Source organism: Epinephelus lanceolatus, chromosome 14 (assembly GCF_041903045.1).
Source record: "Epinephelus lanceolatus isolate andai-2023 chromosome 14, ASM4190304v1, whole genome shotgun sequence".
Lineage (NCBI taxonomy): Eukaryota > Metazoa > Chordata > Actinopteri > Perciformes > Serranidae > Epinephelus > Epinephelus lanceolatus.
The window spans coordinates 38,837,601-38,906,955 of NC_135747.1; the positions used below are offsets into that span (position 1 = coordinate 38,837,601).

Genomic DNA, 69,355 nt, shown 5'->3' on the forward strand with positions numbered 1-69,355 from the left:
ATGGCCTTCATCATCACCAAAACAACAGAACATTTGAAGTCAACTGTGAATTCTCCGGTTTGTTTTTCATTAACTGCAGAAAAGAGAGCTCCCAGCCCATCTGCAGATCTGTGGATGTGTGGGTTCTGGCAGCACACAGGGAAGCCAAACACCATTCATCTGCACACACTGCGATGACACACAGCTGGTTAAATATTAAAGTTTCCTTCTATATTCACTGTCTTCTGTCTCGATCACTTTTACACTGTGATCTGTGCTTTAAAATCTATCTTTATCTTTTCAACCTGTTTATACCGCTGAGTGAGTCTGACATCCTGGTTCTCTCCCTCAAACACATATTGTAGGCCCCTTTGTCTGCTTCTCTCTGAAACTGAAATTTGATATTATTTCTTCACAGAGTGCAGTGACTTACAGTGTAGGCTCCATACTAGCTCCAACAGCTTGACAAACGATCACAAAGGGAGCAGGGCCTAGCAAAGGGTGAAAGATTCCCATAACTCCAAAGTATGAACTACAAAGAACCACCATGTGAAATACAAAGAAATTTGATTTGCATGGTCATTACGGTAAATGGACATATCTGCTAGGGGTTTCAGCCATCACTTCCTGACTCAATAGCTGAGAAATTCACACACACATTTGTCACAACTTGCCCAAATTACTTGTCCTCGGCTTCCACAGGCTCCAATACCTCCAGAACAAAATCCTAGCAGCATAGCAGCAAAACACTCCAGCATCTTTACTGGCTTTCAATCATGTTATATGTAACATTTAAGGACCCTATCAAACTTACCTTGTCTGGTCCAGACTTTCACACATTTCAGTTTGATCTGAATCAGACCTCCCCTGTTGAAAACAGGATCTGGATCAAACTGAACCATGGTCTGGCTCATTTCAAGTGTGAAAATGTTTTACTGAGTGGTTCAAACTTTTGGACCAATTAGTGGAAGTTCTGTCAGGCTGTCTTCAGATTCGGAAAAGGAAAAAAAATGCAACAAAATAGTGCCCGATCGATATGGGCTTTGACAGCTAAATTACACAAATTCTAGAGTGGAAAAATTCACTGATTATCCATCAGCAGCTGATTTGGTGAATATTCTAATGGAAATTAAAAGAGAACTTTTCTAGGTGGACTGCTTACAGATTTTGCTCCAATATGACTTTGCACAGATACACAGAGGGCTGATTTGTTCAACAAATAACTTTATTAATGTTAAGGAGAGACAGTGGAGTTGACTTAATTGATATTGTTATTGACATAAACAAGGAAGGACAAGCAGTCAGTAGGGTCTATTTAGACAGGGTAGTTTAATGTTGAGTGTGTGTATGGTTTTAGCTCTGCAATGAGAAAACAAACGTATTAACAGTAAATCAAGACCGAAAAATGATGCATACATCGTAGCTACTGTGCAAAAGAATGAACAAAGGGAGGTGGTTCCTTTCCAAGCAGGAGTGTTTGATTCAGCCTCCTCACGGTCAGAAGATCTCAGGTGACCTCTTTCTGGCAACTTTTAATTAAAGAATGTTAAACATTTTAAGTCACTGTCAATCAATTCTAGAATAAACAAATACCTGGATTTGTTAGATCCCTGGCTTATCTTTGCTTTGCAGGTTTTGCACACAACTACATCACCAACTTTGAAGAGGTATGGTGTGTGTTAAATTACATACTTCCATTATATATATTTCTATGTAGTATACTGTGTGCACAATGCACTCATTGACGTAGTGCGCAAATTTCGACAGGGTAGTGTTGTCTCAAACCAAACATGGCTGTTGTGCACTCACCGGAAATGACGACCGCAAATAAGCTAGTTAGCAAACTAGCATTAGCGTGTAGTGCAAAAACACATGTATTTGTACAATGCAGCGACGTTCACAGTTGCACAGTCCTCGGCTGCTCTTTCCAGTTTGAAAAGTGGTCCCTCCCCTTCATTGAGAGCAGGAAGTGTCAATAGTTCCACACTCAACTTTTTGACCGTTTTGAGTGCACCATCCGGGCACTCAAAGTGCACTGTATTTTTCCATACTTATCAGTGTTAATGCACTTATGCACTAAAAATAGTAAGTGTAACTACAGAAGTACGTGATTTGAGACAGCAGTAGTGTAACACCTTCCTTCCTGTTCAATGACACTTTTTAGCCATCTAGAGGTGATGGAGGAAAGAACATTTTACTTAAGCTAAGCATATTTAAAATGAATTAATTCTAACTGATCATATATTTCATGTATAAAATTTGTCTGTGAAATACATGTAGTGGAATAATATGTACAATATTTCCATCTGAAATGTAAAGTGGCAGAAAATGGAAATACACATGTAAAGGTAAAAGTACCTCTAAATGGTACTAAAGTACAGTACCTAGATGCACTTAATGTACCTAGATACTTTCAATCACTGCTCTATACTAAACCTGCAAGCTAGCTATGAGATTCATGATAAATGTGTTCCTATTCCGAACCAGTATTTTAATGGATTAAACTCCTTTTTTTCTTGCTAATTAAAACAAGCTATCTTTAGCAATATTTCACTGTTAATGCATAACATTAATGGTGACAGACAGTACCTTGTGGTTTGCTGCTGCCATGTCAAGAGATTAACAGTGGCAGTGTTGTTACACTGTAATACGATGTAGAATACTGTGACCGCATTCTGCTTGACACATTCAGGGGAACTTTCAACAGTGGAAAACCAACCTTTAAATCTTAACTTTTGTAAATGCAATGCTAACAGCGAGTCCTGGAAAAAAAGAAACAATCTGGTGTGAATACATGGTCACACATTAGCTTCCACTCACAGACTAGGTAAAGACGTTACGTGGTTAGCTAGTTAGCTAGTTAGCTAATGTAGCAAACAAGCATGATAAGCTTATTGTCACAAAAAGTAAGGGATGGGGGTATTGTTTACTTTCTTTCCAGCATTACGTCTCACAAACTAGGTAAAAACGTAGCACTCAACACAACACCACCTCACTGTCATCTGCTGAGCTGCGGAAAGATGCTCTAATGGTCACCTTTCAATCTGCTACATGACTATACACGAAACTATTAGCACGCTAGCTAACATTGCCTCTCTAAAATAGTAAACAGATGTGATAACCATGTGTGACATGACGGTTGTCAGGGAAAGGGGTTGATATTGTATTGTTAAATTGAAAAGGGAAAATGATGGGGTCACTGTAACTTCCAGTATAAATTTCAAAACCTAGTTAGCAACTTACCCTGAGGAGATCGTTAAACTCTGCACGCACCGCCTGATCAGCTGTGAAGCACTTTGCCATATGTGTTGCAAGTCAATGCTGTGAGCGCTGTAAACATTGGAGTCTGAGCATGCTCTGCTGGATATACTATGTAATGACACCATTTCTAAATCACCCCAGACATCGTTTTGTGCTCTTTATTTTCTTTAAAAAACATTTTCACGTTGCAACATATTGGTGGTTTTAGGTTCAGGTTTTAATTACACCAAACACAATACCAATAGCTACCACACTGAGAGCATGCGACTATCACTAGCATGCTGATTGCGATTTGCGCCCTAGCATGCAAATGTGCTAACCATGATTAGCATCACAACTTTTACAAACTACATCAAATTGGTACAGTATTTAAAATCCAAACACACCTAGGATTACTCCCTGCTAAATGGAATTATGGACATTAGCAAACGTTAGCTGCTTCTGCTTTAAAGGGGAACTAATGTTTTTTTCAACCTGGGCCCTATTTTCCAACCTACTTTTGTCTAAATGAGTGATAGGATGTTCAATATTTGACATTTCTCCAGTATGAAGCTAGGGCTGACCTGCCCGCAGCCCGTGAGCATGCGCTATATTAAATAATAGGGCACTCAGACAGCAAACAACAAACAATGTCAAAATACGTCCACTAAAAGTGCATTTTTTTTAACACAGATAGGCTTGGATCGTTAGTATAATTATCCGACAACATAATGAAAAGGAGAAATGAACGTCTGCGTTTACCTTTAGCTGGATTCGGACATGTTCCTCCGCCTGTTGCAATTTTAGTATATGTGCTACCGAAATAACACTGCTCCCTCTCTCTCCTCGTCCGCTCTTCAATTTCAATGAGCTCTGCATCCGTGTACGTCCGTGTGCTCCGTGTTCAAATAAATACGGTCCATCCAGATCCAGCTGGTCAAAATCGGGTAAAAATACTTAATGAAAGCTTATCTCAGGGAATACCAGCTTTTACCTAACAGTTTGACAAGACCGTATGTCAACTTTACCCAACAGAATCCTTGTTATCAGAGTGCTGGTGGTTTAGTGGATAGAGCAAACGCCTTATATATAAGGCTTTTGCCGCAGCGGTCCGGGTTCGACTCCGGCCTGTGGACGCTTAACTGTCCTGTCAATGAAAGACTAAAATCCCCCCCCCAAACTAAAAAAGAATCTGTGCTAATTTCAGCAACTAGTTTAAACACATATAGATGGTTGATAACTTATTTGAAATTTGAATCCTTTATAAATTATCATACCCAAGGCTTGAGAGCCCTGGTATACAGATATTTTTGTTAATTTTTATTATTTTTGTAATATTTTTGTACATATTTGGGGCCCTTGTCCAAATGCTAACAGAGTTTTAGGTCACTAAACTGAGAATTTTCAAAACGCCTTCTAAGGTGCTGGAAACAATGTTGGCGGACTACCTTTTTGCTAATGTTTTGTTGGCAACTGCTTGGTCTAGTGACTAGTCAATGTCCACATAACTCATCCTCTTTCTTAATGATACTGTGTATTTGTTTTAGCTCTCACAGTATGGTTCATGGCATGGTAATGGCATGCATATGTTAATAAATGCCTGTCATGAAAAGCAACACCTTGTGTCCATTTTTTTTTACCTTGACGGGAACTATAAAACCAACCTGATCTCACAGAAATACGTGAAATGACCACGACCTCTTAACACCGCATTCCGTGGTGGCAGCACGTAATGGGTTGAAATTACGTGCTGCCACCACGAAAACAATGCCAATGTAAAATCAATTAGGATCCTCTCCCGTGGTGGACACACGGATTCCCTGATTCAATCACGTCACGTCAACCTCGTTTTCCTCAATGATATCTTTAACATTCCTGTACACACACAAAACGCAGAAGTGTTCTTGATATTAAAACGGCAAATAGGGCCTATATTCCTATGTTATAATTTCCCACCAATAATAATAACAATGATAATAACGTGATAGTTCGGCTGTTCTAATTAATAGATATTAATTATAAGATTATATTAGATATAAGATAATAGATATTTGTTATAGCCTATTCAAATATTCAATCCCAAAAACGCCATTTCTAGAGAACTTGCTAAAATATTTGAAATGAACCATCATGCCTACTTTTTCTTAACATATTTCATCTAGGTGCAGTGTCATTACTAGTTCAGCTTTACTAGACATTTGATATATTCAGTAGATGTATCTTTTCACGACCCTGTTTTACAAGCCGCAAAAAAACCTACCGTCCCAAAAATGCCGTTTTTAGAGTATTATCTAAAATAACTACGATTAGCCAACATCCTTGCTTTTTTTCTTAACATAGTTCATCTAGGTGCAGTGTAATAACTACTTCGGCTTTACTAGATATTAGATTTATTCAGTAGATCTATCTTTTTACAACCCTATTTTACAGCAAGCCGCAAACGAACCTACTGTCCCAAAAACGCTGTTTCTAGTGTATTAGCTAAAATATCGAAAATTAGCCGACATCTTTACTTTTTCTTAACATAGTTCATCTAGGTGCAGTGTAATAACTCGTTTGGCTTTACTTGATATTAGATATATTCAGTAGATATATCTTTTTACAACCCTATTTAGAACCCTACTTTGCAAATCAGAAGAACTACAACTATGTTGCTGATATGTATCAAACTGCATGGCGCGGTCCCAGGGAATTGTAGTTTTTTAAAAATCTAAGTGTTTTTCCCAGATTTGGAAGTTGTAAATACTGAATTGAAAGTACACTGTGGACTTTAAGGGGATGGTAAACACATTTGTGAAATCAGATTTTAAATATCTAATTTCTAAATGGGTGAAAATTAATTTTATCCATATTTTATCCATATCTGACAGCACCCTCAGTTGTTGACTACACTCACATGATAGCTGAGGTCAAGAGCTCTCTATAACAGTTGGTCCCATGTCTGCACCCCCTTTTGTTGCTGAGTTATATGCCCTCAAACATGCACTGAGGTCAAGGTTCAAAGGTGAATGGCTGAAAGCAGGAGCCATGTAGAATCTTCATACTGACATATGTTACTCTCCAGGTTGAGACCTTTCCAATGATGTATTTGGTTTAGCTCTACGACAAAGTTTGATTTTTTTCATTTTCTGGATTTTACTGTAGATAGTTAGTAAAATGAGTCATCCTCAGATAATACAATACTACTAAAAAGTAAAACCAATAATAACAATAATGAAATAAGCAAAAATAATATTAAAATCATATTGAAATTTTAAAATCTATTTACAGAGTGGAATGGTAGCCTAATAGATAACTTAGATAATATTTATTATTGTTTAGACACTTTATTATTGCTTAGATACTATTTAGCCTATTATTGTATTTACTTTTAGCATGTTCTACTTTTGAGTAATTTCCGAGAAGTTATGATAAAAAAAAATAAAAAAATTACAGACTATAGGAGACAACCTCTTCAATGTCTCACGTCAATTAATTAACACTATTTGTCGGCTTTTTATAATGCCTTTTTTTTTTTTTTTTTTTTGCTGCTGTCTCCAGTTAACATTTGGTCTATAATATTGTTGGCTATATTACGCATTTTAATTTTAAAAAAACGGAAGAATAAAAGAAATAAACACCGAAATAATTACTTTTTTTTTTATTGATACTCCTCTCTGACACACACACACACACACACACACACACACACATTGAACACGCGACTGAATGAATGAATGAATGAATGAATGAATGAACATTGGAATTGGTTCAGCCACAGTCCCGCCGGCTGGCGTGGTCACATTGAGATTACATTTGTTTTTTATTACTAACAAAATGTTTTATATTGACCGTATGAATGGTTTCGTTTTCAAATAAATATTTGGAAACGAAAAAATGCTTTGGTGTAAAACAGAGTTTTGCAATATGTATATAGCCTACCTGTATCAAAATGTATAATTTTCAGCAGCGGTTTGTGTGACAGCTGCCACGGTTGGAGGTATAACCAGCAGGGCAGCCACTGGTTCTGGGGTCCACTCTCCCCTGGTGGAGTGGAGGGTGGCCGTGTTGCCAGGGGCAGACGGCTCCATGTGATGGTGTTTCCTCTCTGGTTCTTCCGTGCTCAGCCTTATTTTTATCTTCTTATTTATTTATTTATTAGTGGCGTTTGGATTCGGTTACGGCAGACGAATGGCAATCTGAAATGGAATGAAGCCCACAGACGGCCGACAGCAGCTACAAAACAGTAGTGGAACGTGCCCCATCCGCCCACAGCACAATGCTCTTAAAGCCCTACGCTATCAAAAGCTGGCAAAATACATTTATTTTATTTTATGGCCTTGACATTAACCTGTCATATTGTTGAGTTATCAAGGACACTTCCGCGTTTTTGTGTGTGTACAGGAATGTTAAAGATATCATTGAGGAAAATGAGGTTGACGTGACGTGATTGAATCAGGGAATCCGTGTGTCCACCACGGGAGAGGATCCTAATTGACTTTACATTGGCATTGTTTTCGTGGTGGCAGCACGTAATTTCAACCCATTACGTGCTGCCACCACGGAATGCGGTGTTAAGAGGTCGTGGTCATTTCACGTATTTCTGTGAGATCAGGTTGTATAAAACACACACATGCAAAGCTAGTTTGTAGTCTCTGAGAAGTTACCTGAGGCATGGAAGAAGAGATGGAGGACAGACGAGGAATGTTGGGTTTAGCTGGACCCTGCAGCAGTCCAACACCGTGATCTAGCTGGTGTCAACAGTTAAAGCTGTAGCAGGCCGGAGACATCTACTCCTCACAGGATCCAAGGAGAGGTACAATGTCTTCTCTGTCTAGTGAGTAAAAATGTCTCCTCTGTCACTTTAATCAATCAAAAGCACGTAAACTTTACCATACAGAGGTGGTTTTAGCTTCAGGTTTTAATCACACCAAACACAATAGCAATAGCTGCCACACTGGAAGCTTTACAACTGTCCCTAGCATGCTAATTGCGATTAGCGCCCTAGCATGCTAATGCGCTAATCGCAATTAGCATCACAACTTTTAAACTATATCAAATTGGTACAATGCAAACACACCTACTGTCGATTACTCTCTGTTACCCGAAATTATGGACATTAATTCTCTGCTAACACCAACTGTTTTAACATAATTTAGCTAACATTAGCTGCTTCTGCTATAACTAAAGTTAGCGTGTAGCTAATCCAGTGGTGTTAGCTACAACTTGTCTAAAACTTGGATTAAAAGACAGTAAAAGAGAAACCTACCTATTTTAAGTAGAGATTAATTCTTGGGAGACTAAAAAACCCTCAACTGATCCCCCAACAAGAAGCTGCAGAGACTGCTGCCGTTAGTAAAACCAGTTTAAACTAGTTCTGTCCAGTTCTTTCAGTGCAGGGCCAGCATGAATGTTTGATTTGTCAGTTTTTGTCAACTCAGTTTATTACTAAGAATTGACATTTTAGTTAATGTTAAAAACATCAATTAACAAATGCCTATCAGATAAACAAATATGGCTATGAAATTATAATAATAACATATTTAACTGCATAGCATTGATTTAAACAAGGTCACAATGTGTTTCACAATGTGCATGAAAACATGAAATGTTAAGAACTAAGAAAAATAGTGTGCACAGAGGCAAAACAGAACAAAAGGAAATAAAACACCAAAGTTACAAATTACTAAAGTGCACATCAGGCATTAAGAGGGAAAGCTTACCTATAGATTATGTTTTAAGCAAAGATTTAGTAACGAGTAATGTGCTGGCCAGCCTAATCTCCTCAGACAGAGAATTCCAGAGCCTCTGGGCCTTGATGGCAAAACCCCGGTCACCCTTGGTTACCAGCCTTGACCAAGGGACAACTAGTGAGGGCAGGCTTGAGGATCTCAGGTCATGACTTGGATTGTAGGTAATCAGAAGCTCAGCTATATAACTGGGAGATAAACCACGTTTAGTCTCTTACACAGACGCCGATGACGTCAGCACGCTGGCTGACTCTGTCGTCTGTGGACATTCCCATAGGAAAGTTGTAATTGAACTAGCACTGGCTCCCAGCGGCAGTGATGTGATTGGATCCAAATCTGTGTACTTCCGTACTTCCTCAACCAATGGTTGATTAGCTTTGCCTTACACCTGCATACACAGAAATTGCTGTTCCCTAATTGTTGTCCGTAGTACAACAGAAAAGGAAGTGTTCAGTGCATCGCAAGAAGAGATTAAAATGGGAATGATTTCATTTGATTCAGCTATATTGCAGAACTGCAATGTCTCTGTTACATGTAACACACATGCCGCACCTACAGCAACGCCATCACTTGGTCTGGATATCCCTGCCCATTTCTATTACAAAACGAAAGACGAATGTCCCCAGACTCCCATTCCGAAGTAAGGGAGGCTGGTCACGCAAGACTAAACCATGTTGAGCACTGTAAAATGTCCGGTGAAATAGGCCCAAGTCTACAAAAACCAGTTAGGCCAAGATTTGACAACCATGAACTGGCCAGTTTGAGGTTGTTGTTACCATAGATATATATAATCACAGATGACTCATTACTGTGGCTACTGTGCGTCAACATCGCAGCCATCTTGGGGAGGTCACTGCTGGCTGGCTAGTACTGTTGTGTATGGAGATAAGTCTTCAGCAAACTCGGCGTGCTAACTCAAGAGTCTCAAAGTGTAATTGGGTTCCGGTCCAAAAAATAACAGCAAAGCAGAAAAACCCGACAGCGCTCACTAATAAGTAATACTTTTTAATATAGTGGATTGAATAGCAGCAGTCGAACGAACGTGTTTCAGCTCATAGCCGTCCTCAGCGTTAGGAAATGGCCACTTTAGACTGAAAATACAAACAGTACTTACTGACCCTCATGCCGACAAGAAGTCCAGTATAGTTTTTAATCCACAAAACTTGTTTAAGTCTAATTGCTGTAGGGAAAAAACTGTTTTACAGCTGAGTGGTCCTTGTTTTGATACTCCTGTATTTTTTCCCAGACTGAATTTAAATTAAAATACAGATACATATTAAGTTTTGTTAGTATTAACTGATTTAAGCTTACATTTTAAATGTTTAAATGTTACTGACTCCAACCTTCTACTCACAAAGCTGTCCAACAGTTTAAAAGGGATGGCAGTCAGACACTTCCTTTTTTATGTTTTGTGCTCTTTGCTATGTAATAAAAACAAATAAAGTCTATTATGTCTAGGTTTACATCTTTATTAAACAATTTAATGTTGTCTGTATCATTCTTTGTTTTACATTCTTTTCTTTTTTAATGTTGTCAAATTGAAAATATATCCCTCTGTACAATGTCTGGTTAGATTGAAAATATGATCAATAAAAATTAAGAAAAATAAATAAATGTTTTGCTCTTGTTGATTTCATCAATGATGTCATGGGTTAAACCATGAATGTGGGGGATTGCACTAAGCTCAGCATGCTTTGTATGTAGTATTTGTTTGGTCTGTGGTGTTTATAGATGTGTGTGAGCAGGAATATTTCAGTCTTGTTTGTGCTCTTTGTTGTTGCTGATGAAAGAACCCCTCTGTCACCTGCCTGTCTTTAGCTGGGAGAGACTGAGATGCCCTGGATGAAATGTGGTTCTTTCTAGACTGATTGATCAGGGAAGTGAAGGGCTGATATAAGGAGCTGGTCTTGGTCTGCAGGAACAAGGATGTCAAGTAAGTTTTACAAAGTTTTCTTTCTGTTTGTGTCCAAAAAAGAATTAAAAGCTCTGGGGGTTTAGCTGCTCAGTGACAACAACACCTGTTCATTTAATTAGTTTTAGTCTCATGTGAGCAGTAAAAATCCAAAATGTTTGCCTCTTATATAATACAATCTGTAATATTTTTGTTCAGAGGAGCAAAAACATTAAGTCAACAAGATGCAGGCATAGTGCTCACAGACTAATTATGACTTTAGTGTTTTATTTGAAATTTTGTTTATGTTGCATCATTTTACAGATCCGTCCACCCTGTGTCCCCTGAATCCAATACTACATTCTGCAGAAAAGGAGGCGGCACTTTGAGGAGCAGTTTTCAACAGCTGTCAGTACTTTCTCTGCACAGTGTTTATTTTTGTCTCCAGGAGTCTGCAAGGTGAGTTTAGATTTTTAACAAAATAAGAGGATTTACAAGATAAAAGTGCATTAAGTCATCTGTGGCTGCACAGCCTCACTGTCACTATGACTGCACAGTGTTCCTCTTTTCAATAACGACTATTTTTTAGTTGGACTTTTTTCTGTGGCATTAATTTACTGTGGCAAGTTATGTTCACCAGCTCCCTACAGTCACATCAAAATATTTAATTAGAAAATCTTATATGTTTATCCTTCAAATTTACTGAATTTTTCATACTTGAGCACAGCAGAATGACTCCGTATTCATGAGCACATAAACAGGAATCAATATAAATATTTTTTTATCAAAGAGCTAAGCTGCTGACTTCTTTTTCCAGAGGCTTAGCTTGTGTATGTTGTGATCAGAAAATCACAGAGAGGTGTGTGTGGTTGGACTGGATGTTGTAAGAAAGGTCAGATCTTTCAGGGAACAGAGGAAGATTGACTGTGCGTTTAAATACCCATACTACAATATTATTTACTGTGCCAAAAAACGATTTAGGGTGCATTTCGCCAGAAGAGCATGCTGGCTTGCATACTGCAAAATCGGCCCGTAACTAGTGGAACATCCTGGTATTTTTGGGTTACTGCATTTGACTATGAATTAGGACATGCTAAATCTTTTTCTGGCATGCTATATAGTATGGTGGTATGGCTACTGGAATGTACAGTTAGTATGTCTCATCACATCGAGAAAAACACTTCTTTTTTTTAACATAAAACTGCTTTCGTAAGTGCTAATATCGTAGGCAACTGGACTTGCTTGCATTTCTTGAAGACGTTTCGCCTCTCATCCAAGAAGCTTCCTCAGCTCTAAATGACTGGGACGAAGTTGCAGGCTATAAACCCTGTGTGGATGGGAACCCTTGCAGAGTCATAGGGGTCAGGTGAGCTATTAGTTTCAGTCGTTAAGGTCGCAATGTGAGTCGTTGACCCACCTGGCCACCATGTACCATGACCTGGATGACAGAGAATCTTCACCGACATAAAACTGCTTTATTCAGGGTTTTTACCATAGAGTGTTTATAAAGATGGATAGCGCATCTCCACTTCTGCTCATACACACAACTGATCAATTGCGAGCAGGACCATTGATCACAAGCACACCAACTGGCAGCTGTCAATCATGATGTAACACCCCTCTTTTTGACAGCACCTAATAACTAATTTATATCAAACTTTGCAGTTCACAAACACAATCCTGCTGTCATCACCTTGTGAGTTTTGACTCTGTGTCTGAATAATTTTCACTGCTGCACAGACAACACATTGGAATCCCCCCTAATGGGGCCCCCTACTAGCTGCTGCTTGCAAGTGGCTTTAAGTAGGGTGACCAGATGTCCCCGCACTGTGCGGGACTGCACAGCATTTCTGTCTCTTTTCACGCGTCACGCAAATTGAGACCATGTCCCGCATGATTGGTTGCTACCTGCGCTAGCATTGTTGGAGTACCATAGTACTATGGTACCTCACGGTACCACTACTGTGGGATAAGTTCAAAGTCCAGTCACAAGAGCACCCTCTTGCGCAGGGCTGTTTCAAGACAATACCAGTGAAAGTATCATGGTTCTGAGTAGTATCACGATACCACAGCAAAAATGAGGCAGATGTGCCTTTTGTCATTTATAAAAAGATAAATCACTTTTCTATAATACATCACTGATATTTCAATGGAATAAATTACTTACTGACTTATTCATACTTCAAAAACAGCATCAATAAGTGATTAACATGGGGGGGATCAAAATAAAATAAATAAATAAAATAAAAATCAACCAGCCACCCTCCTCCCCTGACAAGTAAAGAACAGTCCCTAAAGTGCGGTGAGGTTTGTGGACCGTTACCTGCTACAAAGAGAGAAATGTGAACGGCTCGTTTCTCCTCTGACACATCACACCTGTGTGCCGCCACGGCTCGGCTGTGCGCAACGGCGCATGGACACTCACCCTCTTGCGCAAGCAAAACAAATCATGAATATAAAGCTTGTGTTGGGGCCATATGTTTGATTTGTGTGAAATGTATTATCCCGCCACACCACTAGGTGGCTTATGTCACTGGCTGAGGCAGGACATGGTATTTAATCAGTTCATCTCATCAACCACAGGTGTTGCTGATGTTAGGAAGCAAACATTTTTCGACTGTGTCTGGAGTTAAATTCATATGGCTGTATTTATTTGAAGTTTGTGTTGAAACTTAGTGGAAGTTATGCAGACATTACGGAAAATGGTGATAAGCAAATGATGATACAGTATTGGTAAAGGTTGGGAGTAATTTTCTGAGTACACTTCCAAACAGTTCTGCCAATTAGAAAGTATAGAGCTAGTCACTACAGCTTGGGACAACAAACAAACAAACCAAAAGTCACTGTTTCTAGGGTTGCAAAGGTATGAGACTTTTGTGGAACAATAATCATCTCAGAAAATCTTGCAGTTTCATCATGTTATTACAGAATTTATATTATTATCAATCAGAATAACCCATAAAGGAATGAAAATGGAGGGGTTATTGTTGGGTGAACAAATGTTTTATTTCTACAACTGAAACTTGAAACCATTTTGTTAATGGAAGTTTGTGTAAAAAGTCGCCCCTTAGAAAAATGTCCAGTTGAAATTTTTCCAATATTGTAGATAAGCAAATGTACACAGTGTGATAATTGTCAACTTTTATGTCACAGTATACCTTGAAACCGGTATATCGCTTCAACCCTAACCACTGCAATGTTTTTTTAATCTCTCTCTGCTGTGAAACAATAACAACACCACCACACAGTGGACAAACAATGGTGTACTGTCAATTGTCATTTTCAGGGCCAGCGCTCATGTTGTGTCAGACGAGTATGTACTTGCGCCCTTCTGTGCACCCATGGGCGTTTAGGTCTTAAAATGAGGTGTGGTCATGCACATTGTTGTCATATTGCTATTTTGAGGCAGCAGAAAGCGTCTGATCCATTGACGAACAAATTTGGCACAAACGTCCACCTTTGGAATAGACATGTGAAGATGTCGGATCAGAGACTCACTAAAAAGATTTTTAATTGGGACATCTCCCACTGTTATCCCTGGGCTAATGAGTTGAAATCAATATTTAATTTTAACAAGTTGTCATTTATTTTTAAGAACAGGTTAACCTGTGATATTAATTCTGTACATGAAGACATAAGGAATGTACTTTTCAGTAAAGTAACCTCTGTCTATGTTGATTTCTTAGTTGGATGATTATGAAAAATTTTCATTTTGTTTCAAGAAGAGAAAAAAAATTTGTGGCTGAATTTCTAGTATTCTGTTTCTGGACTGAGCAATAACATAACATGTGCTTTTGTAACTGCATGTGTCTTGTAAACCCATGAGGGCTGAGCACATGTAGGTGTGCATGACACAAATAAAAATCAATCAATCAATCAATCAATCAATCAATAAACTGTAACTTGACTGGTTGACGAGACACACAACTGCAAGGCGGTGATTCTAGTTTTGACTTTGTGATGCTTGGAGGTTTTAATGATATTAACCAGTGAACAGGGCCAACTCGAGATGTGACCTCTTTGGTAGTGAAGAAATATGCTGCTCATTACTTTATTTCTAGTATTATTTATTCTCTATGAATGGAATTGTGTTCATTCATACCTGTGCACTTATTTCTTATTGTTGCTGATTTTTTGGTTTGATTTGCTTGCAGTTTGGATTGTCCACATTGACCTCTGTAATCGAAGCACTGTATCTGCACTGAATCTTGGTGTTCAATTCGACCAGTCAATGCACCTAGAGAAACATGTGAAGTCTCTGTGTCGCAATTGTTTTTACCATCTGAGAAACATTGCTAAACTCCGCTCTATTGTGTCTCACTCAGAACTAGAAATGTCAGTCCATGCCTTTATATCATCCAGGCTCGACTACTGCAATTCACTGTTCACATGTCTCAATCATCATCCATCGACTGCCTTCAACTTGTACAGAATGCAGCTGCCAGATTACTTACTAGGTCAAAAAAGTCTTGCCATATTACACCCATACTCGCCTCCTTGCACTGGCTACCCGTCCTGTTCAGAATCCAGTACAAGGTGCTGCTGCTCACTTTCACAGCCATTCACGGCCAAGCCCCCAGTTACATCTGCGTGCTCATTCACCACCACACCCCCAGCTGGTCCTTGAGATCATCTGACCAGGGCCTCCTGTCAGTGCCTTGGACCCGGCTAAAGACAAAGGGGGACAGGTCCTTTGGGGCAGTGGCCCCTAGGCTTTGGAATGCACTCCCCCTGGGTCTGAGATCTGCCCTGTCAGTAAATAGTTTCAAGGGTTAGTTAAAGACTCACCTGTACAGACTAGCTTTTGAGTGTTAGGCCATATCCACTGTTTTATCTGCTGCTTTCTGTTGTTCTCTCAGCTGTCTATTTCCTCTGGCTTTGCAGTGCCATGTGATCATGTTCTATTGTTATTTTTATTTATTTATGTATTTTATTACATGCTTCTTCATGCACTGAACTTACATTGCCATATGTCTGTGTGTATGTTTTCTAGAATGTTTCGGTTGCACGTTTATCGTGACTGATTGAACTGTGGTCTTATTGTTTGTACTGTTAAGCACTCTGTGTACATGTACTATGAAGGGTGCTATATAAATAAAAGTTTACTTACTTACTTACTTAATGTTCTATATCCCCTTTTCTTTTTACATTAAACGTAATGAGCAAAATGGCCACACTAGTGGCAGAAACCTTGATAGAGGCAATTCAAAGAAAGAACCACCTCTTTGGACAGCTCAGGTGTCTATGACTGACAAAGCTTTAGTTGACATTGACCTGTTGGGTCAGGTTTTAATATGTGTGTATCTCACCATAGCCCCGTTTCCACCAAACACTTTTGGTATGGTGCCTTTGGAACCAAAAATAACCCTTCAGACATGGTTCCTAAACCCTAGATCCATTTAGCAGTGAGAGGCAGCAAAACATCCTTTATTTTATAGTTACAGTTTACTAATAAAACTCTCCACAGTACTGTACCGTACTGGACTGCTCTGTGGAAACAGGGCTTATGTGTACTGCAGATGAGCCCATGGCAGCTGACCATGCATACATAGCAAGAAAACAACATCAGAAACATCTTCCTTTATTTTTAGGTTGGTTATGTATTTATGCTTCTCAATGACATTTAAAAAATGTTCTGTTGCAAAGAGACCTGCCATTTCAGCCTCATCAAAAGGCACACATGTGTATCCGTCACCCCACACATAATCTTTCTTTGCCTCTTTGTTTAAGCACGCATGATCAAAACTCACAGCTTCAAGGGAAACATAATAATTTTCTGGGTCAGCATGTGCAGATGTGGAAGGCAAAAAAAAGCAGAGAACAGTAATTAACACTGACTACATTTACATACACAAAATATTTAAACATATCTTTCTTTCAAACTCCAATAATTACACTGAACTGTTTACATGAAATTGAATATGCCACTGATATTCTTGTTTACATGCAGTCGTGCATACTCTGATTAAACCCATAGTTTATCATGTCGTATGGAAAATTATAATGGCTGGAGCTGCTTGTGCCATTTTGCATCTTTGAAATAAGATTTTTTTTTCAGAGTTTACGACCGTGGCAGATTTTTCACCAATCACAGCTTCCCTCTTTCATTCCCTCAACCATCTTATTGAAAAGGCCGGTGTTACAATATTTAGAATAATAGTGTAATATTACTGCACATGTAAACAAAATCATTATTGCAAAAAAGGAAAAAGGAAACATGTTTGTATTTAACATTAGGATATTTACAGCCTGTAAAGTGCAATAAAATGAGAAACATTTCTGGAACACATGCACACCTTCAATGTTCTGGTAACACATTAGCCATCTGCCATAATACAATATATATCGATGAACTTCAACATTTACTTTTTATATTTACTTTTACCCAGGGTTCAAATTTGTCTATCTAAATCTAAAGTCATGACAGTAAAGTTAATCACAGAGGCTAAATTCCAGGTGTGTTGACTTGATAATGGAGAAGTAATCAGCATTAATACATCAAATCATTTTGGCTGGACAGATCAACTTCTTCAGATGTTTGAATATTTCTTTCACTTTGAGTCCATATACAACTGGATTGAAGAGAGGATAATACAAAAACGCTTGTAAAGTCATTATGAAATGTAAATAAGATCCCTTATCCAGTTCAATTATAATGACATCATATAGACACAGGGAGGAAAAGCTGATTAGAATTATCAGGTGGGGTGAACAAGTCTGTGCAGCTTTTTTCCTGACATTTCTACCTCTTCGATAGGATATTATCAGTATTCTGGTGTATGTAAAAAGTATGAAGAGTATAGGTAAAACTGCTAGATTAAACAGATTAGACATATCAACTATGGATCGTACTGTCGATGTCCCACAGTAGAGACCGTAATATGAATTATTGCAGAAAATTGCTTTTAAAGTGAAATTACAGAGTTTCATTTGAGCACTCAGTATTGTTGAGGCTGCAACCTGACAAGGAGGCACCACCCAAGCATAACCTAGGATAACACTCACCACGTTTTTTGTCATGATAGTTGTATATTGCAGAGGTTTACATATAGACACATACCTGTCATAGGCCATGGCCGCCAACAGTAAGAAATCTGAAGCACTAACAGAATAATATATAAAACATTGTAAGAGACAGGCCGAATATGTTATGACCTGTTTTTCAGATAAAATATCAATTAATAACTTTGGGTACACAGTAGTGCTGGTAACAACAGAATTCAGTAACAATGCTGCAATGAAAATGTACATAGGCTCATGGAGATTCTGATGTATCCAAATAAGGTACACAATGATGATGTTAAAAGAGACTGACAGAACATATACGATAAACATATTTAGAAAAATTAAATACCTGTAGTTGCCCATTTCAACATACCCATAAAGAGTTATATACGTCAGATTTAATTCACCGTCCATGAAGAATGTCACAACTTAAACCCACACAGGCAGATTGTATCACAGCATAAATGAATAAACTGAGAAAAGTCTGTGAAGGTTAACATAGATCATGTATTTGATGGTTTCATTCATTTACAGAGACCTGACCTTCAGTTGCACTTAATGTGTGTTCATCTTCATTCAGGAAGTGAACTGTTGGAGTTAGACTAAGTATTTTCTGACATTTCATCACCCTCCATGGATCTCATTAACTCTTCCACCAAGAGCTGGTGTCATGTCAACAACTTCATTAAACTCTGGAGGCCTGAACCCACAGGTGTTAAACTTTGTTTACAGGACGTGTGTGTGTGTGTGTGTGTGTGTGTGTGTGTTTTTTTTTTTTTTAACTTTTAATGCCTCTGTGCCGGCGACAGCCACGGACAACTGTGGTGATGTGTTTTGGGGTGTTTCATCTTGCAGTGCATTCCTTCCATTCTTGTGAATGTGATATCTCAAGAATGCATTAAGAGAATTTATTTAAGTTTGGCACAAATGTTCACTCAGACTCAAAGATGAATTGATTAGATTTTGGTGGCCAAAGGTCAAGGTCACTGTGACCTTGTGTCTGTCTGATATCTCAAAAAGACCTTTGAGTAATTTTCTCCAATTTGGCACAAATGTCCATATGGACTCAAGAAAGATCTGATTAGATTTTGTTGGTCAAACCTCACAAAACATGTTTTTTAACATAACTCAAGAATTTACGCTCTAATTATGACAAAACGTCACACAAACATCTAATAGGGTAAATTGATAAAGTGATGATATTTCATATCCAAAAGGTCAAGGGTGAACTTCACTGTGACATCATAATGTTCTGCAAAAACACTGTTCTGGTCATAATTCAATGTCATATCTCAGGAACAGAAGGGGAGACATTTGGTTATATACTTAATTGGTGTCTAAACTTGAAACTGTGCTGATTGTATAAATCTGTGCTGCCGGGGGGGAGATGTGTACAGAGCATCCATGTTTTAGAATTTGCAGACTCTTTGCAGCAACATCCATATTTGAAGCACTGTCAACTTTCATGGCTGCATATGAGTATGGACAGACATGGATGTAAAATGTAACTGCAACTTGACTAGTTTGTGTGGACATACAACTGTGAGGTGGTAATTGTTGTTTTTAATGCCTCCGTGAACATTTTTACTACATTGTAATTAGAGATATTGTAGGGTTGCTGCAAGGCCCTAATCAGTAGGTGTGTCTCAATCCAGCTCTTTTTATGCGCATTTTAATTTCAGCATAACAACACCTGATTGGAAATGCCAATAGCTCTAAAGAATATTGAAATATCACAGAAATAGTAAAGCATAGTGAAGGTGAACTGGGAACATCTGGCTGAGGCCCCTGTCAGCAAGGTCTTGTGCATCCCAGGGTTGGGGACATGGAATGCAAGTGGGCCATGTTGAAAGACTCCACTGCTGAGCCAGTTGCTAAAAGTTGTGGTTAGAGGGCCATTGGTGCCTTTTATGGCAGTAACCTAAGAGCCCACTGGTGAACACCAGCTGTGAAGGTTGGCTGTCCGTCTGCAGAAGGAGGCCTTTCAGGCTTGGTTGGCTCAGGGGTCTCCTGAAGCAGCAGACACCATTTGGCCAGTAGGATTGCAGCTGCAATGGTCAGCAAAGCAAAAACCCAGGTGTGGGAGGAGTTGGAGAATGACTTTGAGTTGGCCTCAAGGAAGTCCTGGCAAACCTTTGGACACCTCAGGAAGGGAGAGCAGGGCATGTCTCAGGCTGTGTTCAGCAGAGGAGGAGAACGTCTGACCCGGACTGGGGATATTGTCAAATGGTTGAAAGAACACTTTGAGAAACTCCTGAACCCGGCCTTCACATCCTAAGGGGAGAGGGCAAAGTCTGAAGAGGCGGGGGAACCCTTGCCCATATCCCTGGCAGAGGTTCCTGAAATAGACAAAAAGTTCCCCAGCGGGAAGGCACCAAGTGTTGATGAGATTCACCCTGAGATCCTGAATGCTTTGAACATTGTTGGGCTGTCTTAGCAGAAACAAGTTTTCAATGTTGTGTGGAGGTTGAGGACGTTGCCTGTGGAGTTGTTGACCGGGCCGGTGGTTCCCATTTAAAAAAATAAATAAAAACATGGACTGGCAAGTGTGCTCCAATTAGAGGGGTATCACACTTCTCAGTCTCCCTGTAAAAAAAAAATCCAGGGTGCTGGAAGGGAGGCTCTGATTGATTGTTGAACCTGGAATTCAGGAGGAGCAAAGTGGATTCAGCCTTGGCCATGGATCAGTGGACCAGTGGACCAGCTCTTTACCCTTACAGGGCTGCTGGAGGGGTCCTAGGAGTTTGCCCATCCAGTCTACATGTGTTTTCTACACTAGGAGAAGGCTTACAACCTTTTCTCATTGGGAGTCATGTGGGGGGTAATACGTGAATACAGGGTACTTGGGTCATTACTATCTGGTCCTTGTATAAAGAAAGTGCAAACTGTGTCCACTTCCTCAGAACAAAGTCAGGGAACTTTAGGGAACTCATAACTGCATCCTTGCTCTATGTAGATATTAAGTTCAGTTGGCTTCATCACACCATGACTTCCAGCATGCACTGGGGTAGTTTGGTAGCCTAGTGTGAAACTGTTTGGCTGAATGTAGTGTGAGATGGACAGGCAGCTTGGCGAGGTGTCTGCAGTGAAATGAGCGCCAGGCCTGACTGTTGTGGGGAAGAAGGAACTGAGCCAGAAGGCAAAGCTTTTGGTTTACAGGTCAATCTACATCCCAGCCCTCACCTATGGTCATGAGCTTTGGGTAGTGACCAAAAGAATGAGATCATGGATACAGGTGGCCAAAATTAGGTTCCTACGTAGGGTGGTTCTTAGCTTTTCTGGGCACGTCCAACTCGTAGGAGGCTGCAGTATAGACCCAGAACCTCTGCTGTAGTAATGAAATATGCTGTCCATTACTTTATTTTCTGGTATTATTTATTCTCTATTAATGGAATTGTGTTTATTCATACCTGTGTTCTTTTTTCTTATTGTTGCTGATTATTTGGTTTGATGTGCTTGCAGTATGTGTTGCCCAACTGAAACTGTGATGTTTCTATAGATCCTCTGTTTGTGAAGCATCCGTGTTTTAGGCATTGTCTTCTGTTAAGGCTTTGTATGAACCTGGACAGACATGGATGTAAACTGTGACTTCACTTTTGCAGAAACAAACAACTGCAAGGCAGTATTTCTAGGTTTTACTCGTGATGCTCTGAGGTTTTAATGAATCTGACTCGGGCCAGCTACAGTTGTGAACTCTCTGGTAGTGAAGAAATATGCTGCTCATTACGTTCCTTCTAGTATTATTCATTCTCTATGAATGGAATTGTGTTTATTCATACCTGTGCTCTTATTTCTTATCATTGCTGATTATGTGGTTTGATTTGAACCTGCTTGCTGTGTGGATTGCCCACACTGGCCTCTGTAGTTAATAGACCTTTCTGTCTATCCATGACATTCAACTTCATAAGCAAAGTGGCCACACCAGTGGGAGAAACCTTGTGAAAGTCAATCCAATGGGAGCCCCGTGCATAATAGGGAAATTAAAGCAACAGTATCATTTACTCATTTTTATTCTGTTTTTTATTTGTCATCATACATTTAAAAATGTTTTGTTGCAAACAGACCTGCCATTTCAGCCTCGTCAAAAGACTTCTGATGTGAAATTAAAGGAAGCCTCCAGAGCAACGACCACAATGCACATGTATATCCTCACCACACAAACATACATACACATTTTTTCTTCCCCTGTTTGTTCAAACGCACATGGTCACAAGTCAAATGGTAATGTGAAAAAAAGATTTTCTACTCAGTCGGCATGTGCCGAAATGGAAGACATACACACACACACAAAAAAAGTTCTCTGGAGTCAACATCTCATGAAAATTAAAGTCTGTAAAGTGCAATTAAATGAGAAACATTTCTGGAACCATGCATGTACACACTTTCAGTGTTGTGTAAGCACATAAGCCATCTGCATTAATACAGTATATATTGATGAATTTGAATATTAAATGTGATCAATACACCCTGAGCCGATGATGTGAATATGAATGTAATTACTTGTAAACAGGGTTCAAGTTTGCTAACTAAAGTCATGACAGTAAAGTTAATCTAAATTCTAAATTCCAGGTGTGCTGACTTGATAATGAAGAAGTAATCAGCATTAATACATCAAATCATTTTGGCTGGACAGATCAACTTCTTCAGATGTTTAAATATTTCTTTCACTTTGAGTCCATATACAACTGGATTGAAGAGAGGATAATACAAAAACGCTTGTAAAGTCATTATGAAATGTAAATAAGATCCCTTATCCAGTTCAATTATAATGACATCATATAGTGACATGGAGGAAAAGCTGATTAGAATTATCAGGTGGGGTGAACAAGTCTGTGCAGCTTTTTTCCTGACATTTCTACCTCTTCGATAGGATATTATCAGTATTCTGGTGTATGTAAAAAGTATGAAGAGTATAGGTAAAACTACCAGATTAAACAGATTAGACATATCAACTATGGATCGTACTGTCGATGTCCCACAGTAGAGACTGTAATATGAATTATTGCAGAAAATTGCTTTTAAAGTGAAATTACAGAGTTTCATTTGAGCACTCAGTATTGTTGAGGCTGCAACCTGACAAGGAGGCACCACCCAAGCATAACCTAGGATAACACTCACCACGTTTTTTGTCATGATAGTTGTATATTGCAGAGGTTTACATATAGACACATACCTGTCATAGGCCATGGCCGCCAACAGTAAGAAATCTGAAGCACTAACAGAATAATATATAAAACATTGTAAGAGACAGGCCGAATATGTTATGACCTGTTTTTCAGATAAAATGTCAATTAATAACTTTGGGTACACAGTAGTGCTGGTAACAACAGAATTCAGTAACAATGCTGCAATGAAAATGTACATAGGCTCATGGAGATTCTGATGTATCCAAATAAGGTACACAATGATGATGTTAAAAGAGACTGATAGAACATATACGATAAACATATTTAGAAAAAGTAAATACTTGTAGTTGCCCATTTCAGCATACCCATAAAGAGTTATATAAGTCAGATTTAATTCACCGTCCATGAAGAATGTCACAACTTCAACCCACACAGGCAGATTGTATCACAGCATAAATGAATAAACTGAGAAAAGTCTGTGAAGGTTAACATAGATCATGTATTTGATGGTTTCATTCATTTTCATTCATTTACAGATACCTGACCTTCAGCTGCTGTTGATGTGTGTTCATCTTCAGTGAACAGGAAGTGAACTGCTTGAGTTAGACTAAATATTTTACGACATTTCATCACCCTCAATGGAACTCATTAACTCTTCCACCAAGAGCTGGTGTCATGTCAACATCAAACTCTGGAGGCCTGAACCCACAGGTGTTAAACTTTGTTAACGTGGATGTCTGTTCTCATTAATTTTTCTGTGCATCCTTAAAAAAGTATTTTACCACTGGAGAAATGGTCTTTGCACAAAACTGGATTCTCTCTGCAGTAGAAATATGAAAGAACATTTGAAATTGGTGTTACATGACCAGGGAAAACAGGTGTTGGCAGTCGCTTTTACTCAAGAAGTAGAAAACCTGCAACTACCAGAATGCACTGCACCACACCAGACCAGTAAGTGCATTCTGGTAGTTGCAGAATGCACTTACTGGTCTGGTGTGGTGCAGTGCATTCTGGTAGTTGCAGAATGCAACTACCAGAATCCAGTAAGTGCTCCAGTAAATCCAGTAAGTGCTCCTGAGTGTGGGTTACGAAATGAGAGTCAACAGAGTTGGTTTTGGCCAGCTTCTCTGCAAACAATATGGCTGCCAGCTGGTAACAAACAATCTTATATTACAGTGTTATAAATATGTTTCTGAAAACATTTTACATGAGAAATTGGCAATGCAGAAACAAAATTTTGTTTTATATTTGATCAGCACTGCCTAATTTTAGTTTGATCAGAGTTTGGTCTGAGTTTGACAGGGAGAGAGAGGGGTCATACAAAATAATGAGGAAGTACAATCTGTAGTTCAAGCAACAGCTCAACAGCCAGTGAAAATCCGCTAAATGGTGTGTTTCCTGCCAGAGGGCAGCAGTCAACATGTTGTTGCTGGCTAAATTTGGGTTCTACTACTCCTGTTGGTCTTCTTTCTGGTACCATGTTGGATTGGTCCCTCTGTGTTGGGAGAAAGTTATTGTCTCAAGCGAAAAATTTAAGTCTCTTGGGGTCTTGTTCACAAGTGAGGGTAGAATGGAGCACGAGATGGACAGGCAGCTTGGTGCAGTGTCTGCAGTGATGCGAGTGCTGCGCCCAACTTATAGCAGCCAAAATAATATATATTTGCTTTTGCTTACTTATAATGAACTTTAAGTTTAAGTTATGGATAAGTTTAAATTATAGAAATTATGCTTTTGTTACGTCATCATGTTGGGGCTTATGGGTGTGGCTTTTTGTTTTTTTTTAGTGGGTTGTGTGGTGGCGGGAGTCGGACAAAGGAAAGCGTTCCTATAGTAGGCTGATATATTTTTTGTTGACCGTCACCGTTTCCCATTTGTTTTAGCCATACAAGTACTTATTGTTTGTTATTTTATTTTTGCCTTATAATAATTGATTGCTGCTTTTTTTATCCTTTTGTTACAATAAACCTGGATCACTTTCAAGACAAATTCAACATCCTTTTCTTTTTACTTTTCTCTGGAGTGACGTGTCAGCAAGCGGCCTCAGCTGCCTCTTTTTGTTCCTACACAACTGTTTTGGTGAAGAGGGAGCTAAGCCAGAAGGCAAAGCTTTTGATTTGCTGGTCCATCAAAGTCCCAACCCTCACCTATGGTCATGAGCTCTGGGTAGTGACCGAAAGAATGAGATTGCGGATACAAGCGGCTGAAATTAGTTTCCTCTGTGTGGTGGCTGAACTCAGGCTTAGAGATAGGGTGAGGAGCTCAGACAGAGTAGCTCGGAGTAGAGCCGCTGCTTCTTAGTGCCAAAAGGGGCTAGTTGAGGTAGTTCAGGCATCTGATCACAATCCTCATGGGTGCCTACCGTTAGAGGTTTTCCAGGCACATCCCACATGTAGTTGCTGGCTAGATTTGGGTCCCTACTACTCCTGTTGGTCTTCTTTCTGCATCGCTGGTTGAAGAGGTCCTCCATGGATGGCAGCTCTGTCCGGATGATGTGCTGGGTAGTTTTCACCACCCTTTGTAAAGGTTAACGTTTGAGGGATATGAGACTGCCATACCAAGCAGTGATGCAGCTGGTAAGGATACTCCCAGAGGTGCACCTATAGAAGTTACAGAGTAGTCTGTAGGCTTATGTTGAACCTCCTCAGCCTTCAGAGGAAGAGGAGCTGTTTTCTCTCCGTCTTGGTGATGGTGTCTCTTTGTTAAGTTCAGGTCAGATACTCACTGGTGTGAACCCTGAGGCCCCCGAAGCTGCTGACTCTCTCAACTGCAGTCCCATTGGTGGAGATGGGGGTGTGTCCTTCTTCCTGTTGCTTCTTGTAGTCACACTTACCTTTAGTTTTGCAGACATTGAGATCGAAATGTAGGGGTTTGCGTTTCCCCAGGATCCTAGGAGCTGTGTTGTCAAGGGCATATACCTTCTGGTAGGGTCTCCCAGGGCAAAGTGGTCTAAGGGGAGGGCTCATACTAAGCGTGATTCAAGAACACCCTGACAGTGGCTGGGCCTTGGGCACACCACCTGCAGAGATAGGTTTCAGGACATGCATTGTATGCCAGACAGAAGGCAGGGGCAGTGACCAAGGCATACTGACCCTGGCATCGCAGATTGCCTCTTGGGGATATGGAACATCACCCCTCTGATGGTGAAGGAGGTGGAGTGGTAACAACTAGATATAGTAGATATAATGTAGCTGGGGACATGGAATCCAAGTGGGCCATGTAGAAAGACTCTATTGCTGAGGCAGCTGCTAAAAGTTGTGGTTGGAAGGCTGCTGGTGCCTTTCATGGCAGCAACATTAGAACCTGCTGGTGGACACCAGCTATGAAGGAGGCTGTCAGTCTGAAGAAGGAGGCCTTTCAGGCTTGGTTGGCTCGGGGTCTCCTGAGGCAGCAGACAAGTACCATTTGGCCAGTAGGACTGCAGCCACAATGGTCCCCAAAGCAAAAACCCAGATGTGGGAGGAGTTCGGGGATGTTTGGAGAATGACTTTCAGTTGGCCTCAAGGAAGTTCTGGTAAACCTTTGGACGCCTCAGGAAGGGAGAGCAGGGCTTTTCTCAGGCTGTGTTCAGCAGAAGAGAAGAACTTCTGACTCGGACTGGGGATATCATCAAGTTGTGAAAAGAACACTTTGAGAAACTCCTGAACCCGGCCTTCACATCCTAAAGGGAGAGGGCAAAGTCTGAAGAGTCAGGGGAACCCTTGCCCATATCCCTGGCAGAGGTTCCTGAAATAGACAAAAAGTTCCCCAGCGGGAAGGCACCAAGTGTTGATGAGATTCACCCTGAGATGCTTAATGAACTGGACACACCTTTTCTGGGTTGCGTGAGGTCCTTGTAGGGCTGCTGGAGGGGCTGTAGGAGTTTGCCCATCTAGTCTACATGTTTTTTGTGGACTAAGAAAAGGCTTACAACCATGTTTTGTCGGGGTTACTACATGAATACAGGGTACCGGGGTCATTGCATTGTTCACAACTGCAGCAAAAAGTCAAAGACGTTTACAGTGGGTGTTGGCCTCTGCCAGGGTTGTCCCTTGCCACAGATTCTATTTGTGATATTTGTGAACAGGATCTCAAGATGAAGCCGATGGGGAGAAAGGGGTCCAGTTTAGGGAACACAGAATTTCATCCTTGCTCTTTGTAGATGATTAAGTTCTGTTGGCTTCATCCCACCGGGACCTCCAGCATGCACTGGGGCAGTTTGCAGCCGAGTGTGAAACAGTCGGGATGAAAATCTGCACCTCCAGTTCTGCAGCCAAGGTTCTCTGCTGTACCATCTTGGATTGGTCCCTCTGTGTTGGGAGAAATTTACTGCCCCAAGTGAAAAGTTTAACCCTTTGGGCCCGAGGCCTTTTTGGGGTATTTTTACTGCCTTTACTTTTAAGCTCATATCACAGTTATTATAAAGGTTACATATGCATGCTATATCTTGTTTTTTTCAACAATCTGTGCTAACCAGATTTGCCATCATTATATGTCCTTCTATGTGCCTATTTTATATTAATTTTTATATCAATTAAAAAAATCTTGACTCATTCACAAGTCAAAATTGAGTTTTATTTGAAATAAACATGCAATATTTACATCTAAGATAAAAAATAATAATAATATTACTCCTCACTATATGAAGTGACTGATAACATGATCTGTATAATGGATTGTAAAGAAATTTGTCAGGTTTTTATTTTGTAGACAATTGATCTGTATTTATAGCGTGATGGGATGACAGCACAATGATGTGTTTGGCATTTCTGTGCGACCCTGCATTCGCGAGTAATCCATCCAAGAGTAATTTGTGCGCAAAGTTGTATGAAAGCTTTGTTATACATAATTTTAGTGTAAATCTATCATTGTTTTTCCTTGTGAAAACATTAGACTACCGACAAGTGCTTGGTCTTGTCGGAAAGCTGCGGTTCCGCTGTTTCAAAAAAGCTTTTGATTTGCTCGTCCATCTAAGTCCCAACCCTCACCTATGGTCATAAGCTTGGGGTAGTGACGGAAAGAATGATATTGCGGATACAAGCGACCGAAATTAGTTTCCTCTCCATGGTGGCTGGATTCAGCCTTAGAGATGGAGTGAGGAGCTCAGACATCCAAGGGGGGCTTGGAGTAGAGCCGCTGCTTCTTAGTGCCAAAAGGGGCTAGTTGAGGTAGTTCAGGCATCTGATCACGATCCTCTTGGGTGCTTACCATGAGAGGTTTTCCAGGCACATCCCACTAGTATGAGCCTGCAGGATAGACCCAAAACCTCTCTGGTAGTAAAAAAATATGGTGCTCATTACTTTTTTTTCTAGTATTATTTATTCTCTATGAATGGAATTGTGTTTATTCATACCTTGGTTTGCTTGCAGTGTGGATAGCCCACACTGGACTCTATTTGATACACCATTCTATCTCTCTATTTGTTACATTAAACATAATAAAAAATGGCCACATCAATGGGAGAAACCTTGGAAGAGTCAATTCAATGAGAGCCCGATGCATAATAAGAAAATAACAACAGCACATTATCATTTAGTTTAAGTTTATTTTGTTTTGTATTTGTCATCATACATTTAAAAAATGTTTTGTTGCCAACAGACCTGCCATTTCAGCCTCATCAAAAGGCTTCTGATATGAAAACAAAGAAAATACCAGAGTAACGACCAAAATACACATGTATATCCTCACCACATGCACACACACACACACACACACACACACACAGGCTTTCTTTCCCCATTTGTTTAAACACAGCTCTCTGGTTAACATCTCATAAAAATTACAGTCTGTAAAGTGCAGTAATATAAGAAACATTTCTGGAACCATGCATGTACACACTTTCAATGCTGTCTTAACACATAAGCCATCTGCATTAATACAGTATGTAGTGATGAATTTCAACATTTAACTTGATCAGTACACCCAGAGCCAATGATATGAATATGAATGTAATTATTTGTAAACAGGCTTCAAGTTCATGTTTCATTTTACCGTCATAATTTTAATTAGCAAAGTCTAAATTCCAGGTGTATTAACTTGATAATGGAGAAGTAATCAGTGTTAATACATCAAATCATTTTGGCCGGACAGATCAACTTCTTCAGATGTTTATATATTTCTTTCACTTTGAGTCCATATACAACTGGATTGAAGAGAGGATAATACAAAAACGCTTGTAAAGTCATTATGAAATGTAAATAAGATTCCGCATCCAGTCGAATTATAAGGACATCATATAGACACAGGGAGGAAAAGCTGATTAGAATTATCAGGTGGGGTGAACAAGTCTGTGCAGCTTTTTTCCTGACATTTCTACCACTTCGATAGGATATTATCAGTATTCTGGTGTATGTAAAAAGTATGAAGAGTATAGGTAAAACTGCCACACTAAACAGAGTAACCATATCAACAATAGATTGTGCTAGTGTTGCCACACAGAAGAGATTGTAATATGAATTGTTACAAAAAATTGCTTTTAAAGTGAAATTACAGAGTTTCTTATTAGCACTCATTATCATTGAGACTGCAATCTGACAAGCAGGCAGAACCCAAGCTACACCCAGGATAATACTCACCATGTTTTTTGTCATGATAGTTGTATATTGCAGAGGTTTACATATAGACACATACCTGTCATAGGCCATGGCCGCCAACAGTAAGAAATCTGAAGCACTAACAGAATAATATATAAAACATTGTAAAACACAGGCTGAAAATGTTATGACCTGTTTTTCAGATAAAATGTCAATTAATAACTTTGGGTACACAGTAGTGCTGGTAACAACAGAGTTCAGTAACAATGCTGCAATGAAAATGTACATAGGCTCATGGAGATTCTGATGTATCCAAATAAGGTACAAAATGATGATGTTAAAAGAGACTGACAGAACATATACGATAAACATATTTATAAAAATTAAATACCTGTAGTTGCCCATTTCAACATACCCATAAAGAGTTATATAAGTCAGATTTAATTCACCATCCATGAAGAATGTCACAACTTCAACCCACACAGGCAGACTGTATCACAGCATAAATGAATCAACCGAGGAAAGTCTGTGAAGGTTAACATAGATCATGTATTTGATGGTTTCATTCATTTACAGATACCTGACCTTCAGCTGCACTTAATGTGTGTTCATCTTCATTCAGGAAGTGTACTGTTGGAGTTAGACTAAATATTTTATGACATTTCATCACCCTCCATGGAACTCATTAACTCTTCCACCAAGAGCTGGTGTCATGTCAACAACTTAAACAACATTAAACTCTGGAGGCCTGAACCCACAGGTGTTAAACTTTGTTTATATGGACATGTGTGTGTGTGTGTGTGTGTTTGTTTTGTTTTTAACTTTTAATGCCTCTGTGCTGGCGACAGCAACAGACAACTGCGGTGTTATGTTTTGGGGTATTTCATCTTGCAGTGCATTCCTCCCATTCTTGTGAATGTGATATCTCAAGAATGCATTAATAGAGGATAAATAATACCAGAAAATAAAGTAATGGGCAGCATATTTCATTACTACAGCAGAGGTTCTGGGTCTATCCCATAGCCTCCTATGAGTTGGACATGCCCAGAAAACCTTGAGTGTGAGAAATCAAGGAGGATCCTGATCAGATGCCTGAATCACCTAAATTAGCCCCTCTCTGCGCTAAGAACCACCCTACGTAGGAACCTAATTTTGGCCACCTGTATCCATGATCTCATTCTACCCAAAGCTCATGACCATAGGTGAGGGCTGGGATGTAGATGGACCTTTAAACCAAAAGCTTTGCCTTCTGGCTCAGCTCCCTTTTCCCCACAACAGTCGGGCCTGGCGCTCACTTCACTGCAGACACTGCCAAGCTGCCTGTCCATCTCACACTACATTCATCCAAACAGCTTCACACTAGGCTACCAAACTACCCCAGTGCATGCTGGAGGTCATGGTGTGATGAAGCCAACTGAACTTAATATCTACAAAGAGCAAGGATGCAATTATGAGTTCCCTAAAGTTCCACAGTTTGCACTTTCCTTACACAAGGACCAGATAGTAATGACCCAAGTACCCTGTATTCACGTATTACCCCCCACATGACTCCCAATGAGAAAAGGTTGTAAGCCTTCTCCTAGTGTAGAAAACACATGTAGACTGGATGGGCAAACTCCTAGGACCCCTCCAGCAGCCCTGTAAGGGTAAAGAGCTGGTCCACTGGTCCACTGATCCATGGCCAGGGCTGAATCCACTTTGCTCCTCCTGAATTCAAGGTTCATCAATCGATCAGAGCCTCCCTTCCAGCACCCTGGAGTTTTTTGTTTTTTTTTACAGGGAGGCTGAGATGTGTGATACCCCTCTAGTTGGTGCACACTTGCCAGTCTCTGTTTTTATGTTTTTTTAAATGAGAACCACTGGCCCGGTCAACAACTCTACAGGCAACATCCTCAACCTCCACACAACATTGACAACTCATTTCTGCAAAGACAGCCCAACAATGTTCAAAGCATTAAGCATCTCAGGGCAAATCTCATCAACACCTGGCACCTTTGTGCTGGGGAGCTTTTGTCTACCTCAGCAACCTCTGCCAGGGATATGGGCAAGGGTTCCCCCGGCTCTTTGGACTTTGCGCCCTCCACTGAGGATATGTTGGCCAGGTTCAGAAGCTCCTCAACGTTTTTTTTTCAACCATTTGACAACATCCCCAGTCTGGGTCAGACGTCCTCCTCCCCTGCTGAACACAGCCTGAGACATGCCCTGCTCTCCCTTCCTGAGGTGTCCAAAGGTTTGCCAGGACTTCCTTGAGGCCAATTGAAAGTCATTCTCCATAGCCTTCCCGAACTCCTCCCACACCTGGGTTTTTGCTTTGCTGACCATTGCAGCTGCAATCCTACTGGCCAAATGGTATCTGTCTGCTGTTTCAGGAGACCTCTGAGCCAACCAAGCCTGAAAGGCCTCCTTCTGCAGACGGACAGCCAACCTTTCACAGCTGGTGTTCACCAGTGGGTTCTTAGGTTACTGCCATAAAAGGCACCAATGGCCCTCTAACCACAACTTTTAGCAACTGGCTCAGCAGTGGAGTCTTTCAACATGGCCCACTTGCATTCCATGCCCCCAACTTCCCCTGGGATGCACAAAAAACTCTTCTCGAGGTTGGAGTTAACCCTATGGGCCCGAACAACTCATAGTGCGTCCAAATTCACACCTGTTCTTCTCTATGCATTTTCTCCGCAACCGTTCGTCACAGCGAGAAGCCACGCATATCATGTGAAACAGCGGAATCGTAGCTATCCGACAAGACCAAGCACTTGTCGGTAGTCCAATGTTTTCACAGCGAAAAAAAATGATAAATTTACACTAAAATTATGTATAACAGAGCTTTCATACAGCTTTGCACACACATTACTCTTGGATAGATTACTCGCAAATGCAGGGTCACACAGAAATGCCACACGTCACATGAAAGTGCAGGAGTAGAGCTTTCCAGTGATACCACACACATCATTGTGCTGTCATCCCATCACGCTATAAATACAGATCAAGTGTCTACAAAATAAAAACCTGACAAATTTCTTTAAAATTCATCTTGTTATCAGTCACTTCATATAGTGAGGAAAATCGTATCTTACCACGTCTTAGGCTTGCGTGTGTTTCTCCCTGTCTATCCACATTTGTAGTCCAGCTTTCAAGATGCAAATATCTCCATATTGTCCAGTTGACACTCCATCAAACTTTGTATGACAAGAACAGCCACTTCACCTTTGCGCACCCAGACAACTGAGGCCTAATTATGCATGTTGACAGGGCCATAGTCACCATATACATTGAGGGGGACACGTGCCCCCCCACCAATGCCCAAAATGTCCCCCCCCAATAAATAACTGAAACTGAAAAACAAATATTGTCTTGGAGGACATTATTGCACTTGTTTGACTATTTTTCTGTTATCTAAGATGTAAATATTGCATGTTTCTTTCTGATAAAACACATTTTTGACTTGTGAATGAGTCAATGGAATTTCTTGCAATAATGAAAAAATACTGGCAATTATGTCCGCCTGGCACAAACCACATGTTTTGGACAGCTGTGAAGTGACAGAATGCCCCACCATCATGGTTCTTATATTGCCAGATTCCAGAGAGTCTCCCCTCTTCATATATGGCAGAATATGTCAACTTCCAACTTGCTATGGTGAGATACATATAAAAATGCAAGAATTTAGGCACACTGATTTGTTTTTTTCATTGATATAAAAATTAATGTAAAATACAGGCGCATAGAAGGACATGGAATGATGGCAAATCTGGTTAGCCCAGATTGTCCTGAAAAAAACAAGATATAGCATTTGTATGTAGCCTTTATAGTGACTGTGATATGAGCTTAAAAGTAAAGGCAGTAAAAATACCCGAAAAAGGCCTAGGGCCCATAGGGTTAAAGACCTTGCCGACAGGGGCCTCAGCCAGACGTTCCCAGTTCACCTTCACTATGCTTTACTATGTCTGTGATATTTCAATACTCTTTAGAGCTATTGGCATTTCCAACCAGGTGCTGTTATGCTCAAATTAAAATGCGCATAAAAAGAGCTGGATTGAGACACACCTACTGATTAGGGCCTTGCAGCAAGCCTACAATATCTCTAATTACAATGGAGTAAAAATGTTCATGGAGGCATAAAAAACAACAATTGCCACCTCTTGTATGTCTGCAGAAACTAGTCAAGTTGCAGTTACATTTTACATCCATGTCTGTCCATACTCATATGCAGCCATGAAAGTTGACAGTGCTTCAAATATGGATGTTGCTGCGAAGAGGCTGCAAATTCTAAAACGTGGATGCTCTGTACACATCTCCCCCCCGGCAGCACAGATTTATACAATCAGCACAGTTTCAAGATTAGACACTGATTAAGTATATAACCAAATGTCTCCCCTTCTGTTCCTGAAATATGACATTGAATTATGACCAGAAAAGTGTTTTTGCAGAACATTATGATGTCACAGTGAAATTCACCCTTGACCTTTTGGATATGAAATATCATCACTATCAATTTACCCTATTAGACATTTGTATAACGTTTTGTCATAATTAGAGTGTACATTCTTGAGTTATGTCAAAACACATGTTTTGTGAGGTCACAGCGGTCCTAACCTTTGACCAACAAAATCTAATTAGATCTTTCTTGAGTCCATGTGGACGTTTGTGCCAATTTGGAGAAAATTACTCAAAGGTCCTTTTGAGATATCAGACAGACACAAAGTCACAGTGACCTTGACCTTTGGCCACCAAAATCTAATCAATTCACTTTTGAGTCTGAGTGGACATTGTGCTAAACATAAATAAATTCTCTTAATGGAATTGTGTTTATTCATACCTGTGTTCTTTTTTGTTATTGTTGCTGATTATTTGGTTTGATGTGCTTGCAGTGTGTGTTGCCCAACTGAAACTGTGATGTTTGTATAGATCCTCTGTTTGTGAATTATCCATGTTTTAGGCATTGTGTTTTGTTATGGCTTTGTATGAACCTAGACAGACATGGATGTTAACTGTGACTTCACTTTTGCAGAAACAAACAACTGCAAGGCGGTATTTCTAGTTTTGACTCGTGGTGCTCTGAGGTTTTAATGAATCTGACTCGGGCCAGCTACAGTTGTGAACTCTCTGGTAGTGAAGAAATATGCTGCTCATTACTTTCATTCTAGTATTATTCATTCTCTATGAGTGGACTTGTGTTTATTCATACCTGTGCTCTTATTTCTTATCATTGCTGATTATTTGGTGTGATTTGAACCTGCTTGCTGTGTGGATTGCCCACATTGGCCTCTGTAGTTAATAGACCTTTCTGTCTATCCATGACATTCAACTTCATAAGCAAAATGGCCACACCAGTGGGAGAAACCTTGTGAGAGTCAATCCAATGGGAGCCCCGTGCATAATAGGGAAATTAAAGCAACATTATCATTTACTCATTTTTATTCTGTTTTTTATTTGTCATCATATATTTAAAAATGTTTTGTTGCAAACAGACCTGCCATTTCAGCCTCATCAAAAGACTTCTGATATGAAAACAAAGGAAGCCTCCAGAGCAACGACCACAATGCACATGTATATCCTCACCACACGCACATACATACACATTTTTTCTTCCCTTGTTTGTTCAAACACACATGTTCACAAGTCACATGGTAATGTGAAAAAAACCCATTTTCTACTCAGTCAGCATGTGCCGAAATGGAAGACAAAAAACCGCTGGGAACAGAAAATTTTACACACACACACACACACACACACACACACACACACACACACACACACACACACACATAAAAGGTTCTTTGGAGTAAACATCTCATGAAAATTAAAGTCTGTAAAATGCAATTAAATGAGAAACATTTCTGGAACCATGCATGTACACACTTTCAGTGTTGTGTAAGCACATAAGCCATCTGCATTAATACAGTATATATTGATGAATTTGAATATTAAATGTGATCAATACACCCTGAGCCGATGATGTGAATGTGAATGTAATTACTTGTAAACAGGGTTCAAGTTTGCTAACTAAAGTCATGACAGTAAAGTTAATCTAAATTCTAAATTCCAGGTGTGTTGACTTGATAATGGAGAAGTAATCAGCATTAATACATCAAATCATTTTGGCCAGACAGATCAACTTCTTTAGATGTTTAAATATTTCTTTCACTTTGAGTCCATATACAACTGGATTGAAGAGAGGATAATACAAAAACGCTTGTAAAGTCATTATGAACTGCAAATAAGATCCCTTATCCAGTTCAATTATAATGACATCATATAGACACAGGGAGGAAAAGCTGATTAGAATTATCAGGTGGGGTGAACAAGTCTGTGCAGCTTTTTTCCTGACATTTCTACCACTTCGATAGGATATTATCAGTATTCTGGTGTATGTAAAAAGTATGAAGAGTATAGGTAAAACTGCCAGATTAAACAGATTAGACATATCAACTATGGATCGTACTGTCGATGTCCCACAGTAGAGACTGTAATATGAATTATTGCAGAAAATTGCTTTTAAAGTAAAATTACAGAGTTTCATTTGAGCACTCAGTATTGTTGAGACTGCAACCTGACAAGGAGGCATCACCCAAGCATAACCTAGGATAACACTCACCACGTTTTTTGTCATGATAGTTGTATATTGCAGAGGTTTACATATAGACACATACCTGTCATAGGCCATGGCCGCCAACAGTAAGAAATCTGAAGCACTAACAGAATAAAATATAAAACATTGTAAGAGACAGGCCGAATATGTTATGACCTGTTTTTCAGATAAAATGTCAATCAATAACTTTGGGTACACAGTAGTGTTGGTAACAACAGAGTTCAGTAACAATGCTGCAATGAAAATGTACATAGGCTCATGGAGATTCTGATGTATCCAAATAAGGTACACAATGATGATGTTAAAAGAGACTGATAGAACATATACGATAAACATATTTATAAAAATTAAATACCTGTAGTTGCCCATTTCAACATACCCATAAAGAGTTATATACGTCAGATTTAATTCACCATCCATGAAGAATGTCACAACTTCAACCCACACAGGCAGACTGGATCACAGCATAAATGAATAAACTGAGAAAAGTCTGTGAAGGTTAACATAGATCATGTATTTGATGGTTTCATTCATTTACAGATACCTGACCTTCAGCTGCACTTAATGTGTGTTCATCTTCATTCAGGAAGTGAACTGTTTGAGTTACAGTAAATATTTTATGACATTTCATCACCCTCAATGGAACTCATTAACTCTTCCACCAAGAGCTGGTGTCATGTCAACAACTTCATTAAACTCTGGAGGCCTGAACCCACAGGTGTTAAACTTTGTTTATATGGACATGTGTGTGTGTGTGTGTGTTTTTTTTTTTTTAACTTTTAAGGCTTCTGTGCCGGCGACAGCAACAGACAACTGCGGTGTTATGTTTTGGGATGTTTCATTTTGCAGTGCATTCCTCCCATTCTTGTGAATGTGATATCTCAAGAATGCATTAATAGAGGATACCAGAAAATAAAGTAATGGGCAGCATATTTCATTACTACAGCAGAGGTTCTGGGTCTATCCCATAGCCTCCTATGAGTTGGACGTGCCCAGAAAACCTTGAGTGTGAGAAATCAAGGAGGATCCTGATCAGATGCCCGAACCACCTAAATTAGCCCCTCTCTGCGCTAAGAACCACCCTACGTAGGAACCTAATTTTGGCCACCTGTATCCATGATCTCATTCTTTTTATCGCTACCCAAAGCTCATGACCATAGGTGAGGGCTGGGATGTAGATGGACCTTTAAACCAAAAGCTTTGTCTTGTGGCTCAGCTCCCTCTTCCCCACAACAGTCAGGCCTGGCGCTCACTTCACTGCAGACACTTCGCCAAGCTGCCTGTCCATCTCACACTACATTCATCCAAACAGCTTCACACTAGGCTACCAAACTGAATGAATGAAGCCAACTGAACTTAATATCTACAAAGAGCAAGGATGCAATTATGAGTTCCCTAAAGTTCCACAGTTTGCACTTTCCTTACACAAGGACCAGACAGCAATGACCCAAGTACCCTGTATTCACGTATTACCCCCCACATGACTCCCAATGAGAAAAGGTTGTAAGCCTTCTCCTAGTGTAGAAAACACATGTAGACTGGATGGGCAAACTCCTAGGACCCCTCCAGCAGCCCTGTAAGGGTAAAGAGCTGGTCCACTGGTCCACTGATCCATAGCCAAGGCTGAATCCACTTTGCTCCTCCTGAATTCAAGGTTCAACAATCAATCAGAGCCTCCCTTCCAGCACCCTGGATTTTTTTTTTTTTACAGGGAGGCTGAGAAGTGTGATACCCCTCTAATTGGAGCACACTTGTCAGTCTCTGTTTTTATTTATTTTTTTTAAATGAGAACCACTGGCCCGGCCAACAACTCTACAGGCAACATCCTCAACCTCCACACAACATTGAAAACTTGTTTCTGCTAAGACAGCCCAACAATGTTCAAAGCATTCAGGATCTCAGGGCAAATCTCATCAACACCTGGCACCTTTGTGCTGGGGAGCTTTTGTCTACCTCAGCAACCTCTGCCAGGGATATGGGCAAGGGTTCCCCCGGCTCTTTGGACTTTGCGCCCTCCACTGAGGATATGTTGGCCAGGTTCAGAAGCTCCTCAAAGTGTTTTTTCAACCATTTGACAACATCCCCAGTCTGGGTCAGACGTCCTCCTCCTCTGCTGAACACAGCCTGAGACATGCCCTGCTCTCCCTTCCTGAGGTGTCCAAAGGTTTGCCAGGACTTCCTTGAGGCCAATTGAAAGTCATTCTCCATAGCCTTCCCGAACTCCTCCCACACCTGGGTTTTTGCTTTGCTGACCATTGCAGCTGCAATCCTACTGGCCAAATGGTGTCTGCTGCTTCAGGAGACCCCTGAGCCAACCAAGCCTGAAAGGCCTCCTTCTGCAGACGGACAGCCAACCTTCACAGCTGGTGTTCACCAGTGGGCTCTTAGGTTACTGCCATAAAAGGCACCAATGGCCTTCTAACCACAAGTTTTAGCAACTGGCTCAGCAGTGGAGTCTTTCAACATGGCCCACTTGCATTCCATGCCCCCAACTTCCCCTGGGATGCACAAAAAACTCTTCTCGAGGTTGGAGTTAAAGACCTTGCCAACAGGGGCCTCAGCTAGACGTTCCCAGTTCACCTTCACTATGCTTCACTATTTCTGTGATATTTCAATACTCTTTAGAGCTATTGGCATTTCCAATCAGGTGTTGTTATGCTCAAATTAAAATGTGCATAAAAAGAAGTGGATTGAGACACACCTACTGATTAGGGCCTTGCAGCAACCCTACAATATCTCTAATTACAGTGTAGTAAAAATGTTCACGGAGGCATTAAAAACAACAATTACTGCCTCACAGTTGTATGTCCACACAAACTAGTCAAGTTGCAGTTACATTTTACATCCATGTCTGTCCATACTCATATGCAGCCATGAAAGTTGACAGTGCTTCAAATATGGATGTTGCTGCGAAGAGTCTGCAAATTCTGAAACATGGATGCTCTGTACACATCTCCCCCTGGCAGCACAGATTTATACAATCAGCACAGTTTCAAGATTAGACACCATTTAAGTATATAACCAAATGAGATATGACATTGAATTATGACCAGAAAAGTGTTTTTGCAGAACATTATGATGTCACAGTGAAGTTCACCCTTGACCTTTTGGATATAAAATACCATCACTATCAATTTACCCTATTAGACGTTTGTGTGACGTTTTGTAATAATTAGAGTGTACATTCTTGAGTTATGTCAAAAAACATGTTTTGTGAGGTCACAGTGGTCCTGACCTTTGACCACCAAAATCTAATCAGATCTTTCTTGAGTCCATGTTTAGTTTAGTTTAGTTTATTTAGTTTATCAAGGGACAGTGTGCAATAGCATTAATCATTTACAAGAGATGAGGAGATGGTTGCACCAGATTTAGCAATAACTGCTAATTTCCATCTGTAGTCCCAACATATAATTTACAATATACACAGACCACAATCTAAAAAACAAAGAAACCTAAAATACAGATGAACAGAGGACAGCACAGAGACAATACAGACACACAATTTCCGCATTTAAAATAACCAAGTTGTTACAGTACAGGGAGGAACAACTTACAAAACACTAAAAGGCAGTCCAAGTAGCAGCTCCTGATATAAAGTGCAAGGCAGGAATGTGCATAGATAAAGTGCTGGTGTTGTTGTTGGTAGTTGACAAAGTGCTCGTAGCAGCAAAAAAAAGTTACAGAGTTGATTATAGTTTAGAGTACAACAATAAGAAACCTAAATACCAACAATGGTAATTTGGGATTGCAGGGATGATTAAATACCAACAATGGTAATATGACAGAAATATCTGTAACAGAGCTCAGATAAACAGCAGAAGAGAGAAACGCAAAACGAGACATAATGACAGAAAATCAGACAGGAAATCTGACAGCAGCACCTAGTGTTGGCAACATTGCTTACTCAGGAGCGATTTCTTTGTGGCAAGGCAGAAACTGCGATAATTCCTGTTGATTTTCAAATCACTAGGGAGTCTATTCCATTCTCCGATGGCCTTGATGGAGAAAGCAAATTGACCAAAGGATGACTTTCTTTGTGGGATTTTACAGTCTCCTCTCATCGCAGATCTTAAAGCTCTTGTTCTCTGTTCAGAGCAGGGGAGTATGAATTTTTTCAATGGTGGGGGGGCTGCATTATTGATTATTTTATGTACTAAGCAAATGTTTGATAATGTACTTACATTGTCGAAGCTTAGTAAATTGTACTTGGAGAGAATGTTGCAGTGGTGGTGCTGTCTTGGTTTTCTGTCCAGAACCTTCAATGTTTGCCCGTAGAGAGATCTGATTGGATTTAGAGTGGTCTGGTTAGCTTGGGTCCAAGCTGAAGAGAGAGAGAGAGAGAGAGAGAGAGAGAGAGAGAGAGAGAGAGAGAGAGAGAGAGAGAGAGAGAGAGATCTGATTGGATTTAGAGTGGTCTGGTTAGCTTGGACCACTCTAAATCCAATCAGATCTCTCTATGGGCAAGCATTGACGAGAGATCTGATTAGATTTAGAGTGGTCTGGTTAGCTTGGGTCCAACATGGCATGCAGTATCTCATGTAGGAGAGTATCATAGCATTGAAGTACATTTTTGCAGCATCAGTTGCTAAAGAGTTCCTGATATGACAGAAGTTCATGATGTTGAATTTCAAAACATGAGCCATTTTAGCTATGTGGGCCATGTGGACGTTTGTGCCAATTTGGAGAAAATTACTCAAAGGTCCTTTTGAGATATCAGACAGACACAAGGTCACAGTGACCTTGACCTTTGGCCACCAAAATCTAATCAATTCATTTTTGGGTCTAAGTGGACATTTGTGCCAAACCTAAATAAATTCTCTTAATGGAATTGTGTTTATTCATACCTGTGTTCTTTTTTGTTATTGCTGCTGATTATTTGGTTTGATGTGCTTGCAGTATGTGTTGCCCAACTGAAACTGTGATGTTTGTATAGATCCTCTGTTTGTGAAGCATCCATGTTTTAGGCATTGTCTTCTGTTAAGGCATTTTCAGTATTGTAGTTGTTATTGTTGTTGTTGTTTGTTGTTGTTTCTTGTTCTTGTTGTTATCATTATCATTACTATTGGTGTTGTTATTACAGTATTATTATTATTATTATTATTATTATTGATATGAATATTGAGTGAACAAGGGGTTGGACCAGATAAGTTTATACTTCTTCCTACTCCTTTTGAACATGTAAATGAGATGTGAATATATTGTTTTCTTTCTAATTGTTTTAATCAATTGCTTATTTTTATTTTATTTATTTATTTTTTTTACATGTTCAAATAAATAAATAAATAAATAAAATAAAGGCTTTGTATGAACCTAGACAGACATGGATGTTAACTGTGACTTCACTTTTGCAGAAACAAACAACTGCAAGGCAGTATTTCTAGTTTTGACTCGTGATGCTCTGAGGTTTTAATGAATCTGACTCGGGCCAGCTACAGTTGTGAACTCTCTGGTAGTGAAGAAATATGCTGCTCATTACTTTCATTCTAGTATTATTCATTCTCTATGAGTGGACTTGTGTTTATTCATACCTGTGCTCTTATTTCTTATCATTGCTGATTATTTGGTTTGATTTGAACCTGCTTGCAGTGTGGATTGCCCACATTGGCCTCTGTAGTTAATAGACCTTTCTGTCTATCCATGACATTCAACTTCATAAGCAAAATGGCCACACCAGTGGGAGAAACCTTGTGAGAGTCAATCCAATGGGAGCCCCGTGCATAATAGGGAAATTAAAGCAACATTATCATTTACTTTAGTTTTATTTTGTTTTTAAAAATGTTTTGTTACAAACAGACCTGCCATTTCAGCCTCGTCAAAAGACTTCTGATATGAAACAAAGGAAGCCTCCAGAGCAACGACCACAATGCACATGTATATCCTCACCACACGCACATACATACACATTTTTTCTTCCCCTGTTTGTTCAAACACACATGGTCACAAGTCAAATGGTAATGTGAAAAAAAGATTTTCTACTCAGTCGGCATGTGCTGAAATGGAAGACAAAAAACCGCTGGAAACAGAAAATTTTACACACACACACACACACACACACAAACAAACAAAAAAAAGTTCTCTGGAGTCAACATCTCATGAAAATTAAAGTCTGTAAAGTGCAATTAAATGAGAAACATTTCTGGAACCATGCATGTACACACTTTCAAAGTTGTGTAAACACAGAAGCCATCTGCATTAATATAGTATATATTGATGAATTTGAATATTAAATGTGATCAATACACCCTGAGCCTATGGTGGGAATATGAATGTCATTACTTGAACAGGGTTCAAGTTTGCTAACTAAAGTCATAACAGTAAAGTTACTCACAGAGGCTAAATTCCAGGTGTGCTGACTTGATAATGGAGAAGTAATCAGCATTAATACATCAAATCATTTTGGCCGGACAGATCAACTTCTTCAGATGTTTATATATTTCTTTCACTTTGAGTCCATATACAACTGGATTGAAGAGAGGATAATACAAAAACGCTTGTAAAGTCATTATGAAATGTAAATAAGATTCCGCATCCAGTCGAATTATAAGGACATCATATAGACACAGGGAGGAAAAGCTGATTAGAATTATCAGGTGGGGTGAACAAGTCTGTGCAGCTTTTTTCCTGACATTTCTACCTCTTCGATAGGATATTATCAGTATTCTGGTGTATGTAAAAAGTATGAAGAGTATAGGTAAAACTGCCACACTAAACAGAGTAACCATATCATTTATAGATCGTCCTACTGATGCCACACAGAAGAGATTGTAATATGAATTATTACAAAAAATTGCTTTTAAAGTGAAATTACAGAGTTTCATATAAGCACTCATTATTGTTGAGACTGCAATCTGACAAGTAGGCAGAACCCAAGCTACACCCAGGATAATACTCACCACGTATTTTGTCATGATAGTTGTATATTGCAGAGGTTTACATATAGACACATACCTGTCATAGGCCATGGCCGCCAACAGTAAGAAATCTGAAGCACTAACAGAATAATATATAAAACATTGTAAGAGACAGGCCGAATATGTTATGACCTGTTTTTCAGATAAAATGTCAATTAATAACTTTGGGTACACAGTAGTGCTGGTAACAACAGAGTTCAGTAACAATGCTGCAATGAAAATGTACATAGGCTCATGGAGATTCTGATGTATCCAAATAAGGTACACAATGATGATGTTAAAAGAGACTGATAGAACATATACGATAAACATATTTAGAAAAATTAAATACCTGTAGTTGCCCATTTCAACATACCCATAAAGAGTTATATAAGTCAGATTTAATTCACCGTCCATGAAGAATGTCACAACTTCAACCCACACAGGCAGACTGGATCACAGCATAAATGAATCAAAGGAAAGGAAAGTCTGTGAAGGTTAACATAGATCATGTATTTGATGGTTTCATTCATTTACAGAGACCTGACCTTCAGCTGCACTTGATGTGTGTTCATCTTCACAGATCAGAAACTGAAGTGTTTAAATCAGGTCAAATATTTTCTGACATTTCATCACCCTCCATGGATCTCATTAACTCTTCCACCAAGAGCTGGTGTCATGTCAACAACTTTATCAAACTCTGGAGGCCTGAACCCACAGGTGTTAAACTTTGTTTACATGGATGTGTGTGTGTGTGTGTGTGTGTGTTTTTAAACTTTTAATGCCTCTGCACCGGCGACAGCCATGGCCAACGGAGATGTTATGTTTTGGGGTCGTTCATCTTGCAGTGCATTCCTCCAAGTCTTGTGAATGTGATTTCTCAAGAATGCATTAAGAGAATTTATTTAAGTTTGGCAAAAATGTCAACTCAGACTCAAAGATGGATTGATTTGATGCAAACATTTGGGGGGAAACAACTATTGACTTGCATGTGCACCAACCACAGTACAACACACACAGATACTCTAGATTAGGTTCAGGTTAGGTTAGGAGTGGGCAATATGTATCAATATTATATTGATATCATGATATGAGACTAGATATCATCATATATTTTGGTTTTCGTAATATCGTAAGTTTTTCCTGGGTTTGAAGGCTAGATTACAGTAAACGATGCCATTTTCTGAATTTGCCAGATTGTCCCAGCTGTTTTCTATTTGCCTTCAAGTTATTGATGATTATTTATCAAAAATCTTGTGTAGATTTTTATGTGAAAGCAATATCGTCCAATATGATTTCCTCCATATCGCCCAGCCCTGCTGAGGTTACAGTGGCTGCCCAGGTAGCCAAAATGACCTGACGCAGATTCGGCCTGAACTCAGCATGCTAGGTGAAATTAGCCAGGCTGGGTCCGGTTGTCCGACGCGGCTGAGACTCGGTATGAATGACACTCCAGAATTTTGCCAAATCAGCTGGCCAGATTTTGGCTGTTGACACTGTCATCACTGGGTAAATTTGTAAACATTCAGTCTGATGTCCTACAGGCAATATTAAAGAACACACTGAAAGAAATGTTAACTGAAAATATTGTGTGGGCACTGTAAGACTGCTCCAACAGCTACAACTACAAATACGTGAACAACATTATCAAACTGTGGAGGCCTGAACCCACAGGCAGAAGATGACGTATTTGCAATATTGACCAACACTTGTTGCGTTTGTTTATGTAATCGCCATTATCAACAACTATCAGTGATGTATCAGGGTCTTAAGGGTTGTCCGGTTTCATAGGGGAAGATTTTAAACCACAACCCTTTGTAACTCTGTTCTGAGGGGCAAGGTGGCACTCGAAATCAAGTGGTAGGGAGAAAAAGAAGAGCTGAGTTTGGGCCTAACCTTTCTATAGAGTCACAGACTCCACCTTTTGGGATCGTGCTTATCCTTGACCTGTTATGTTACTATGCCTTTATGCTGTGTGACAGCTGTGGCCGGTGGTATTATGTTTTCAGGTCGCCCATCCATCGGTACATATGTCAGTTGTTTGTTTGTATATACATACGTCCTATTCCTGTTCTATTCATGACCGCAGTGTCTTGAGAATGCCTTGAGGGAATTTCTGCAAATTTGGCACAAATGTCCACTTGGACTCAACAATGAACAGATTACATTTTGGTGGTCAAAGGTCAAGGTCACCATAAGTTTGTCTGTCTTATTCTCTTGAACGTGATATCTCAAGAACACCTTAAAGGTATTTCTTCAAATTTAGCACAAGTGTCCACTTGGACCCAACAATAAACTGACTAGATTTCTCATGAATGCAATGTCTCAAGAAGCCCTTGAGGGAAATTTGTCAAATTTAGTACAAACGTCCACTTGCACTCAAGGGTGAACTTATTAGATTTTGTTGGTCAAAGGTCAAGTTCACCATGACTTCATCTGTCTCATTTTGTTGAACATGATATATTAAGAACGCCTTAAATGTGTTTCTTTAGATTTGGCATAAATTTCTACTTGGACTCAATGATGAACTGATTAGATAGATTTTGGTCGTCAAAGGTCCAGGTAACTGTGGCCTTGCATCCGTCTTATTCTCATGAACATGATATCTCAAGAAGAGCTTGAGGGAATTTATTCAAATTCAGCACTGAATTATCAAGGATAAACTGATTAGATTTTGGTGGTCAAAGGTCAAGGTCATTTTTACCTTACAAACATCTTTTTTGGCCATAACTTGAGAAAAAGTTAAAAAGTCAACTGCACTGTGACATCATAACTTTCTGCAAAAACACTTTTTCTGGCCATTATTCAACGCCCTATCTCAAGAACAGAAGTGAAAACATTTAGAATTGGTGACACTGTTTTTGGTGTCCACCTTGAAACTGTGCCAATTGTATAAATCTTCTGTGTAGCCGGGGAGGAGGTGTGTAGAAAGCATCCATGTTTTAGAATATGTAGCTTCTTTGCAGCAATATCCATATTTAAAACAATCCCCACCATTGACAAGATATTCCAGCAATCTGTGTTTTCACAGTTAAACGATAGGGGGTGCTGTCACACATCTTGTGAAAATAGAAAAGCACTGCCATGTCCAAAAACAAAGAAGAAGATCCACTGGAAACTGGAAGAAGATGTTGTTTACAGAGGAGATGTTGGAGCTTGTAAACTGCACGAAAATGCCAGCGCCAATAGAGTGGTTTATTGTTGTGCGAGCCATGGAGATGTTGATGGACTCAGACTCCGACAATTCCTGTTTTTGATCAACATTCTGAATCCGATTTGGACAAAGAAGCAAACGAGTTCGGTGGGATTTAACTGAATCTCCATGATGGTGACAGTGACACACAGACAAGACGACCATAAAGGAGACGGAGACAACAGAACACTGAACGATCACTGAACATGGCAACGTGTTCCACTGTACCTCAAACAGAATATAATTTTCAATTTAATAATTATTATTATTAGAGTTTTCATTTATACAATTCAAACTGACATTAGGACATGATAAAAAACAGAAAAAGTAAATGTGAAATTGATTTTATACATTAAAATGACTGACAAAAATGACAAAGTCAAGTGTTGATAACAAAGAAATGGGATAAGACGGAATAAAATGTGTTTGTGTTTGTCTGTGTGTCTTTAGTTTTATATACTGTTTACATATTCATAGAACAAATTATTCTCTGGGTCTTGAAACATTGGTGAATATGTTCAAAAATGCCGGTGGTGGCTGGCAACTTAAAAATAACACATTGGCAGGGAAAGTGTTAAAGCATAGTCAACTATCATGGCTAAATATGACTGTGGACAGACAATGATGTAAACTGTGACCTCAACTTTACTGGTTAACAGAGGCATACCACGATGAGATGGTACTTCTAGTTTTTGGTTCTTGGTTTTTCTTTGCAGTGTAAATTGTCCATATTGACCTCAGGCCTCTGTAGTCAGTGCAACTGTGTATATCTCTGTTATCTTTTACTTAATAAACACAAAGTGCAGAAACTTTAGAAGAGGCCATTCAAAATGAAATAGACAAAAATAAAATGCGTACTGCACTGTTGCAGCATATTAAGTAGACTAGTCGTTACCTTGTTCAAACTTAAGATACTCTTTACTGATACTGTTTCCATGACAAATACTCAAGAGGATATTTTACAGCATGAACAATATAGATATCAAATACCTTCCAAAGATTATAACATTCACATCTCTGCATTATTATTACAGAAGATTAAATTACTGCATAACAGCAGCACTCACATCAATGTTACTGTCACATCACCTTTAACAAATCAAATCACTTTGCCTTAACAGAACAACCTCTTCAGCTGTTTAGAGATTTCTTTCATTTTCAGTCCATATATTATTGGATTGAAGAGAGGATGATACAAAACAGCTTGTAAAGTCATTGTTAAACGTACATTGCTTGGAAAATCAGATCCCAGTCGAACTATAATGACATCATAGGCACAGAAACATGAAAAGCTGATTAAAACCAACAGATGAGGTAAACATGTCTGTGCAGCTTTTGTCCTGACTTCTCTACTACTTTTATACGATATTATAAGTATCCTGGTGTACGTGAAAAGTATAAAAAGCAATGGCAAAATCGCATTGCATAACAGAGCAACTACGCCATATATAGACCGTGCTGTTGAACTTGCACAAGCGAGATTGTAAACTGCATTGTTACAAAAAACTCCTTGTAAAGTGAAGTTACAGAGTTTCATGTCAGCACTCAGTATTACTGGGACTGCAATCAGACAAGCAGGCACAAGCCACGCTAAAACCAGTAAAATACTGACTGTGTCTTTTCTCACGATAGTTGTATATTGCAGAGGTTTACATATAGACGCAAACCTGTCATAAGCCATGGCTGACAGCAGTAAGAACTCAGAAGCACTTAAGGAGTAATACAGAAGGAATTGCACGAGACAAGCTGAATATGATATGACCTGTTTTTCAGATAAAATATCAATGAACAACTTGGGGTACAAAGCAGTGCTGAAAAAAACAGAGTTTAGTAATAATGCTGCAATGAAAATGTACATAGGCTCATGGAGGTTCTTGTGTTTCCAAATAAGAGTCACAATGGTGATATTAAAGCAGATTGCTAGAATATATGCAGTAAACATAATAACAAAAACTAAATACCTGTATTTGCCCATCTCCACATACCCATAAAGAGTTATATATGTTACATTTAATTCGTCATCCATGAAGAATGTCACAACAGGCAGATTGTATCACAGCATAAATGAATTAACTGAAAAAAGAAGTCCTCCTATGAAGAGTAACATAGAGCATGTCTTTGATTGTCTCATTCATTTATGATACCTGACCTGTGATGTTATAATCAACCTCCATGGATCTCATTAACTCTTCCACCAGGAGCTGTTATCATATGAACTTCATCAAACTCTGGAGGCCTGAACCCACAGGTTTTAAAGTTTGTTAACATGAGTGGTTGTTCTCTCAGCAGTTTTTTTTTGGTGCCTCTTTAACCCTTAATGACCCACCAAACACCCATCCTTGTCTTGTTTTGGGGGAGGGGGAATCTTGAGAGGGTGACAGCAGGTCAACAGTATGTGCCACATAGTGGAGGTTTACATAATCCGAAAGCAGGAAACCTGAAGATTAATTTGAGATGCAGCTCAGCACTGTGTTTCAAGTTTTTCTAGTCATACATATATCAAAACGATTGCGTTTTGGTTTGACATCTCTTCAAATTTTGAAAGTTTAGAGTAAATTGTTGCTTTGAACGTTATGATGTAAGTATATGATGCTCAACTATGTCTTAGAAACCAGTGGTTCCCAACTGGTGGGTCATGGTCCAAAAGTGTGCCGCAAATCCATTCTAAATGGGCCGCAAGTGACTCGCAAATGTGTCAGGTTTGTAAAAAACACACTTTATTTTGAAGTACAGTAAAATTTAGGCACAAAGCTTTTATTTTTAAGTGCTGTTTCCTGCTGTAGAGTGATTAAATAAAAGGCAGCTACTTAACGAGACGGCAAACTAGCTCAATGACATGCCAAACACAAGTATGACACTGAGTATATTAAACTGTGTGTACCTTGAACTAATAACAAGGAGAAATCTGAAACCTGTGGCTGGACCAGTTGGGAGCCACTGTTATAAATTGTTGGAGCAGTTTTTGGTTTGATACCATTTGTTAAACAGATTTGGTGCAAAATGTCTCAGTTTTTGACCACTTTATAGGTGTTGGATCTTGTGGTTAAAAATGGTGATCAGAAATATTGAATTGTTAATTATATGAAATAATCTGATTTAATTTACAGTAAATCACCTTGTGAAGCACGATTTCCAAAAAAGAAAATATGATAGCCAATAAATTTGAACTATAACCAAAATTACCATATTAATTGTAAAGATTAAAGGATTTTGGAGTTTTTGATATAGCAGGAGTTGGTAATTAATTCACACGTGCTAAGATGAACCCATTTCAGAAAGTTGCAGAGAAAAGTTGCAGTGGTGTGAAACGAAACAGAAACAGAACACTGAAGTCATGTCATCAGGATGGTCTCACTTAGCTAAGGCCTGAAAAGCTGAAAATCAGAACGGAAATACAGCGAGGATTCGTTTGCTTCTTGGATTTGGACAAAGAAGCAAACGAGTTCGGTGGGACTTAACTGAATCTCCATGATGGTGACAGTGACACACAGACAAGACGACCATAAAGGAGACGGAGACAACAGAACACTGAACGATCACTGAACATGGCAACGTGTTCCACTGTACCTCAAACAGAATATAATTTTCACTATTATTATTAGAGTTTTCATTTATACAATTCAAACTGACATTAGGACACCAGAAAAAAACAGAAAAAGTAAATGTGAAATTGATTTTATGCATTGAGATGACTGACAAAAATGACAAAGTCAAGTGTTGATAACAAAGAAATGGGATAGGACGGAATAAAGTGTTTGTGTTTGTCTGTGTGTCTTTAGTTTTATATACTGTTTACATATTCATAGAACAAATTATTCTCTGGGTCTTGAAACATTGGTGAATACGTTCAAAAATGCCGGTGGTGGCTGGCAACTTAAAAATAACACATTGGCAGGGAAAGTGTTAAAGCATAGTCAACTATCATGGCTAAATATGACTGTGACAGACAATGATGTAAACTGTGACCTCAATGATACTGGTTAACAGAGGCATACCACGATGAGATGGTACTTCTAGTTTTTGGTTCTTGGTTTTTCTTTGCAGTGTGAATTGTCCATATTGACCTCAGGCCTCTGTAGTCAGTGCAACTGTGTATATCTCTGTTATCTTTTACTTAATAAACACAAAGTGCAGAAACTTTAGAAGAGGCCATTCAAAATGAAATAGACAAAAATAAAATGCGTACTGCACTGTTGCAGCATATTAAGTAGACTAGTCGTTACCTTGTTCAAACTTAAGATACTCTTTACTGATACTGTTTCCATGACAAATACTCAAGAGGATATTTTACAGCATGAACAATATAGATATCAAATACCTTCCAAAGATTATAACGTTCACATCTCTGCATTATTATTACAGAAGATTAAATTACTGCACAACAGCAGCACTCACATCAATGTTACTGTCACATCACCTTTAACAAATCAAATCACTTTGCCTTAACAGAACAACCTCTTCAGCTGTTTAGAGATTTCTTTCATTTTCAGTCCATATATTATTGGATTGAAGAGAGGATGATACAAAACAGCTTGTAAAGTCATTGTTAAACGTACATTGCTTGGAAAATCAGATCCCAGTCGAACTACAATGACATCATAGGCACAGAAACATGAAAAGCTGATTAAAACCAACAGATGAGGTAAACATGTCTGTGCAGCTTTTGTCCTGACTTCTCTACTACTTTTATACGATATTATAAGTATCCTGGTGTACGTGAAAAGTATAAAAAGCAATGGCAAAATCGCATTGCATAACAGAGCAACTACGCCATATATAGACCGTGCTGTTGAACTTGCACAAGCGAGATTGTAAACTGCATTGTTACAAAAAACTCCTTGTAAAGTGAAGTTACAGAGTTTCATGTCAGCACTCAGTATTACTGGAACTGCAGTCAGACAAGCAGGCACAAGCCACGCTAAAACCAATAAAATACTGACTGTGTCTTTTCTCACGATAGTTGTATATTGCAGAGGTTTACATATAGACGCAAACCTGTCATAAGCCATGGCTGACAGCAGTAAGAACTCAGAAGCACTTAAGGAGTAATACAGAAGGAATTGCACGAGACAAGCTGAATATGATATGACCTGTTTTTCAGATAAAATATCAATGAACAACTTGGGGTACAAAGCAGTGCTGAAAAAAACAGAGTTTAGTAATAATGCTGCAATGAAAATGTACATAGGCTCATGGAGGTTCTTGTGTTTCCAAATAAGAGTCACAATGGTGATATTAAAGCAGATTGCTAGAATATATGCAGTAAACATAATAACAAAAACTAAATACCTGTATTTGCCCATCTCCACATACCCATAAAGAGTTATATATGTTACATTTAATTCGTCATCCATGAAGAATGTCACAACAGGCAGATTGTATCACAGCATAAATGAATTAACTGAAAAAAGAAGTCCTCCTATGAAGAGTAACATAGAGCATGTCTTTGATTGTCTCATTCATTTATGATACCTGACCTGTGATGTTATAATCAACCTCCATGGATCTCATTAACTCTTCCACCAGGAGCTGTTATCATATGAACTTCATCAAACTCTGGAGGCCTGAACCCACAGGTTTTAAAGTTTGTTAACATGAGTGGTTGTTCTCTCAACAGTTTTTTTTGGTGCCTCTTTAACCCTTAATGACCCACCAAAGACCCATCCTTGTCTTGTTTTGGGGGAGGGGGAATCTTGAGAGGGTGACAGCAGGTCAACAGTATGTGCCACATAGTGGAGGTTTACATAATCCGAAAGCAGGAAACCTGAAGATTAATTTGAGATGCAGCTCAGCACTGTGTTTCAAGTTTTTCTAGTCATACATATATCAAAACGATTGCGTTTTGGTTCGACATCTTTTCAAATTTTGAAAGTTTAGAGTAAATTGTTGCTTTGAACGTTATGATGTAAGTATATGATGCTCAACTATGTCTTAGAAACCAGTGGTTCCCAACTGGTGGGTCATGGTCCAAAAGTGTGCCACAAATCCATTCTAAATGGGCCGCAAGTGACTCGCAAATGTGTCAGGTTTGTAAAAAACACACTTTATTTTGAAGTACAGTAAAATTTAGGCACAAAGCTTTTATTTTTAAGTGCTGTTTCCTAAAGTGATGCAGTCCTGCTTTGCACAACTGAGACATCTTACAAAAATCAGGTCATTCCTTTCTCCCACCGACTAAGAAAAGGTGAGCCATGCTTTTATCATGTCCAGACTTGATTATTGCAATGCACTTTATTCCGGGATCAGCAAGCGCAACATTCAAAGACTACAACTGATACAAAACGCTGCTGCCAGGCTTTTAACTCGTAGTAACAGAAGTGATTACATCACACCCGTCCTTGCTGCCCTTCACTGGTTACCCGTGAGTTTTAGAATTGAAGAAGATTTTAATGCTTGTTTTTAAAGCCTTGAATGGTCAGGCTCCTGCCTATATATGTGACCTGCTAACTCCTTACAAGCCTGATCATTGCCTGAGATCCTCCAGCAGGGCCCTACTCTTGGTTCCAAAGTCTCAACTTGTCACTAAAGGTGACCAAGCTTTTGCCACTTGGGTCCCTATGCTGTGGAACTCCCTGCCTGGAAATCTCAGGCAGGCAAATTCACTGTCCTCTTTTAAATCACTTCTTAAGACTTACTTTTATCATATGGCTTTTTCTTAACTCCCTGGTATTGTTATTTTAAACTATTTTAATATGTGTCTTGATGTTGGGGATCTTTTATTTGTTTTTATTTGTTTAGCACTTTGTAACTTTGGTTTTGAAAGGTGCTATACAAATAAAGTTATTATTATTATTATTATCGCAAATCTTTGGTCCGAACTGGGCTTTTGTCTTTGTGTGTAAGAACACACAAAGACATAATGGCTGACAACAGAGATAACTGCAAAGAAGAAAGCCAAATCAAAGATGGCCTCGAAGGGAAGTCCTCTGAGCACATGTGGTTAGTTAGAATAATAATAGAAACTTGTGAAGCAGGAACTATGAGGTCCCTCTCTGAGTGTAGTTATGTTGAAAGCCAAATTATAGTATGTGTGTGTGATCTACGTTGTATGAAGGTGCTGCATTAGTAAAACAGATTAGCCAATGAACCTTCATTAATATAGGCCTATATTTTATCAAGCAGTCAATCAATGTTATTCATATATTTTATTTATATATACAATATCACAAATCACAATTTGCCTCACAGGGCTTTACAGCATACAACATCCCCCTGTCCTTAGGACCCTCACAGCGGATAAGGAAAAACTCCCCCAAAAAAACCCTTTAACGGGGGAAAAAATGGTAGAAACCTCAGGAAGAGCAACTGAGGAGGGATCCCTCTTCCAGGACGGACAGACGTGCAATACATGTCGTACAGAACAGAGCAACATGATAAATTAACAGTAAACCGTATGACACAATGAGACAGAGACAGAGAGAGAGAGAGAGAGACAGAGAGAGATGCAGGACAGACGGTAATGACAGTAGCTTACAACAACATTAATGAAAGTAATAATATTGTAATTATAGTTCTGGCTACTGTGGTACAATATGTTTAAAGTATATATTAATATCTGATAGTATACATATGTGACAATAATCGTATGTGTATAATAACAGTAGAAGTATGACTAATGACTAATGATGGCAGCAGCAGCAGGAGGCATCTGGCAGGACCACGGCAGCAGCACAACCACACACGTCACGCTGTCCAGGCACCGCTGCAATATGAGTTAATCTGAGAGACAGTGGAGCACAAAGGCTCCGGAGAAGAAGCCGAGTTAGTGACATCCAGAATGGCCGAGTTAGCAAGATGCAGTAACAGGACGTGAGAGAGAGAGAGATATAGGGAGAGAAAGTGCCCGGTGTATTACAGGGGGTCCCCGGGCAGACTAGGCCTAAGTCAGCCTAACTAGGGGCTGGTACAGGGCAAGCCTGAGCCAGCCCTAACTATAAGCTGTCACAGTCTGCTCTGCTGCTCAGCCACACCCCTCATCAGCTTTACTGCTTCCACCTGCTGCTGTCACCTGCTCACTATCTCCAATCAAGCCAGTATATATGCAGCTTCACTCCACTCACTCTTTGCCAGATTGTCTTCGCTCTCATGCCTGACTCTCCAGCACTTGTTCCCAGACTGCTTACCTGGTATCGACCCGACTTGCCTCCGACCTTTGCTTCACGTCTCAGCCCCGGTAAATCCACCAGCCTTCTGTCCCCGACTACGAGTATTGCCTGCCTGTTTTCTGTTCCTCGTCTGCCTGTGGCTGGTTGGCACTCAGCCTGTTAGTGCTCAGCCAAAAGGCCCACCTTGTCAGCTTCACCTCACCAGCTCACCTCCTCTCGAGCCGTCAGCCCCGCCGACTCTGTCTCCAGGTCTGGATCCACACCCAGCCCTCACCTGAACCACTTTCCAGGAAGACTTCCATCAGCAGTGAGTTTGTGCTATTTCCCCTCCACCACACTCGTTGAGCCTGTTGAGAACTTTTGGATTACCTGCTCACAAGTCCCACGCACTCCCTGCCTGCCCCATTGGTCCTGTCATAACTTGCTTGCCTGACACACGGGAGACCTGGGTTCGAATCCTGCCATACTCACCTGCTCTGCTCTGCTGCATCTTCTGGTTAGCTGTGTTCCTGCTTTAACCTGCTGAATAAAGACTGTTAATACAAGAAACCTGGTTCATTTGTGCTGCAATTGGGTTCACTCTATACCCACTACATAAGCTTTATCAAAGAGGAAAGTCTTAAGTCTAGTCTTAAATGTGGAGACAGTGTCTGCCTTCCGGACCGCAACAGGAAGATGATTCCACAGGAGAGGTGCCTGATAGCTGAAGGCTCTGGCTCCAGATCTACTTTTTATCTACAAGTGCACGTCACACACTGAGCGAGCCACCTGTTATTGACGCTGTGGGCTAATGGGCATGTAGCTACTTCCATGTTTCAGATGATACGCCATGTTTGTAGTCGACCAATGAAGATGAGTTTACGTATCACCTTGGGTTTGTCCTTCACCTTCTCAAAATGATCCCACACTTTGGATTTCCCGCCCAACATGTTATTAACTAGCCTGTGGATTAAACGCAGGTACCAGCCCTGGAAAAAAGGGTCCTAATAGAGTTTCACATTTGTTGTTGTTTTGTTTTGTTTTGTTTTTTTTTTTGCAACTAAGCAATCAACGGGAGGAGATGCTGCAGTGAACGCAACACTCACGTGACGGACAGTGCGCGATTCAACATGGCGGCGACCAGCTGCTAGAACAAACTTTTCTCTCCGGACTTTAAGCTCTCTTTTTCACTCCCCATAAACCTCGGCTCCATCTCTACTAACGGACTACCTCATTCATTCATCGACCTGGATCCTTTAGAGAACTATATCGACCACTACTTCACCACATACTGCACAATGAACGCAGCCACTTCATCCACCCCCGGAAAATCCAGCTTCTCTCCAGCCTACAAAAGACCCCGTTCAGGTTCCCTACCTAGCACATACACATCTCCATCCTCATCCCCGAACCCACTCCATCATTCAGAGGTGAGCGACATTTTAATCTCCATAAACCAAAAACTCTCTGGACTCGACACCAGAATCGCACTCATCGAAGTTTTACACAAAGAATTCCAATCACTCCGTCAAAGCTTAGAATACAGCCACGAACAGATCGAACAACTCACCAAGGAAAACAAAACCCTCCATAAAACCGTCAACACCATCACTGACCAGCTCACCTCTGTTAAAACCCAGCTCACCACCGTCACCGCCGAAAATAAAACAATGAAGGCAACAATTCTGGATTTACAAGCACGCAGTATGAGAAATAACTTGTTTTTTTCCAGCATCCCTGAACACATCACAGACGACCCAGAGAAATCAGTAAAGGACTTCATGAAACTCAAACTTCCCGCAGACACAGTCAACAACATCACATTTCACCGTGTTCACCGTTTAGGACAGAAAAACACCACTAACAACAGACCCCGCCTGATTGTCGCCAAATTCGAACACTTTAAACAGAAAGAATTGGTCAAACATCAAGGAAAACAGCTTAAAGGAATGGACTATGGACTAAACGATCAACACCCGAAAGAAATCATGGACAGGCGCAAAAAACTCTTCCCCATCCACAAACAAATGATCTCAGAAGGAAAGAAAGCAGTCATCTCAGTGGACAAACTTTACATAAACGGACAGTTATACCGCAGCAAGGACATCACCCCCTGGCTATACTAGCCCCCCTCTCTCATGTAAACAAACTCTCTTTTCCTCTCCTATACACATGCACTCTCGCTCTCTCCCTCCGCTACACAGACCCCCGCCCCCTTCCCGCCGTTGTCTACAATAACTCATAAGGACAGTCATAAACAGTCACGCACCAACGTCTCGCTCCGCACAGTATGCACTTTGATACGCAACGCTCTCTATGTTCTTTATTGTTAAGTGTTTGTGTTTTGTTTCCTGTTCTTATGTGGGTAAACCTTACTGTATATGTCCCTTTTTGTTTTGTAATCACATGTCTAGCCCTGCAAGCCACTCCCTCACAGACCCATACACACTCGGACACACACACCTACACACACACACTTGCATATGTCCACATTCACTCACACACACACACACACACACACACACACACACACACACACACACTCAGGATAATGAATCCCTCTCCTTTTGATAACAGTCACCCAACAGGTCAGCAATAAAATTCGTTTCTTGGAATATCCGTGGCATTGGTACTCAGGCTAAGAAAAGTGAAGTATTTAATCATCTCACCTCACTCCATGCAGATATTTGTTTACTACAGGAAACACATCTCTCAGAATCAGACAACATCAAATTGCAATCATCTCAGTTTACTCACTCATTTTCATCACATTTCAATAAAAAACAAAGAGGAGTTTGTATTTTAATCAGTAAATCAATATAATTTATCCATAACACCACCATCACAGACCCAGAAGGATGTTTTATCATCATTAACATATCAATCAACAATAGCCCACTGACAATTGGTAATCTATATGGCCCAAACACTGATGACCCGTCTTTTTTTCATAACTTCTTTTCATCCATATCCAACTTTTCTGACTCCCCAATAATAATCGGCGGCGACTTTAATACAGTAATAAACCCATCAATAGACAGATCCAACACATCGAGCAATGCACGCACCTGGCAATCCACACAAACAATAATCCAGTTCATGAGTGATTTTGGTCTTGGCGACAGTTGGCGCCTACAACACCCAACTGTAAGAGAATTCTGTTTTTTTTTATGAGTTCATCATTCATATTCACGCATCGATTTCTTCCTTACCAGTAATTCAATCATTCCAAATATTTTTGATCATCAAATCCACCCCATCATCACCAGTGACCATGCCCCAGTATCATTCAAATGGAACCCACCAAGACCACACAAACCAGTCACCAGATGGCGCTTTAACACATCCCTCCTGAAAGATCCTGAATTTAACGACCTCATCAAAAGAGAGTGGGCATCCTTCCTGGAAATAAATGATTCCCCAAAGCCATCCCCTACACTTCTATGGGAAACAGGTAAAGCCGTCATCAGAAGAATTATCATTTCATATTCAGCCTATAAGAAAAAGAAAGAAAACAAACAAGAATCTGAATTACAAGAAGAAATCAAACAGCTAGAAACTGTCAATGCAACTAACCCAACAGAAGAAAACGAGAAGAAATTAAGACAATATAAACTAGAAATAAATGAAATCCTGAACAAGAAAACTAACTTCATGATCAGCAGACTCCGACAGGAAAACTTTCATCACAATAACAAATCCGGTAAATATCTCGCAAACCAAATCAAAAGAAATAAGGAAAAATCCACAATCTCCACCATCATGAACTCAGCAGGGAAATCAACAAACTCCCCCGACGAAATAAATCAAATATTCAGAGAATTTTATGCCAACCTGTACTCCTCGGATAATAACCCTAAGGAAGAAGACATCAGACCATTTCTCACCAGCCTCAACTTACCCCAACTCTCCCCTGAACAAAAAAACACATTAGACACACCCCTATCAACTGAAGAAATCCAATCTGCCCTCAATAGAATGCCTAACAATAAAGCACCTGGTCCTGATGGCTTCCCTGCTGAGTTCTACGAACACTTCTGGTCCATCTTATCTCCACTTTTCCATAGAATGTTAACCGAAATACAACAAAACTCCAGACTTCCGCCCAACATGAATACAGCATCCATCTCACTCCTTCTCAAACCAAACAAAGACCCCATCCTGCCTTCAAGTTACCATCCCATTTCACTCCTCAACGTCGACATAAAAATTATCACCAAAGCACTCTCCCACAGATTAGAAAAAATAATTCCATCCATTATTCACCCAGACCAAAGTAAGAAACTCATCCAATAACACACGCAGACTATTCAATATAATGCACCACTCAGCCACACATAACCATAATTCAATCATAGCCGCCTTAGATGCAGAAAAAGCCTTCGACAGAGTTAACTGGTCATTCCTCATCCACACCCTACACAGTTTTGGCTTTGGGGAATCATTTATTAACTGGATTAGAATACTTTACACCTCACCTACAGCCACAGTTATTACTAACGGACAAACCTCACAAAGCTTCACTCTTCACAGGGGGACCAGGCAAGGTTGCCCACTCTCTCCCTCTCTGTTCACCATGTTCATTGAACCCCTAGCAGCAGCCATCCGTCAGGACCCCCTCATTACAGGAATCCAAACCCCCAACATGCACCATAAAATCAGCCTCTATGCAGATGATATATTACTTTTTATTGAGAATCCACAATCATCACTACAAGAAGTAATCAGAGTCATCAAATCATTCTGCCTTCTCTCTGACTACTCAATAAACTGGAGCAAATCCTCCATATTCCCATTAAACACCAACAGTCTGGATGTGGCAGCCCTTACGACACCCATCCCCTTCTGCACAAGTCACATCACTTATTTAGACATCCACATTTCCCCCAGGCTGTCAGAGTTGATCAACCTGAATTTCACTCCACTACAAAAAACAATTCATGACGATCTCCAAAGATGGATAAACTTCCCACTATCCATTCTAGGCAGAATAGCAACAGTTAAAATGACAATCCTCCCCAAAATCAATTATCTCTTCTCAATGATCCCCACTCATCCACCTCTTACTTGGTTTCATTCCCTCGATTCATCCATCAACAAATTTTACTGGAAAAACAAACCCCCACGAATTAAACTGGCCACTCTTCAAAAATCAAAAAGATTAGGCGGACTCAATGCTCCAAATTTTCATTATTACTCACTAGCAAATCAACTTCAATACATCTACAAATGGACCCAACCCACTCAGTCAGATAGCACTTGGTTAGACATAGAACAAACAGTTAGCAAAGACATCCATATTTCAGATTTAACACCTAAGTCAAACTATCAAAAAACACCCCTGTTTCAAAAACCCTACAATATCATCGGCCCTGACAGCCTGGTGGAAATTCTACAACATTACTAACTCCACTCTGGCACCTTCACTTTTCACCCCGATCTGGCACAACCCAGACTTCATCAGCAATAAACAATCACTATACTTCAGCACTTGGGTAGATAAAGGGATTACTCACCTCAAACACATCTTCAACAATAACATCCTGGTTTCATTTCCCCTCCTTGTCCAGAAGTTCGGCATCAGGAGCCATCAATTTCTACAATATCTACAGGTTTCATCATCCATCCAATCAACAATGAAAAACAAGAATATAAACTTAGACCTCCCCCCTTCAGCCTCCACATTCATTAACATCTCTTCCCCAAAAAAACTTTTATCTAAAATATACAAATTATTATCACAGGCCGATACGTCACCCTCCATACCTTCAAAAAAATGGGAAACTGATCTCTTCATTGCTCCTGATGCCGACTTCTGGCCCCAAATCTGCCAGAATATTTTCTTCATGACAACAAATGCCAATTTACAACTCATACAATACAAAATCCTCCATAGAACTCATCTGACGGGACACAAAATGCAAAAAATGGGCTTCTCATCATCTGGAAACTGTTCACACTGCTCACTAAACTGCACTGATACCTACATTCATGCAATCTGGCACTGCACACCTGTTCACCACTTCTGGAGAAACATTACAGAAACATTATCCCAGATCATGGGCTGCCACATCCCACTTTCCCCTTCCCTCTGTTTATTAGGAGACCTATCCACATTAAAACTTGACAAAACACACACCCGTTCACTTCTAGTGGCGCTGACTGTCGCCAGGAAAACTATCCTCATGAACTGGAAGTATCTGAACTCCATACACATCATACATTGGAAAAACCTGCTCACAGACTACATCTCCTTAGAAAATACAAACTCCCCTGACAATAATCATAACCCTACCTGGCAATCATTCATCACTTTTTTACAATCATAATCTGCCACAAACCAGTCACATCAACCACCTCAGTTCTCTGACACCTCCATTCCCATCCTTAATAATTACTACCTATTCATATATTTATTTATTTATTTTTATCTTTCTTCTTTTGCCTGACGACCAATAGCCACTGGACACATATATACAAATTGTTATTATAGACTATATCTCCCTAGAAAATACAAACTCCTCTGACAATAATCATGACAATACCTGGCAAACATTCATCACTTTGTTACAATTATCACCTACAACAAGCTACTATCACATCAATCATTACAGCTCCTTGTTATCGTGATCACTATTTATATATTGTTTTTTTTTTTTGTTTTTTTTTTTCCTCGTTAATTTAATTCTGGTCCTCTGCCTGAGCACCAAAAAACATACTACATAATTACTAAATAACAAATAAATGATGTAATTTCTTTGTTTGTTTACTTATTTATTTGGTGCAATTTATTAATTTATTCATTTATTTATCTATTTTTACCATACACACCCCATACTCTGACAAACAAAACACATATAAACATATAGGTAGAAGTGCAATAAATTTCCCATATTATTTATTTAGTTATTTATTTTGTTTCTTTTTTTTTTCTCATGGTACTCTCTTTGACACTGCAAAATGTTTACTTCTATTATCAACATATATTATTCTGTTTTAAGATGATATTAATATTATTTACGGCTGTTATTATTATTATTATCATTATTGTTATTTTTTTTTTTTATTGGGGGGGTAATTGATACAACCATCATTACTACTATAACTATTATGATTAATATTATTGTCGTTGTCATGTTCTATTATTATTTATACTTATTTATTTTTTTATATACTCGGGTCCCTGCTGAGTCACGCTTGTTGGGCCATAACCTGTGATCTCCTTGCCCCTCCCGGCCTTCCCCCTCCCCCCTCCTCCAATTCTCCGCCCTGGACTGTTTTCATGTGGTACATCACCTTTTTTTTTTTTTTTTTTTTTTTTAATGCACATCACACTAGTTTAGGAAGAGGAAAGGGGACACAATCAAATCAGATTACAGTTCATGACAACCCCTCTCCTCATTTTTAATGCACCACATTAGAAAGCACACACACTTCTTAAAATACTATCTCATATATAAAAAAATAAATAAATAAATAAATTGAAAAAAAAAATAATTAAAAAAATAAATAAATAAATAAAATAAAATAATAATAAAGACTATATATACATCTAGACATAGGGTTAGGTATTGTGCCACATACAGTCCAGGGCACGCGGGAGTGGAGAGGGGAGTCCGGGGGTGTTGGGGGCTGCAGGCTGGTCCCGTGCGGGTGGGCAGGGACCTGAGGCACCCCATAAATTTAAAGACCTCCCCTCCTTCTCCACCCTCCCTCGATATTATTATTGATATTATTCTTACTATTATTATTACAAAAATTATAAGTTTGCATTGTCGTATTTCTGTTTTGCTTTTTTGCTTCTACTTTCTTTTCATTTTCTTATTTATTTATTTATTTAATTATTTTATTTATTTATATTTTTTTGTTTGTTTGTTTGTTTGCTCCCTTCTGTTTACTCATTTCTACTATTATTATTATTCCGTTTGCCTGTCTGACAATTATAGTATTTATTATTATTATTATTAATATTATTATATATATTATATATATATATATAATACCTTTTTTCTTACTCTCAAATCACACACACACACACACACACACACACACACACACACACACACACGCACACACAAAACCACAAATGTTGTTGTTGTTGTTTGTTGTTCACACCTGGTTTGTCTGTCCTGTAATGTCACTGTAATGTCATATTGCACAATAAAATAAAAACAAAACCAAAAAAAAACAAAAAACTAAGCAATCAATGAAATCTTGCAGACATTTTTTTCAAAGCAGCAAAATGTATCCAGTGGACTGAAAAAGCAATCGATAATGTTTTGAAAATATTAAAAGTATTGCCTTGAAAATATTTGAATATAATAAAAAAACAATACTTGGCACTGTGTGACGATACAATATAACCACACAAAAATATTGGGATACAAAGCTGTACTGATTTATTACTGCCTGTATTTTGAGTATGAAAAACTGTAATGGGGCTCAAAAACAAGGTCAAACTATGCTGTAGCTTCAGGCCTCCAGAGTTTCATGAAGTTTTTTAGTATCTACTTTGGTGGAAAATTTAATGAGATCCTTGGAGGATGAAGCAATTTAATAAAAACTTTCCACAGACTCAAACAGTTCACTTCTGAATTTTGTAGATGAACACACACCAGGTGCATGACAAGGTCAGCTATCTGTGAATTGGTAAGACACTCAGTATTGTTCTGAGTGGGTTAGTATTTTCATGTAAGTGAAAGTTTAAAAAATGTAATTCATGTTTGCTTGTTATAAAATCTGCCTGTTTTATTACTCAGCATTTAGTTTTAGATAACATTAATGGAGGATGAGTTAAATGTAACATATATAACTCTTGACGGACATGTGGATTTACAGAAATACAGATATCTTTATTTTCTGATTATGTTCACAGTATATATGCTGATATTATGCTGTAATTCTTCTATTGTGTATCTCATATGGACAAAAAAAACCCTGCATGAGCCTATGTATGTTTTCATTGCAGCTTTGTTACTGAACTCTGTCATTTTCACCACTGTTGTCTATCCAAAGCTTTTGATTGACCTTTTATCTGAAAAACAGATCATATCTTATTCAGCCTGCCTCCTTCAGTTTCATGCATTTTACTCTCTAAGCGGTTCAGAGTTCTTACTGTTGTCAGGCATGGCCTATGACAGGTATGTCTCTATATGTAAACCTCTGCAATATCCAACTATCATGACAAAAACCGCAGTGAGTATTATCCTGTTTTTTGCTTGGCTTATAACTGCCAGTCATATCGCAGTCCCAACAATACTGAGTGCTCAAGCAAAACTGTGTCACTTTACTTTACCAGGAATATTTTGTAACAATGCAATTTACAGACTTCAGTGTACACAGTCAAAAGTCATTTCTATATATGGTGTCATTGCTTTGATCGATCTTGCAATTCTGCCTTTTCTTTTCATAGTTTTTACATACACAAAGATATTTGTTATAGCCTATCGAAGTTGTAAAGAAGTCAGAAAAAAAGCCGCAGATACCTGTTTACCTCATCTGCTGGTTTTAATCAGTTTCTCCTGTTTGATTGTGTATGACATCAGTATAGCTCGACTGGAATCTAATTTTCCAAAAACTGCACGCTTCATAATGATGTTACAAATAGTTTTGTATCATCCTTTGTTTAATCCGCTCATATATGGGCTCAAAATGAAGGAAATTTCTAAACATCTCAAAAGGTTGTTCTGTCCAGCCAAAAAGTTTTGATGTATTATCACTGATTATTGATGTACAGTCATTTCTTCTGAAATAATGATGCAGAGATGTGAGTTTTTGAAAGGTATTTCTATATACACACTTATTTCCATCACAAACAGTAAAGAGTCCCTTTTATGAAAATGGCAAAGAATGACCTCAGCTTGAACAATGTAACTCCAAATTTCTGTGGTTAATTTAAAAAAAAATAAATTCTACATTATCAGATCATCACAACTTGCATTTAGACTGTTCTCTGTATTTTATTTTACTGTCATGAATTTAAGAAGCAAACCTGAACCCTGTTTACACGTAGTAACATTCATATTTGTATCATCGACTCAGGGTGTATTGGTCAAGTTAAATATTGAAATTCAGCATATTATATATATATGTTGTATAAATGCAGACAGCTAATGTGTTAACACAACACTGAGAGTGTGTACATGCATGTGTTTCAGAAATGGTTCTCTTGTTTTATTGCACATCACAGATTGAAATTTGCTTCATAAGTTCAAGTTTATATTTGCTGACTCAGAGGAAAATAATTATTTTTCACTTCAAGCTGTGACTTTTGACCATCTGTGCCTGAACAATGGGGAAATCAAGATCGTGTGTGTGCAGCAAAACATTTTGTAAACATACGATGAGAAACATAAAAAAAATAAACCTTAAAATAAAAGATAATGTGGCTGTTATTTCCTTACTATGCATGCACAGTCAATTATCATGAGCTTGTCTGCAACACACATGAACCCCTTTTCCACCAGTATGGAGCTGTTTCCGTTCTGGTTCCCACACCTAATTTTGAAACAAAAACAATTTGGTTCAGAACACAAAAAGTTGGCTCTCATCTGAAACCAAAAAATAGCAGGTTTCTCTCAACCTGAAGTGCAAACCATGATGACATCTGTGAGTGTGTCACATTCTACAGGTTGGAAAGAGATGATGGAGATGTCAACAGTGGAGAAGTCAAGTGACATGTTGTCAAATAGTGTGCAGCGGTCTTATTAATAGTCAAGTGAAGTCAAGTCAACTTTATTTATATAGCGCTTTAAACACAAACATAGTTGATCTAAAGTGCTCTTACAGCACACAGAAAAAGAAACAAACAAAAACAAAAAGAGAAACACAAAAGTTTGAGTGATAATAGCAGTGAAATAATAATTATAATATAGTAAGAACGGTAATGATGATATATAATTTTTGTTATTATGGCACCGACAGTACAATATTTTTTTATACAGTGTGACAGTAACACCAACAATGACAGTCACATTATTCACAATTAAAGGCTATAGAGTAAAAGTGTATTTTAAGATGATTCTTAAAAATCTCAGTGGTGGGGGAGAATCAGACAGTGGGAACAGAGAATTCCAGGGGCAGTGATTGAGAAAGCCCTGTGCCCATAACCCTTGGTCCTGCATCTGGGGACAAACAGAAGTCTTTGATCAGATCAGAATCTTAAAGGAATACTTAGACGATTTAGGAGTTATGCCCTTTCTTTGTCATTTTCATAGTGAGACAACATGATCGATATCTTTTTTGTGTCTGTACGTCCAGTGGCTGGGTCTCAGCATTGCAGCTTAGCTTAGCGAATACAATTGAAGTCTATAGGGGGTCAGTAGCCTGCTCGGTAAAAGTGAACAAATAAACGTTCCAGAAACCCTGAAGCTGGTATTTCTGCACGTGCATTTAAAATAAACATGTTTAAACATTAATTCGAAAAACGAGAGTCCTTTTTAGTCATTTTAAAAGAAGTTTGATACACGGAACTATAGTGCAGCGCAGGACATAAACACACTGTAGTTCCGTGTATCAAACTTCTTCTAAAATGACTAAATAGGACTCTCGTTTTTCGAATTAATGTTTAAACATGTTGATTTTAAATGCACGTGCAGAAATACCAGCTTCAGGGTTTCTGTAACGTTTATTTGTTCACTTTTACCGAGCAGGCTGCTAACTCCCTATAGACTTCAATTGTATTCGCTAAGCTAAGCTGCAATGCTAACCGCTGAGACCCAGCCACTGGACGTACAGACACAAAAAAGATATCGATCATGTTGTCTCACTATGGAAATGATAGAGAAAGGGCATAACTCCCAAATCGTCAGAGTATTCTTTTAAAATGTATTCTGTAGCTAACAGGCAGCCAGTGTAGTGAGGCAAGAATGAGGATAATATGCTCTCTCTTTTTTGAACTTAAAACTCTTGCTGCTGAATTTTGGACTAGCTGAAGACGAGATAAACAAGACTGAGTAATACCAAAATATAACCAATTGCAATAGTCGAGGCAGGAGGAAATGAAGGTGTGGATGACTTTCTCCAGGTCAGAACTACAGAGAATTGATCTGAGTTTGGAGATTGTGTGCAACTGCATGAAACTTAATTTTACTACTTGATTAATTTGTTTGTCAAACTTTAATTCTGAATAAAATATGACTTCAGGATTTTTAATGTAAGATTTTCTGATCCGCCACTCATTTTTCAGGCTTTTAATCAACATTTCTCATCCATCTGTGGTTCCCAACTCAACAACTTACATAACACAGCTTGTTCCCCTAACCCCGTTTTTACCAATAGCTCTTTTTCCTTCAGCAAAATTCTTCCCATTGATGTCTTCCATGCCATACATGAGCTCAAACACTGCTCCAGCGCTGGCCCTGATGGTTTGGATGCCAAATTTCTTAAAATAGCCGCAGATGTATTAATGTATCCCCTTGCAGATCTATTTAATCTTTCATTGTCTACCTGCTCAATTCCTTCCATATGGAAATGCACCAGAGTTACTCCCCTTTTCAAAGCTGGAGATCCAACTGACATGAATAACTACCGCCCAATTTCTATTATTTGTTCTGTTGCTAAAATTTTTGAGAAACTCATCTTCATTCAACTATCGCAGTACATACATTTATTTAATATTCTTTCTCCATTCCAATCAGGTTTCAGATCCAAGCATTCCACCACTACAGCTCTCTTAAAACTCACCAATGATGTGTTCTCCTCCTTTGATAAAGGCCAACTCACCGGTGCAATATTTATTGATCTCTCCAAAGCTTTTGATATGGTCGACCACTACCTCCTCCTTGACAAGCTATATATTATATTGGTTTTTCCACAACATGCTCTCTTTTGGTTTAATTCATATCTTCATAACAGATGTCAATGTGTTGCTATTCAGGGTTCTCAGTCTGATTATTTAATTGTTGAAAAGGGTGTTCCGCAAGGTTCTACCTTAGGTCCACTTCTTTTTTCCATTTTTATTAATGATTTACCAAGTATATATTCTCAATGTTCTGTTCATCATGCTGATGATACTGTCATTTATACATCTCACACTAATATACAGTACAGGCCAAAAGTTTGGACACACCTTCTCATTCAATGCGTTTTCTTTATTTTCATGACTATTTACATTGTAGATTCTCACTGAAGGCATCAAAACTATGAATGAACACATGTGGAGTTATGTACTTAACAAAAATGGTGAAATAACTGAAAACATGTTTTATATTCTAGTTTCTTCAAAATAGCCACCCTTTGCTCTGATTACTGCTTTGCACACTCTTGGCATTCTCTCGATGAGCTTCAAGAGGTAGTCACCTGAGATGGTTTCCACTTCACAGGTGTGCCTTATCAGGGTTAATTAGTGGAATTTCTTGCTTTATCAATGGGGTTGGGACCATCAGTTGTGTTGTGCAGAAGTCAGGTTAATACACAGCCGACAGCCCTATTGGACAACTGTTAAAATTCATATTATGGCAAGAACCAATCAGCTAACTAAAGAAAAACCAGTGGCCATCATTACTTTAAGAAATGAAGGTCAGTCAGTCCGGAAAATTGCAAAAACTTTAAATGTGTCCCCAAGTGGAGTCGCAAAAACCATCAAGCGCTACAACCAAACTGGCACACATGAGGACCGACCCAGGAAAGGAAGACCAAGAGTCACCTCTGCTTCTGAGGATAAGTTCATCCGAGTCACCAGCCTCAGAAATCGCAAGTTAACAGCAGCTCAGATCAGAGACCAGATGAATGCCACACAGAGTTCTAGCAGCAGACCCATCTCTAGAACAACTGTTAAGAGGAGACTGCGTGAATCAGGCCTTCATGGTCAAATAACTGCTAGGAAACCACTGCTAAGGAGAGGCAACAAGCAGAAGAGATTTGTTTGGGCCAAGAAACACAAGGAATGGACATTAGACCAGTGGAAATCTGTGCTTTGGTCTGATGAGTCCAAATTTGAGATCTTTGGTTCCAACCGCCGTGTCTTTGTGAGACGCAGAAAAGGTGAACGGATGGATTCCACATGCCTGGTTCCCACTGTGAAGCATGGAGGAGGAGGTGTGATGGTGTGGGGGTGTTTTGCTGGTGTGAAGGCAAAGGGGCCAACAAGTGCTAAACACCTCTGGGAACTCCTTCAAGACTGTTGGAAAACCATTTCAGGTGACTACCTCTTGAAGCTCATCGAGAGAATGCCAAGAGTGTGCAAAGCAGTAATCAGAGAAAAGGGTGGCTATTTTGAAGAAACTAGAATATAAAACATGTTTTCAGTTATTTCACCATTTTTGTTAAGTACATAACTCCACATGTGTTCATTCATAGTTTTGATGCCTTCAGTGAGAATCTACAATGTAAATAGTCATGAAAATAAAGAAAACGCATTGAATGAGAAGGTGTGTCCAAACTTTTGGCCTGTACTGTATCTCAAATCCAGAATACTCTACAGTCAGATTTCAGCCTGGTCCAAAAATGGTTTTTCAACAACAAACTTGTACTAAACATGAAGAAGTCTTGCAGCATATTATTTCACACACGTTACAATTACTCACATCCCCACAATTTGCAAATTAATTTTGATAATGGTTCACCTCTTGAGACTGTCAGCTCCTTCAAATATCTTGGACTTTGGCTTGACCCGGAACTCTCTTTCAAACTTCATATTGACTCTGTTGTTAAGAGAACCTATGGATGTCTCAGCCACCTATATCGCTCTATCAAGTGTTTTACTTTTGGTGTTAGAAAAAGAATAACTTCTCAACTCATTCTGCCTATCAATTGAATAATTGTTAATTATATGAAATAATCTGATTTAATTTACAGTAAATCACCTTGTGAAGCACGATTTCCGAAAAAGAAAATATGATAGCCAATAAATTTGAATTATAACCAAAATTACCATATTAATTGTAAAGACTAAAAGGATTTTGGAGTTTTTGATATAACAGGGGTTGGTAATTAATTCACACGTGCTAAGATGAACCCATTTCAGAAAGTTGCAGAGAAAAGTTGCAGTGGTGAGAAACGAAACAGAAACAGAACATTGAGCTCATGTCATCAGGGTGGTCTCACTTAGCTAAGGCCTGAAAAGCTGAAAATCAGAACGGAAATACAGCGAGGATTCGTCTTGTATTCATTTCATTGTAT

The 69,355-nt window shown here is 39.2% G+C and overlaps 8 protein-coding genes across 8 annotated transcripts; 1 reads left to right on the forward strand and 7 right to left on the reverse strand.

Annotated features, from left to right (window-relative positions):
- Nucleotides 1-17,337: 17,337 nt before the first annotated feature.
- Nucleotides 17,338-18,273, reverse strand: LOC144466813 (olfactory receptor 6N2-like). Its single transcript, XM_078174220.1, has one exon. It carries the CDS (start codon nucleotides 18,256-18,258, stop codon nucleotides 17,338-17,340), a length of 921 nt encoding a protein of 306 aa, XP_078030346.1. The 5' UTR covers nucleotides 18,259-18,273.
- Nucleotides 18,274-22,455: 4,182 nt separating this feature from the next.
- On the reverse strand, nucleotides 22,456-23,391 carry LOC117251741 (olfactory receptor 6N2-like). Its single transcript, XM_033618265.2, has one exon. It carries the CDS (start codon nucleotides 23,374-23,376, stop codon nucleotides 22,456-22,458), a length of 921 nt encoding a protein of 306 aa, XP_033474156.2. The 5' UTR covers nucleotides 23,377-23,391.
- A 5,623-nt stretch (nucleotides 23,392-29,014) lies between these two features.
- LOC117251755 (olfactory receptor 6N2-like) lies at nucleotides 29,015-29,950 on the reverse strand. Its single transcript, XM_033618282.2, has one exon. The coding sequence runs from the start codon at nucleotides 29,933-29,935 to the stop codon at nucleotides 29,015-29,017; it is 921 nt and encodes a 306-aa protein (XP_033474173.2). The 5' UTR covers nucleotides 29,936-29,950.
- A 5,617-nt stretch (nucleotides 29,951-35,567) lies between these two features.
- LOC117251549 (olfactory receptor 6N2-like) lies at nucleotides 35,568-36,503 on the reverse strand. The gene has a single exon (XM_033617983.2). The coding sequence runs from the start codon at nucleotides 36,486-36,488 to the stop codon at nucleotides 35,568-35,570; it is 921 nt and encodes a 306-aa protein (XP_033473874.2). The 5' UTR covers nucleotides 36,489-36,503.
- A 5,951-nt stretch (nucleotides 36,504-42,454) lies between these two features.
- Nucleotides 42,455-43,390, reverse strand: LOC117251747 (olfactory receptor 6N2-like). Its single transcript, XM_033618274.2, has one exon. The coding sequence runs from the start codon at nucleotides 43,373-43,375 to the stop codon at nucleotides 42,455-42,457; it is 921 nt and encodes a 306-aa protein (XP_033474165.2). The 5' UTR covers nucleotides 43,376-43,390.
- A 3,875-nt stretch (nucleotides 43,391-47,265) lies between these two features.
- Nucleotides 47,266-48,192, reverse strand: LOC117251745 (olfactory receptor 6N2-like). Its single transcript, XM_033618272.2, has one exon. The coding sequence runs from the start codon at nucleotides 48,175-48,177 to the stop codon at nucleotides 47,266-47,268; it is 912 nt and encodes a 303-aa protein (XP_033474163.2). The 5' UTR covers nucleotides 48,178-48,192.
- Nucleotides 48,193-50,593: 2,401 nt separating this feature from the next.
- On the reverse strand, nucleotides 50,594-51,520 carry LOC144466814 (olfactory receptor 6N2-like). Its single transcript, XM_078174221.1, has one exon. It carries the CDS (start codon nucleotides 51,503-51,505, stop codon nucleotides 50,594-50,596), a length of 912 nt encoding a protein of 303 aa, XP_078030347.1. The 5' UTR covers nucleotides 51,506-51,520.
- Nucleotides 51,521-63,016: 11,496 nt separating this feature from the next.
- Nucleotides 63,017-63,943, forward strand: LOC117249987 (olfactory receptor 6K3-like). The gene has a single exon (XM_033615924.2). It carries the CDS (start codon nucleotides 63,017-63,019, stop codon nucleotides 63,941-63,943), a length of 927 nt encoding a protein of 308 aa, XP_033471815.2.
- Nucleotides 63,944-69,355: the final 5,412 nt, after the last annotated feature.

Excerpts from the sequence above, each read along its gene's own strand:
- LOC117251747 (XM_033618274.2), bottom strand. The coding sequence starts at position 43,375 with ATGGACGGTGAATTAAATCTGACTTATATAACTCTTTATGGGTATGTT.
- LOC117251549 (XM_033617983.2), bottom strand. The coding sequence starts at position 36,488 with ATGGATGGTGAATTAAATCTGACGTATATAACTCTTTATGGGTATGTT.
- LOC117251745 (XM_033618272.2), bottom strand. The coding sequence starts at position 48,177 with ATGGATGACGAATTAAATGTAACATATATAACTCTTTATGGGTATGTG.
- LOC117251741 (XM_033618265.2), bottom strand. The coding sequence starts at position 23,376 with ATGGACGGTGAATTAAATCTGACTTATATAACTCTTTATGGGTATGCT.
- LOC117251755 (XM_033618282.2), bottom strand. The coding sequence starts at position 29,935 with ATGGATGGTGAATTAAATCTGACTTATATAACTCTTTATGGGTATGTT.
- LOC117249987 (XM_033615924.2), top strand. The coding sequence starts at position 63,017 with ATGGAGGATGAGTTAAATGTAACATATATAACTCTTGACGGACATGTG.
- LOC144466813 (XM_078174220.1), bottom strand. The coding sequence starts at position 18,258 with ATGGACGGTGAATTAAATCTGACGTATATAACTCTTTATGGGTATGTT.
- LOC144466814 (XM_078174221.1), bottom strand. The coding sequence starts at position 51,505 with ATGGATGACGAATTAAATGTAACATATATAACTCTTTATGGGTATGTG.